The sequence below is a fragment of the Arachis hypogaea genome, chromosome 10 (assembly GCF_003086295.3).
Source record: "Arachis hypogaea cultivar Tifrunner chromosome 10, arahy.Tifrunner.gnm2.J5K5, whole genome shotgun sequence".
NCBI lineage: Eukaryota > Viridiplantae > Streptophyta > Magnoliopsida > Fabales > Fabaceae > Arachis > Arachis hypogaea.
In genome coordinates, this window is record NC_092045.1 from 66388956 (window position 1) to 66461044 (window position 72089).

Below are 72089 nucleotides of genomic sequence, written 5' to 3' on the forward strand. Positions count from 1 at the left end.
CTAATATGAAGAAGGGTCAAGGGATTAATTGGTTTGATCTTCGGATCCTATTTATTTCCTAAGAAAAGATTGGGATTATTGAAGTTCAACTCAATTGGCAAGATAACAATTATCAATTATGCTGTTGAATCGGATAATTCCTGAGTTACTGATTTCTTAACCCAAAACCAAAAGGGGAAAAGTAAATCTTACTGGAATAAAGATGTCTTCAGAGTAAAAGCAATAATAGCATAATTAAAAGAAAGCAATATTAAACTGAAATGCCTTAAATAACATTAATTTAAAAGAGTAATCTGTAACATGGAAGAGTTCATAAATTAAATTGGGAAAATAAATAAAAATAAAGAACCTGTGATTGAGAGTCGCTCCTAAAACTAAGAGAAATCCTAAATCCTAATCCTAAGAGAGAGGAGAGAACCTCTCTCTCTAAAAACTACATCTACTCCTAAAATTGTGAATGTGAAAGCTTCCTTATGAATGGATGCATTCCCCCACTTTATAGCCTCTAATCTGTGTTCTCTGGGCCGAAAACTGGGTCGAAAACAGCCCAGAAATCGCTGGAGAAGATTTCAAATACGCTTATTTCCGTCACTGCGACGCGGCCGCATGGATCACGCGGTCGCATCGCCTAGCGTCAGGGAAACTATAACATATTATATATCAAATCGAAGCCCCGGACGTTAGCTTTCCAACGCAACTGGAACCGCGTTGTTTGGACCTCTGTAGCTAAAGTTATAGCCGTTTGCGTGCGAAGAGGTCAGGCTGGACAGCTTAGCAATTTCTCCAACTTCTTGTATTCCTTCCACTTTCGCATGCTTCCTTTCCATCTTCTGAGCCATTCCTGCCCTCTAATCTCTGAAATCACTTAACACACATATCAAGGCATCTAATGGTAATAAGAGAGGATTAATAATAAGCAAATATAAGATCAAAGAAGCACGTTTTCAATCATAGTACAAAATCAGGAAGGAAATATAAAACTATGCAAATATTATGAATAAGTGGGTAAAGAGTTGATAAAATCCACTCAATTGAGCACAAGATAAACCATAAAATAGTGGTTTATCACTGCTCATAGTTGCTTTTCACAGAGGCTTCATTACTTTGGCTCCATCCATTTGTGGGCTGGGTTGCTGTGTTAACTGCAGCCACTTGGAGTCCATCAATCCTCTTTGTCATCAACTCCATCTGTTGTTGGATTTGTTGGTGCATCAACTTGTTCCATGCCAAGATTGTGTCCACTCCTTCTAGCTCCAACACACCCTTCTTTTGTGCTGGTGGCGTTGCCTTTGATGAGCATAGAAGTATTGATTGTTGGTCACAGTGTCTATGAGATTTTGTTCTTCTTCTGCTATCTTCATGAGTTGCAATGAACCTCCTACAGAGTAATCTAAAGACTCTTGAGCTCTTAAGGTCAATCCCTCATAGAAATTCTGAAGTCTATCCCATTCACTAAACATCTCGGGTGTACATTTCCTGATTAGAGCTTGTATCTTTCCCATGCCTCATATCGTGATTCTCCATCCATTTGAGTGAATGTTTGCACTTCTGTCTTCAATCTTATGATCCTCTGAGGTAGGTAGAATTTAGATAAGAATTTGTTCACCAAATCATTCAAAGTGTTGTCTCTCAAGGAAATGGGAAATAGCAGCAGCTTATAGATGTCCGGATGCACACCATTGGTTTTGACAGTATCACAAATCCTCAGGAAGGTAGATAAGTGCTGGTTCAAATCTTCAACTTGACCTCCTCCATAGGAACAATTGTTCTATACCAGAGTAATAAGTTGAGGCTTTAACTCAAAATTATTTGCATGAACATTGGGAGTGAGTATGCTACTCCCATAGTTTCTTGGATTGGGGAAGGTGTAGGATGCTAGAACCCTCCTTTGAGGTTGACCATTGTTATTGTCCACCTCTTCTGATGGATTGGGGAGGTTACCCTCCATTTCTTGGTTTTCCTCTTCTGATTCTTCATCTCCAAAAAATCCATTCCCTCTTGCTTCTCTTTTCAATCTCAAGAATGTTCTCTCTGACTCAGAATCAAAAGATGTAGATGCACCTCTTCTTCCTCCTGGCATACAACACAAACAAACCAGAAACTAAAACAAAATACTCTACTGTAAGAGTGAGGTTATGGTTAATTTGAACAAAGTCTCAAACAGTTAGTATGCTTAGTAAAAACAAAAGAAAGATGCTTAATCTAGATTATCACCTTACTTAATCATTGTCCATCTAATTAATCCTCAGCAACGGTACCAAAAACTTGATGGGGGAAAATTGGATTTCCACACAATCTAACCGGCAAGTGTACCAGGTCGCATCAAGTAATAATAACTCACAAGAGTGAGGTCGATCCCACAGGGATTGAAGGATTGAACAACTTTAGTTAAATGATGAATTTAGTCAAACTAATATGAATGAAGTGGGTAATTTATGATCGAGAGATAGTAAATTGCAAGAATTCTAAATGGCAGAATGTAAATTGGCAAGAAGTAAATGGCAGAAAATTTAATTCGACTGGAACTTAAGGTGCAAGAAGTTAAAAGTACTGAATCTTAAAGTGCAAGAAAAGTAAATAGCTGAATCTCAAAGTGCAGGAATTAAAAGCGCAGGAATACTAAATAACAAGGAAACTTAAATTTCATGAATAAAAAGGGATTTGGGTATTGGGAATTAAACAAAACTAATAGATGTAACTTTCAGCAAGTGCAGAGGAATCAAAGTGAAGGAAATTCAAAGAGAGTGATTCATCAGGGTTTGGAGATACTATAATCCTTCATGAATCAATTGGGTCTCAACTCCTTTCTCAATTATCTAGTAGATCTATGGCGGATTGAAATTGATTGAATCCCAATTCCTTGACAATCCAATCTCTCAAATCACAATCAATCTTGCCAATTCCTTGATCTAATTGTCATGAGAAGAGGTTTAAGTACAAATATCTCATCCATAAGCCACACTAACTCTCAAGATCTCAATTCCTCCAGAATGGTGTTGATCAAGAGAGTAGTGAAGGATAGAGCTCCAATTCTAATGCAAGTGATTCCCATTCCGAGGCTCACACAAGAATTCATGAATTCAACCTCCTTCCAGAGTGAAGTATTCTAAATCAAAACAGAAGGTACCCGAGAGCTACAAAGATGAATCGAGAATATGAAGAATTTCATTAATTCATGGGAATTACAATAGAGCTCCTCTCTCTAATGAAGGTGGGGTTTAGTTCATCATTGCCCTAGTACCCAAAAATGAAAATAAAGTGCAGAAGAAGAAGAAGAACATAAAAAGAAATTTAACTCAGATCTAAATTCTTAAGGAAAACTAAAAGGAAGCAAAAAAATGAAATATAATCCAAAGACCCCCTTATTGAAAATTGAATTTTCTCCTATTTATATACTTTCTAAATTAGTCATCCCAGCACTTGGAGTGGGCTTTCTAGCCTTTGATGAAATAGATCAAAATGGGTTCTCAGCTGGTATAGTTGGGCCATGCTTCAGCAGAACGTAGCCTGCGTTCATTCACCGACGCGTGCGCGCCATATGTGCGTGTGCGTCCCTTGTGTTTTTTCCCATCGATGCGTGCGCGTACTGCATGCATGCGCGTCGATGCTGCCTTCTGTCTCAACCATGATTGCACGTACTATGCATGCGTCAGCGTCCTTGGTAGTGTTCACGAACTCAACGCTATGTTCGCGTCATGAACGCTCTTCACGCGTGCGCATCCTGTGGGCGTGCGCGTGGATGATGAAATGTCACTTCTGCGTCTAGCGTCATGCACGCATCTACGCCCATCACTAATTTTGTCACATCAACGCGTGCGCGCCATGCACGCGTGCGCGTCGATGCCAATCTTTGAATTCAAACTCTGAAAGTATTGCAGGCGTTCACTCCAAGTGAGCGTAGCGTTCATTTCTTATGAACGTTAATCCTCAAACCACGCGTGCGCGCCATGCGTGCGTATGCGTGGATTTCCAAATTTCTCATCCACGCGGAAATGCCTTGTATGCGTGCGCATCGCGTGTGAACGTAGCGTTCATCAAATGAACGCAGCGTTCGTCTGCAGCTTGCTTCTCTGCCTTTTTCTTTTCATCATTTTGCACCTGAAATCAACCAATCAAACAATCAAAGCCTAGCCAAAATCACAAGGTTTTGCATCATTCATAATAATCAACTAAATTGTGCATAAATCTCGTGATTTTGCATAAAATCAACAACGTTTGATTGGGTCAAGGTAAATATGAGATTACATTCCAATTACTTACTTAACATGAAAGAAAGTGTAATAAACCTAATAAAAGCAAGGAAAAATGCTAGTAAAACTAGCACAAGATGACTTGTCATCAATGTCTACTTTCCAATCAATGTAGAAGCGCATAGTTTAGTGTTCTACAACTCTAGTTATACTCCATGGAAGATAAAGAGGTTAGTTGGCCTTACTACAGGTTGATACTATGTTCATCTTTGTACTTTCGCGGCTAGCTTTCTCCCTCAAATTTAGTATCCACTATGTAATGCCATATATGCTTGGAAAGCTCTAGATTCCTACTTTCCAATGCCATTGCAATCAACTCATTTAGAGATTTGTAGCTCAAGTTATTCTTGTTTGAAGAAGACACAGTCAGGCTGACAGGTGCTAGCGTTAGCGCTAGCGTTAGTGTGCTAACGCTGCCACTAACGCCACCATTCTTGCCTTGATCCAGCGTTACCACTAGCGTTAGTGTGCAAACACTACCAATAACGCCAGCATCCTCCTTGGTGTAGTGTTAACACTGGTGTTAGTGGGCTAATTTTGCCACTAACGCCAGCACCTTCTTCATTGAGCATGTTGACACTGGCGTTAGTGGGCTAACTTTGCCACTAACGCCAGCACCTTCTTGCCTTCATCTGCTTCTTCTTTTTAAGCTCCTTTCTTCTTTCATGCTTATTTTGTTCTTTTTACTTCTTTTTCCACCATTTTCTGCAAAATAGATCAAATCAAATAATTGAAAGTAATCTATGTTTTAAGCACAAAAGTATTCAATAATTAAGCATGATTAGTGAAAATTAAAGGTGAAAAAGTATAGAAAAACATAATATGATGCGCAGTCATCAGTGTCCCATAGTAATCTTTTTATTTAAATTTAATTTTCTTGCTTATCTTTTCTTCTTTGATCTTTATCTTCTCTTTTTCTTTGATTTTAAAATTTTCTTATCTTATATTTCTTTTAAATTCAAATTTTAAAAAGTTTTGTATTTTGTTTGTTTTTCTCTTTTTCAATTTTGAATTTCAAAATCTCTCTTTGACTTTCTGTTTTCAATTTTCAAAATTTATCAAAATCAAATCTCCAGTCTTTAAATTTTCAAATCATATCTTATCTTGTTCCTTCTCTTGACTTTTTCTTTCTAATTTTGAAATTTAAAAGCTTTATTTGACCTTTTTCTTTTTAATTTTCAAAAAAATAATTTCAAAACCAAATCTTCTATCTTTATATTCAAATATTTTTAATTAATTATTTGCTTTATCTTGTTTTAATTTTAAAGTTTAGAGTTTCTTCAGTTTTTCTTTCTCGATTTTTTTTTTGAATTTTGAAAATTTTTAAACCCCTTTCTTTCTATTTTTTTAATTTTTCAAAAATTTTAATTTTTTTCTAATTTTTCTAATTATTTTTTGAATTTAAAAAAATTTCTTGTTTCTTTTTGATATCTCACTAGGAGCTCTCTACACTTTGACATAGAGACTCCCACTTTTCTTTGTCTCTTATTTGTGTATGCAGGAACACCAAAGTCTCTATGAAGCCGAAAGGGAATACACAAATTAGGAGAACTTTGGGCTCTTACACAGTTTCCACTGCTGACTTCTATGAAAGGATTATTAGTGTACCTCCTATTGATCCAGATGACTTTAAGGTCGACATAGACCTGATCATGCTGATGCCGCAACATTGTCAGTTTCATGGACCCCCATAAGAAGACCCCAATAAATTTATCCTGACTTTCTACAGTTATGTGATATTATAGACACCAATGGAATGGAGCCTGAAGTCTCCAGACGAATACTCTTCCCATTTGCTCTGAATGATCAAGCGAAGATATGGTGGCTTTTTGAACCCAAACGAAGTGTGAACACTTGGGATAAGATAGTTAACAAATTCTTGAACAGGTTCTCTCCCTCATAGAAATTGACTAAGCTACTAACAGACAAACAAACTTTCAAGCAGAAGGAGAGCGAGTTCCTCTAAGATGCTTGGGAGAGGTATAAGCTGATGTTCAAGGACTGCCTCCCCATATGTTCTCAGGTTGGGGCAAGATAGTCATCTTCTATGAAGCCATCTCTGAGATGGCTAGGAGGTCAGTAGATCACTCTGCAGGTGCTTTTCTGTAATTGATAGAAACACACGAAGAGGTAGATGAGCTCATTGAGATGGTTGCCAATAACCAATACTTATACTCGTTTGAGAGGACTCCAGTTAGGAAGGAACCTCAAGGGTGGAGGAATCACTCAAGCAAGATGGATGTTGAATGCCCAATGGGGAGTAAAGTAGATGTTGAACACGTAGAGAGTGGCGCAGTGGATATCAATTCAAAAGACATTCCCCCCAGGCACCCTAACACTGCCATACCATCAAAAACGTTAGAGACCTTCTAACACTCTTTCCAGTGACATGGAGTTGAATCTAGAAGAAGAGTGTAAGGCCCTCATCAGGACCAAAGAGGCTGAGCCTAAAGTGGTACACACTATTGAGGAACTAAATGAAGAAGAGGCTCAAGAAGATGCTGGAAGCACACTACTACATACCCCTCTTAAGGGAAGAAAGCCTGAAGTACCACACCCTTAGAAGCCCCAGAAGGAGACCAAGGACGAGCACTACTCACAATCCTTAGAAGGCTCTAAGAAGTTCCAAATCAATATTTCTTTTGCTGAGGTTTCGGAGCAAAGACCTCTCTCTGCTGCATTCGTGAAGAGCTTGCCCATTGAAAAAGAAGTAGAGAAAAGCATAGAGGGTGAGTTCTTTGAACCACCAATTCAAGAAGTTCTTGATGATAGGTACACTCCACCTATCACACAACAATCAAGGCTTGAATTCATGGTGGTGAAGACAATCAAGAAAAGCCTTGGAAATGGGATTTTTACCAAGGAACCAAAGATGATATCCATGAAGAAGAAAAGGTTTGCAAGAAACAATACAACCCCTACCCTAACAAGCAAGGAGAAATAAGCTAATAATAATAACAGAAAGCTTGTTAGAAGGAATTCAAATCTGAGGGCACTAATCTTCTTCTCTTCTCCCATGGAGTCATTTCTTTTAACCAACTGAAAGGAAGAAGAAGAAAATTTAACATTCAGGTGTCAAGCTAGTGACATTAAAGAAGCGCTTGTTGGAAGGCAACCCAACCATAAGTATCATATAATATTTCCTTTTTTTCTATTTTCTTTCTGTTACTTTAGTTTGATTTTATATTATTTTATTTTCTATTGATTTTCATAGTTTTCCACTTTTTATAACGTTTATGATCATATGTAGCACTTAGAACAGAAATAGGAATGCATAGGGGAGAAACAGAACACCCTGCAAGGTGCCCCTTACTGGCGTTCAACGCTAAAAGGGGGAAGAAAACTTGGGCGTTCAACGGCCATAAAGGAATAGAAAGGACCAAGTTTCCTTTGCTTGGGGACACGCAAAGTTTTAAGTTTTGTGTTGCAGAGTGAGCTCTAGGTGTATATTATCGTCAATGGCACCAAAGGGAGGTAAATCATCTTCACAGAAGAGCATAGCCTGCGCAACCATCAGAACTGAGGTGGTTGAGTTTCATCCCCCCTTCTTTCTATTTTTCAGTATTTCATTCTATTTTCTGTTTTCTATTATAGCTTTTGCTTGATCTTTTTCAAAACTTTGCTTTAGTAGTTATTTTCAAAATTTCTATGGTTAAAGATGTCTCATAAATTTCCCACTAAGCTTAAAAATAAAAATTTTGAAAAAGAAGCAGTAAAACACACAAGGTCTTGAGTATATCATATGTTATTCCAATTACTTAAGATGTGGTGGACCTATCTTTATTTTCTGAATGTCTGAATTAACTGTGCATAATTGATGTTGAAGTTAAGTATGTTAGCTCTTGAAGAACAGTGAATTTAGAGAAGTATTATTGGTTATCTAAAAAATAAAAAAATATTAATTCTTGAAGCAAAAAAAAGCAGCAAAAAGAAAAAGAAAAAAAATTCAAAAGAAAGAAAGCTCAAAAGAAAATTTGAATGAGCAAGGATTCAATGCTTTGAGCATCAATGGTTAGGACGGTAAAAAATTGGCCTAAAAAGATCAAATGAGTAACTATCCCTAACTATATGCTTGTGGTGTGAGGGTGTCAAGTAAAAAGCTTGAGATTAAGCAGTTAAAGTCGTGATCCAAAGCTAAATTCGAATCCAAAGGGTTCCCCCAGTTAAGTGCCTGTGGCGTTTATGTATCTAGTGGTAATACGGGAAAACAAAACGCTTAGAGTCACAGCTAGGCTCAAAAGGTGGAAAGCACCAAAAGACGCTATGTTCAAGAATAAAGAAAAGCTAAAAGAAGAGAAGCAATAATATCATCCGGGTTCTAATTCTAAGGTATGTCAATATTTATGAGCTTCAAAGGAAAGTAAGATACCAAAACTATTCAGAAGTAAAGAACTAATAGTCACATTCAATATTTGGAATTGATCTTCATTGACAACTCTGTGCCCTATTGTATTTTTCTCTTCCATTTGTCCTATATTGTTTTTGGTTGCTTGAGGACAAGCAACAGTTTAAGTTTGGTGTTTTGATGACGGGATTTCTTATATAAATTTTCAAAGCATTTTTAGTGTGTTTTTAATTATATTTTATTAAGTTTTATTAAGTTTTAGTATGTTTTAGTGCAAAATTCACCTTTTGGATGCTAATTTGAGTTTTTGTATTTTTCTTATGATTTCAGGTGACTTTTGGGTGAAATTGGCAAGTTTTGGCAAAGTATGATTCAGAGGCAAAGAAAGGATAGCAAATGTTGTAAAATCCTCACCTCTGTGCATTCCAACAAGCATATCTTGAGCTATAGAGGTCCAATTGACGTGCTCTCAACGGTGTTGGAAAGCTAACTTCCAGGGCTTATTAGCAATGTATAATAGTATATACTTTTTTTTGGAAACAACTGCCCATTATGGGCATTGAACGCCCAACGTACCCCCTTTCCGGCATTCAACACTCAAGAAGGACCAAGGTTAGCATTGAATGCCTAAACTGGCGTTCAACGCCACCAAGGGAGCACAAGGCAGCGTGGACACCCCCTAGAAGGCGTTCAACACCCACTCATCCTAGTTGGATGCCAAGCTCAGTCCAAACACTCACCAAATGGGTCCCAAAGTGGATTTTAGCACTTCTTAGCTTATTTTATTTTCTTTTTGTAATTTTTAATTAAAAACAATATCTTTTAGGTTTAGTCTTAGAGTTTTTATTATAAATAAGGGACTTCCTTCCTCTTGAGGATTATGCCTCCCAGGAGGGGAGAAACACAGACACATTACATTACACCTTCTTATCTGTTTTTTGTAAAGTATGAGCAACTAAACCTCCTAGGTTAAGGATAAGAGCTCTACTCATTCCTATGGATTAATATTGATGAGCGGATATTTTATACACTTTTTGGCATCATTTTCATATAGTTTTTAGTATGCTTGTTTAAGTTTTATTAAGATTTCATAAGTTTGAGTGCAAAATTCAGATTTTTGGATTCTACTTTGAGTTTGTGTATTTTTATGCAATTTCAGGAGCTGGAGCAAAAGTCTTATTCAGAGGCAGAGAAAGCACTGCAAATGCTATTCAGATCTGCAAATGTTATTCTAGCCAGCGTTCAACACCCTAGAGGCCTCTTAGCACGTCAATCTCAATCAAGCTCAGCCCAAACACTCACCAAGTGGGCCCTAAAAGTGGATTTTAGCACTAAAAGATTGTTTTACCCTTCCTATGTAATCCTTAGTCATTAGCTTAGTATTTGTTTGAGAACTTTTACAGATTCAAAGGGGACCTATCATGTTTTTGTTTATCATTGTATTTTCTATCAGTATGAGTTTTTAAACCTCCTAGGTTTAGGGAATGAGCTCTGCTGAGTTATATGGATTAATAAAGTACTACTGTTCTATCTCAATGCATGTTTGATTCTCTATTCTAAGATGTATATCCGTTATTCATCATTATGAATGCATTGAACCGGCACAAGATTATCTCATTCTATAGGGGTTCAGAGTGAGTCTTTCATCAGAAAATAATGAACCTCCAGCTTGATCATACATATCTTTGATAGCTAATCCATGACTTTGTTGGAGAGTTCTCGATACACCAGTTTAGCTGAGGTACGGGGAGACTAGAGTCTTCGTGGTAGAGGCTAGAACCAAAGGCATAACATTCTCTGATTCAGAAGATTCGACCTTGTCTGTGGTGTTTTGAGTAGGATCACAAAAGAGAATGAACTGTAGGAGCTTCACCTTCAATCAGACTAGATCGCACTCACCCTGGAGTTCGGATCTGGAGGAGCATTGGCGATCTCTTAAGAAGGGCGTCAATTACATACAGCCTACCATAGAAGAAATCATTCACAGTTGAAGAAGACAATAAGACCAAATTAATCCAGAGAACGAAGCATCTCCGAGCCTTAACCATCTTCATATCATTGCATTCACCATCACCTGAGTAACGTTTTATTTTTTTTTCATGTAAATTAAACAAACAAACAACTCTTCTATCTACCTGACTAAGATCTACAAGATAACCACAGCTTGCTTCAAATCACAATCCTCATGGGATCGACCCTAACTCACTGAGGTATTACTTGGACGACCAAGTGAACTTGCTGGTTCAGTAGTGCGAAGTGTAATTCCACGCTCACTAAGTTTTTGGAACCGTTGCCGGAGATTGTTCGAGTTTGGACAAACTAACGGATTATCTTGTTGCTTAGATTAGGTACTTTTTACTTTTGTTTTGAATCTTTTATTTTTCCTTTCATAATTTTTTTTTTCAAAACCTTTTATGTTTTTGGCTATGTATTTTCTTTTGATTTTCATACTATGAGTCTTACCATTTTCTTGTTTTCTTTTTCAAAAACTTTTCAAAACTTTTTCTTTGCTTTATTAATCTTTATCTTTTGTTTGAATCTTTTGTTATTGTTAAAAAATTTTCAAAAATAGTGTCTTTTGTTTAAGTCTTGTGTCAATCTTTAAGTTTGGTATCTTCTTGTGTCTTTTCTTTTAAAATTTTCAAAAATTGTGTCTTTAGTTTTCAAAATTTTGAAGTTTGGTGTCCTTTGCATGTTCTTGTTTTCTTTGAATTCTTTGAGCTTTTTTCTTGGTATTTTTCTTAATCTTTAAAGTTCCATGGGCTTCCACTGGAAGATCCACATCAGTTCTTAGCTGAATTCTTGCAAAGCTGTGACACTATTAAGACCAATGGAGTGGATCCTTAGGTCTACAGACTTATGCTCTTTCCCTTTGTTGTTAGAGATAGAGCTAAAATATGGTTATATTCTCAACCTAAAGAGAGCCTAGACTCTTGGGAGAAGCTGGTCAATGTTTTCTTGGCCAAATTCTTTACTCCTCAAAAGATGAGCAAAATCAGAGTGAAAGTTCAAACCTTCAGAGAAAAAGAAGGTGAATCCCTTTATGAAGCTTGGGAAAGATACAAGCCACTGATAAGGAGGTGTCCTCTTGACATGCTCTCAGAATGATCTATCCTAGGTGTCTTCTATGATGGTCATTCTAAGATGTCCAATATTTCATTGGATAGCTTTGCAGGTGGATCACTCCACCTGAAGAAAATGCTTGAAGAGGCAAGAGAACTCATTGAGATGGTTGCAAACAGCCAATTCATGTACACCTTTGAGAGAAATCCTGTGAACAATGGGGTCCCTTAGAAGAAAGGAGTTCTTGAAGATGACACTCTGAATGCCATATTGGCTCAGAATAAGATCTTGACCCAGCAGGTCAATCTGATCTCTCAGCATTTGACTGGAATGCAAGCTGCAGCTGGCGGCACTCAAGAAGCTTCATCTGAAGTAGAAGCTTATGATCCTAATCAACCCACCATGGAAGAGGTGACTTACATGGGAAAACCCTATGAAAACACCTACAATCCCCCATGGAGGAATCATCCTAACCTTTCATGATGGATCAACAGAAGCCTCAGCAAGACTTCAATAATAGTCAAGGTGGAAGAACCCAGAATTAGTTCAATAACAGGCCACCATTCCCATCTTCTCAAGGGAATATGGAGACCCCTAACAGAGCCTTTCTGACTTGGTCACTATAGCCTCCAACCTCTCTAAGACCACTCATAGATTCATAACTAAAACAAGATCCTCCATTAGAAATTTGGATGTACAATTTGGTCAACTGAGCAAGAGGATCCTTGAGACTCCTCCTGACACTCTTCCTAGTGACACTGAAGTAAACCTAAGAGAAGATTGCAAGGACATCACCATAGAGGCTGAGGCCGAATCTGGAGAGACTAGGATGGTATTGAATGCTAGTTTAGAGCATCTCACTGGGTGTTCAATGCCCAAGCTGGCATAGAAGCTGGCATTGAATGCTAGTGAAGAGCATATCACCGGGCGTTCAATGCCCAAAATGGAACTAGAGCTGGCATTGAACGCCAGGAAGGAGGTCCCTCCTAGGCCTTCAATGCCCAACTTGGCAAAGAAACTAGTGTTGAACACCACTGAAAGGATGCATGATGGACATTCAATGCCCAAAGAACCACCAGAACTAGTGTTAAACGCCAGTACTAGCAGACCTACTGAATGTTCAGCATCCACTGAAGAAATTCTTATCCAAGAATTAAAGGAAGCCAAGGCTCATATAGAGACCATAGAGGTTCCTTTGCATGCACTCATGTAGTGTATAAGTTCTAATGAGGATGAGAACACTAGGGAAGAGCAAGTTGCTCGGTACCTAGGAGCTCTCATGAAGCTGAATGGCAAGTTGTTTAGCACAAAACGTTTGGAGGAAGAACCTCCAGTGCTTACCAAAGAACTAAATGCTTTGGTTCAGCAGAAGCTACCTCAAAAGTTTCTGGATCTCGGACGCTTCCTAATTCCTTACACCATAGGCACCATGACCTTTGAGAAGCCCCTGAGTGACCTAGGGTCAAGCATAAACCTCATGCCACCCTTTGTAATGGAGAAGCTAGGAATCTTTGAGGTACAAGCTGCTAATATCTCATTAGAGATGGCAGATAAGTCAATGAAGAAAGCATATAGCCTTGTAGAGGATGTCTTGGCCGGTGAAGGTTGAAAACCTTTACATCCCTGCAAACTTCATTATCTTAGATACTGGGGAAGATGGGGATGAATCCGTCATTCTTGGAAGACATTTCCTAACCACTACCAATGCTATCATTGATGTAGCTAAGGGAGAACTAATTTTACAACTAGGGGAGGATCACATCTTGTTCAAGATGCCTCACCCCAACTCTCCCTCTGAAAAAAGAAAGATAACTATGCAACACTTAGTGTTTTTATTAAGCCCCCAAACTTCAATTCTAGGTTTGGTGTTGGGCAGCCATCAATAAGCACTGAGAAGAAAGGTACTAAAAAAAAAGTACCTAAAGGATGGAGGGACATGAAAGTCCCCACTTAAGGCCTCTCACCTGGCATGAGAGTTGTCTTTACCATGAAGCCAGTTATACCACATACAGTGAGTCGTGTCCTTTCTCTAGAGCATGTAGAGCTCATCCAGGAGAAGATAGGAAGAAAGTTCACTGTAAGGGGCGAAATTCTGAGCCTATATCCATCTCCGTAAGGAGCTAACCATCAAGCTAATGACGTTAAAGTAGCGCTTGTTCGGAGGCAACCCAACCCTAATTAATTATTTCTATTTCTTTTAATTCCTTAAATTTGATTTTCTTTAAGTTATTTCTTTAGGTTCATGATCATGTGCAGCAGTCAGAATAGAGACAGAAACGTTCAGCAATGAAAACAAAACACTCTAGATAGAGTGTCTTGCTGGCATTGAGCGCCAGCCAGGGAGCATTGGCTGGGCGTTCAACGCCTAAAATGGCAGACTTACTGGTGTTGAACGCCAGCCAGGGAGCATTGATAAAACCTAATTTTGTTGTTTATCTTGTGCGTAATTTAGGGAATTTTCTCAACTTTTCTCACATTTATTTAATGAAATATCATGGTTTTGTAATTTTCCCTTAATTTGTGCTTAAGTGTGAAAACAAGTTTTTTAGGCCTTAAAATAGCTAAATTTAATTCATTTTAATTCTATTCGATTCCTTGATATATTTGTTAAGTGATTTCAGGATTAGAAGGCAAAGATTGGCTTGAAGGAATGAAGAAAAGCATGCAAAGTGGGAGAACTCATGAAGAAATGAAGGAATCGCAAACCTGTCAAGCCTGACCACTTTGTACTCAATTGATCATAACATCAGCTATAGAAGTCCAAATGAGGCAGTTTTAGTTGCGTTGAAAAGATAACATCCGGGACTTCAAAATAATATAAAATTTGCTATAGTTGCTTGGCGTCTAGAGACGCGTATGCATCCTCCACGCACACGCATGGGTGGATCAGCGTGATTTACTTAAGGCAAATCGTGGCCAGTGATTTTTGAAGCATTTTGGGCCCAATCCAACCCATTTCTGATGCTATTGAACCCAAGGATTGAAGGGGAATGAACTAAGTAGTCATAGTTTAGTTTTCATGATGGTTTAGGTTAGAATTCTAGAGAGAGAAACTCTCAATTCTCTCTAGAATTTAGGGTAGTTTAGGTCAACTTCTCTCTCATACCTTCACATACCAACTTCTACTCATGGCATCATCAAGCTCCAAGAGGCGAAAGGGGAAGGAACCGGTGGAGAGCATTCCTTTTGATGAAAGGAGATTCAAGACCGCCTTCCATGAGCTCTAATTTGAACGGCTAAAACACAAGAAAATACTGCCAGAGTTGACATTCCAGTTCAATGAGGATGAGTGCCCATAGATTAGAGAGAAAATTGAACAGAGGTGTTGGCAAAAGTTCACGAACTCAGAAACAAAGATAAATGCAAACCTCATCAAGGAGTTCTATGCCAATGTGGCCAGAGAAGACAATACCAGGGCTCCACCTTCAAAAGCTATGTGAGAGGAACAGAGGTGGACTTCAGCCCCAATGCAATAACAAGGACTCTTCAGCTGAGATCGCCACATTTTGATGAGCCCAATTATCAAGTAAGAATAAGTAATGGCCCTGACAATGATGAACTTGAAGAAATCGTGAACGATATGTGTGTTATAGGATCTGATTGGGAAAGGTACTCGGATAGAAGACCACGGTTCATTAGGATAGAAGACCTCATCCCGGAAGCCAATGGATGGTTTGAGCTCGTGAGGAGATCAACCTCCCAGCCGCAAACAATTATAAGGTCAACATTGCTTGAGCTACTATGGGACATTGCTTAATAAAGGGTGGAAGCATCAATGTGCACGAAATTATAGCTGAGGGAATCCAAGATTCAGCCGAGAAGAATGATCCAGGTGCTAGACTTTGGTACCCCAGCTCCATTCTTAGACTATGTATGAAAGCCAAGGTGGTATTCAAAGACAACAATCCAAAATGGGTAAATCCTGGGAGGTTAGTTATGCTCCAGCATATAACCTATGTGGCACCCGCTCAACAACAAAGAGGGCCTTAATTAAGGAAGAGAACATCACAAGAAGAACCTCAACAAGAAGAACCTTACCAAGAAGAACCTTATCAAGAAGAATACCAGCGAGAAGAGTACTACGATCCAACTAACATAAACTTAAATCACATTCAAGGAGCCATTGAGGATCTAGCAAGGAGTTATATGGAGGGACAAGAACAACAACTACACGTTCAATCCCAAAGGATGGATCGTCAAGAAGAACTACTCTCTAATTGGATGAATCATTAAAGGGAGTGGCAGAAACAACAAATGGAGCAGAAATAGGAGCATTACTCCCAGCTCACCCACACCATCAATCAAGTAACTGAAAGGCAAGAGTGCCAGGACAAGCACCTTCAAGAACTCAACCAACGTCAGTTGTCTCAGATGAAAGCATTTAACGAGTTCAGTGTGCTCAATGAAGGACGGTAGCTATATCGGGAAGAGTTTAGCATAAACACTCAGGCCAAGTTGACTTATATAGATGGGCATTTGCATACTTTGCACCCTGCCATCCCAAGATATGATGCAGTTCGCAAGGACCTAATAGAACAAGAGGAGGGGAAGGTGAAACAACATAAGGAAGCACTGAAGAAGAAGATGGAAGATGCTGGTTTCAGGAAAAAGCTGATCGGAAAGCGCAGGGGAAATGGGGATTCGAGCAATCAAGAAGGATCCCAAGACAAAGGAAACAAAGGGACATAAGCATTCCAATAAGTAAAAGGTGGTGGAGTTCCCTCTTCGTTTATCTTTTTCAAGTTTCAAATAAGGAAAATCATGTATGAAATAGAACATGCTTTCATAGTAGCTTAGAAACTTTCAATTCTGCCTTTAAAATTTCATTGCTCAGGTCTAAGTGTGTTGGTCTAGGTCCCTGGCTTTCCATTGTCATCTTGCTTATATGTAGGCTTGTCCTTTTAAGTCAATTAAAAAGAAAATGTTATGAAAAACAAGAGTGGGTTTATCTTGTGAAGTGAGTTCTTAAGTTTGTGGTATGGTAATTAATTAGCTAAGTTGGTTCACCAACAAGGTAATTAGGCAATTATATACTCTAAAGCACATGCTTGGAACACATCCTATTGAGACTAACCAAATAACATGATCCTAATAAGAAAAGAGAAAGAACAACAAGAATTTGAAAAGGAAAGGAAAACAATAAGAAATAAGGCTAGGCACCAAGGGTTTGAATATTGAGGCATATGTCTGTGGTGTTCCTGTGCAAGGGATATGCTTGGATGAATAAGCTCTCAGGGGTGCCTTATCACTTGGTAACTTGGGTTAACTGACCCGGGATTATCAGCTGAAAGTCCACTATCAAGAGCAACCTTTGCTACAGAGCACTTAGTAACCCAAAGAGTTACTGGACACCAAGGTCTCAAGAAATAAAAAAATAACAAACCATGTGCCTGTGGTGTGCATGTATAGGGGAAAGAGACTTGAAGGAGTAAGTCCTTAGGGGTGTCTCAACACCTAGCACCTTGAACCAACTGGTTCGAGAGTGTTGGCTGAAAGCTTATCTTAAAGAGTTGCCCTCTCACAGAACACTTAGCCTAAAAAGAAAGCAATAAATCCTGGAAAAGAGGGAAGAATCAATAAATAAGAAGTCTCAAAGGATGCAATCAAGCAAGTATTCAAGGGCATTATAAGGACCTGAAGACCAGTGAAGGAATGAACCCAAGTTGCTATGCATGAAATCCCATAAACCAAGAACTTGACTTCCATAACAATGGATTGTTCATCTTGTTATTTCATTAATTTTTTTTCTTTGTTTCAGTACTTGCTTAGGGACAAGCAAGCTTTAAGTTTGGTGTTGTGATGCCAGGGCATCTTGGCCAGTTTCACTGACCTTTTCTTTACTATTTTAGGGTAGTTTCATGCATTTTCTCAGTAAATAAACAAGTTTTGGATGAGAATACACTTACACCTTGATTCAAGCAAACATTGTGAACTTTACATGATTTCATGAGAATTAGGCAGGAATTGAATGATATAATTGATGATGCATAATCTCATGACTTGGAATAGAGCTTCGATGCACTTTAATTGCTTGATTTCAGGAAAAGGAAGCAAGAAGGAGCCATGTTAGTTGTCACGTTAAGCTAATTAACGTAACCACTAACGTGGAATGGGGACAAGCTCGTAGCGTTAATGGAAAACGTGATCGCCAATAATGCCTTCGACGCCATCATAGCCCACGTTAGTTGTCACGTTTAGTACATTAACGTGGTAGCTAACGTGGAGGAAAAGAGAAGCTCCAACGTTAGTGGTAAAAGTGAATGTCACTAACATTCCACAAAGGCACATTTAGCCACGTTAAGAGCCACGTTAATCTAATTAACGTGAACTCTAAGGTGGGGGGAGGAAGCAATCGCCAACGTTAGTGACACTCACCTTTGTCACTATCATTGGACTAAGCCAATGGTGCCGACGTTAGTGGTCACGTTAAGACCACTAACGTGAAGAGTAACGTGGAGCTAAGCATGATAGGCCAACGTTAGTGACACTCACCTTTGTCACTAACGTTGGAGATGGAAATCACCACCACATTAGGGGTCACGTTAATCCAATTAACATGAACTCTAACGTGGGAAGGAGGAGCGTTTGGAGCATTAGTGACAAAGGTAAGTGTCACTAACGCTCTCGAAGCTTAGGCATGCCCACGTTAAGGGTCATGTTAGTTACACTAACGTGAACTTTAACATGGGGAGAAGACCCAATAGCCAACATTATTGAAAAAGGTGAACGCCAATAACATTTGCGAAGGACCAAGATGGCAACGTTTGTGGTCACGTTAGTGCCACTAACATTGAAGTTAATGTGGATCACTAGTGGGTTGGAACGTTAGTGGAAAGGTGATCATCACTAACGTTCTCGAACCCACATTCTCACTTAACGTTAACACCACTAACGTCCTAACTAACGTCCATGCCTAACTCACACTTTTCTGCAAGCAAAGTTGAGCCCACTGAAGATTGTAATTGCTTCAACTCAAGATTAAAGGCCTATATCCAAGACTTGAAGAACTAACTAGAAGATTAAGAAGAGTAGTATATATAGGAGTACTTTTGAACTAGAAAGGAGCTTGGCAATTTGGAGAACTACACCTTGTATATTTACTTTTCTGCATTTTTCTAGTTATTGGGGAATGTACTCTTTTCTACCATTTTCCATTTCCAGAGCTATGAACAACTAAACCCTCTTTCATTGGGTTAGGGAGCTCTGTTGTAATTTGATGGATCAATTATAGTTTACATTCTTCTTCCTCTTTCTTTTCTCTTAATTTACTAGAAAGCTTTCGATCTTAATTCAATTGGTTAGTTGTCTTGGAAGAGAAACTATCTACAATTGGATCTCCTCTGAGACTTGGAAAAGGGATGAAGAGATCATGCTAGAAATGCTTTCTCATGTTGGACCAAATTGGGGTTTGGACGGATATAGTGACATGTAATCCTCCCAATACTTTGATTTGGAAATACACGTGATATAATCAGTGACCATACTTCATCTCTTCCCATGAGCAATTAAATCAATGAATTGGGCAATTGTTCAAGCTTAGAGAGATTGGGTTGCCAAGGAATTGGGATCCAATCACCTAAGATTACCAAGGAGATCAATGAATGCATTGATTGAGGAAGAGATGAGAATGAATTTGATCCCGAGAATGCAATATCTCCTAAGCCCAATGAATCCCCTATTTCTGATCTTACCCATTCTCTTTAATTTCTATCATTTATCTTTATGCTCATTTCCCCAAATCCCCGATTAAGATTCTGCACTTTACTTTCTGCACTTTACTTTCCCGCTATTTAAATTTTCTGCAATCCTCAACTCAATTTCTGTTAGCTCAACTAGCACATCTTTCCAACTAAAGTTGCTTGACCAATAAATCCCTGTGGGATTCGACCTCACTCTATTGTGAGTTTTTACTTGATGACAATTCGGTATACTTGCCGAAAGGAAATTTGTTGAGAGACAAGTTTTCGCGCATCACATGCACCAAGGAGCCAAAATTGGCACGAGGGAAGCACATGCTTGGCAAATTAAATGTAGCATTCACTTAAGCCAACTAAACACTCCCCTGGAAGGTTCCAGCACACCTTGACTCAATTGAACCAAGCCACCCCTGATCCATTCATTCAAGGCCAAATTGGAAAACCGTAGTCCAAGCTTTGAAGACCAAAATAGAAAGTGTATAAATAGGAGTTAATTTGATTTGTAAAGGGCCTTTAGCTCATTTTAGTTTTTCACTTTTAAGTTTCATTTGTTTTGAATTTGGGAATTGGGATTAGATCTAGTTTGCTTTCTATTTTCATTTTCTTTCTTCTGAAACGTCTACTCTCTTTTTTTGGGTTTGTTAATTCAGATTTAAGAACTCCATTGAATTTATTGATCTGAGAATCATCTTTGCTTTTCGTTTATATAGTTATGGGAATTGAGGAATTGGATATGAATTTCCTTTGCTGTTTACATTTTCATTTCGTCTGCAATTTCTTTCTGATTGCTCAAGGGAGTAATTGAGATCTTTTAATATTCAGATACACAGTTTAGAGATGTTTTTACAAGTGTTCCGATACACCTAGTTTTAACAGTTATACACCAGAGATATTTTAATATTATTTTAATCCACCTCCAAGCCAACTAATTACAACTCACCTTACACCCCCAAAACTTCCAAGGCTGTCTCATTTCTTCATTTTGGCCGAAGATAACAAGAGAGAAAAAAGAGAAACTTTCATGAACACTTAATCTTCAAAGCTTGATTTCTTCTGAACTAAAACTCAAATCAAAATTCCAATTTCACCAAAATGATCCTCTCTTCTTCCTCTACATAACCATATAACATATCAAGGCTAGAAATAAGGTGAGATGGCTGTCTCCCTCCCTATTCAATTCGGTTTTTAGGGAAAACCATTCAAAACATGTGTTTTCTTGATGTTCTTCCTTAGGAATAATGCTTAACTTGACTTGAGGGCCAAGAAACATTAATTTCCAGTAACTCTAAGGTGAGAAATCCCTTCCAAACATGCTGAGTGAGATTTGGTCAGTTGAGAGTTTTTGGATTTAAAGTTGTTCTTGATGTGATTTAGGAGGAAAAAGTGCTTAAGGACCACCTAAGGACATAACCGAATTAGGAGCAGCAAAACTAGGTAGGGTTTGGTAAAATTAATCTAGATTGATTGTGTTTGAGTTGTATGATTATGATATGGTTTGGTTATACTTGAAATTGATTGTTTATATGAGTGATTCTTGTTGAAATTTTGGTAAAAATTTGATGAAATTTGATGATATTCAACTTTGAATTTGTGTTCTTCATGGCTGCTGAAAAATGAAACCTTAGGCCTTAAATTGGGATTTAATTTGTGTTAAAATCATGTGGAAAAGATGGGGTTTTAGTGGCTGAGAATTTATTATGAATTATGGTAAAAATCGGTTGCTGAAAAGACTGAAAAACGAGTAAAAACAAAGAAAGAATCTGAAGAATATACGAAGAACATGAAGAACACTTTGAGTATGGTAAAAACACTAAAGAACACCTTTTAGATCTTAAAAAGGGCAAGGTTGTAATTATTTTGGTGTTTAAGGGGTTATTTGGTAATTTCTGAAAGTTAGGGTGGTTAAAGTAGAAATATTAAAAGTTATAGGTGGTAAAAAGTAAATTTTAAAGGTTTAAAGTTAAAGTGGGGTAATTTTAAAAAATTTAATAATAAAATAATAAATAACAAGAAAATATTAAATAATAATATTTAATTAAAAATAATATTTTGATAAAAATAATATAATAATATGGAAAATGCAGTTTTCTGTAAAAGTTTTAGAAAGACAACTTTAAGCGTAGAATCTCATAAATACCTTCATAGAACATCTAGGGAGTGGTAATATCATGATAGTGAGGCAAAGATAAAGGAAAGATAAGAAGTTAAAGAAAAGATAAAAACCAAAGAAAAGTCTGTAAAGTTTTAACAACAGAAAAAAAACAGACAGAGATTAGTAAACGAACTAGGGCAACATAGTTAGTCCTTGAGTTGCGACTAGGGTTACGTATTATATGAAAAGTTAAACTGTTTCAGTATAGACTTAATGAACCTATACTTGGGACAGGCTAACTATTCATACCGAAATTTACATAAGCATTAAATACATACGTTAAATAGAGAAATCAGAGAAAAGTAAAGAGATACAGAAAAGAGAATAATCAGAGCAGAGTAGAGAAATATAGAGAACAAAGTAACCAGAACAGAGTAAAGAGAAGCAAAGAGAAGAGAGTAATCAGAGTAGAGTAAAGAGATAAAGAAAAAAGAGTAGTGTGATAAAAAGTAGAGGACTTGTTGAAAGGTCATTTGTTGCCTGAGGCAACCTAAGAGTTGTTTGTTTATTCATTTGTTGTATTAAGGGAACTCAAGAGTTATTTGTTTGTTCATTTGCTGCATTGAGGCAGTCAGATAGATGGTGGTGCGACCACTGAGAATGCTTTCATGCGGTACAGATCCATATTTCATTTCTGTAAGGCAGAGGGGTTATTTCCTGCTACAGAAGTACCGCGACCACCTGTTCCATTTCTGTAGTGGTAGAGGGGTTATTTTCTGTATACAGAAGGTGTGTCGGCATGCATCCCTGCAATGGCAAATGTGTTATTTTCTGCGTGCAGTGGACCCTATAGTGGCAGAGGGGTTATTTCCTGTACATAGGGGTATAGCCAACTGGAAAGCCAAACCCGTTTCTGCTGCTTTGGGTTACGTCGGGAGCGGGTAGAAACTGACAGATGAGCTCATTACCTGCACTAGGGCTAGACATGCATCATACTTGGTTGTGCATTTCCTCTGTTATGATTTTTGTATGAATGTATGCTTTCCTTGTTTGTATTCTATTCTCTGTGTTTGTGTTATTTTCTTGTATCCTTATGTTTGTGTTTTGCTATTTACTTTCTCTATCTTCTCTATTTATCTGCTAAACAACATAGAATTAATGAACGAAACTAATAATCCCGGGCCCTACTAAGAACTCCCCAGGTCTTACCCCTTCTCTCTCCCTTCCCCCTCAGATGCAAGCAAGAGTACCCTTCTGTAGTTCATTGATGATCATTCTGCAAAGAGGATTCTGCTCTAGGTAGTCTTCTGAGTCTAGAGTGAACTCCGTTACCTGTTTATATGTATATACTGTGAGACCAGCCAACGTCTGCACCCTGTTTGTACGTGAACTTTGACCTAAATCCTGTGTATGAGACTCCTGTTGTGTGGCTACTTGATGAGGTACCAGAGAGACGTCATATGGCAATGTCTGATCGTGCAGAGGAGTAACAGATGATGTTCTTCCTTTTGATGATGTTCCACCTGACTTGAGTTTTGAAGACCTAGAACATATTTTTCCTAGCTTTAGTAGCTTAGAGGGACTAGGTGAGTATAGAGTCTAAGCTAGCCTAGGTGCCTGCTTAGGGACTTCTTGGACAGGTCAGCACCTGGGATGTTGTATGTATATATATGTATATAGTTATTATCTAGTTATATCTAGGGGTGTTTTAGCTAAAAGTCTATACCTAAATAAAGGCTAGATCATTGAATGTGATTAACTACTTGTGATGTATTTATGTGTGGTTGTTTATGACTGTTTTATCTGTTATCAGTTGTAGAATGATTATGAATGATTTCGTCTGTTAATCCAGACGTTTAAACAAAAATACCTTGCAAATTAACTACGTTTTTAACAACGAATCAGGCTCATATGATAAATAATAGATAATAATTAGGAAGACAAATTGGTAGCACTCTATTTCTGATATGATCTAGACATATTGAAAATTATGTCGTTATAATTTGGTATCAGAGCAATTCGTTCCCAGTAGAGCCTGGGGAGTGGACTGACTATGCTTCACTGCATACTCTATTGTGTGTCTCATGCTGTTAGGGTATCTTTAGGATACATTTGGCATGAATGTCTATGAGCGCTCATTTTGGGAATGTTCGTGTTTAACTTGAGATATTAAGACTAATCACCTTAATATTCATTGTTTGGTACGAATAAGATTTCAATGACTGTGAATAGGCATGGTTTAATCGAGCTCCGAACGATGAATCGATGTGAGCCACAGCTATTTTCATAGCTGTTATGATCTTCATGGCTATGGCTGTGTGAGATTGGGATGCTGTCCGGAACGGATCGATCTCTTCGTTAGCATGGCTTGAAGGAAATAGACCGCTTGAAGAAGGATTCTTGCACGCGGCTGAAATTTTGAAGGCAAAATTTTGTTTAAGGAGGGTAAAATGTAACAACCTCGATTTTTGAGTACGGGAGATCTTTTCTGAAAGTATGAATTTCTCTGGAAGATCAGTAAGGGGAGAACCTCTGCTATATCATCAAGCATTTCAATCCTCATTGTCATTATGTCATCTTTAAACTAGAACTCTTTTGAGGCAAGCTCAATAACGCAACTACGTAGAACCTAGTTTTTAAACCGTATCGGTTAGGAGTTTTGATTTGATTTTTCATAAATAGTCTCAGTTTGACGAACCGGACCCAATTCATAAGAGAAGAGAGATAATAGGATAATATTATCATTATATTAGTATTAGAAGCTTCATAAATGATATTATAAGGTTACCTGGTCTATTTTAGTTAAAAACAGAAAACCGGTTTAACCGGGTTCACAGTTTACTGGTGCAGCTTAGCACCAGCACTATCTGATGACTCTAGCAATGCTAAGGCCTCATTATACATGTTTTATTCTCATAATAAATATGTTACTAGTGTCATTTATGCTAGTAGCTCATAAAATAATTTTTAGAGATGTTTTTACAAGTGTTCCGATACACCTAGTTTTAACAGTTATGAACCAAAGATATTTTAAAATTATTTTAATCCACCTCCAACCCAACCAATCACAACTCACCTTACACCCCCCAAAACCTCCAAGGCTGTCTTATTTCTTCATTTTGGCCGAAAATAACAAGAGAGAAAGGAGAGAAACTTTCATGAACACTTAATCTTCAAAGCTTGATTTCTTCTGAACTAAAACTCAAATCATAATTCCGATTTCACCAAAATGATCCTCTCTTCATCCTATACAAAACCATATAATATATCAATGCTGGAGATAAGGTGATATGGCTGTCTCCCTCCCTCTTCAATTCGGTTTTCAAGAGAAACCATGCAAAACATGTGTTTTCTTGATGTTCTTCCTTAGGAATAATGCTTAACTTGACTTGAGGGCCAAGAAATGTTAATTTCCAGCAAATATAAGGTGAGAAATCCCTTCCTAACATGTTGAGTGAGATTTGATCAGTTGAGAGTTTTTGGATTTAAAGTTGTTCTTCATGTGATTTAGGAGGAAAAAGTGCTTAAGGACCACCTAAGGACATAACCAAATTAGGAGTAGCAAAACCAGGTAGGGTTTGGTAAAATTAATCTTGATTAATTGTGTTTGAGTTGTGTGATTATGATATGGCTTGATTATTGATGATTGGCTGTTTGATGATTTAGAATTTTACAAATGAATTCTCGTTGCAAGTATAGTTCCTAAACCAAAAAATAATCCTTTCATACAAAAGGTTGTTTGTCACTAAAACAAACCCCTCAATTTATAAACCGAAGTATTGAACCTCGGGTCATCCTCCCTAGGAATTGTAATGAAGTGTCTTGTTATTGGTTGTGAGTTATATTTGGGGTTTTTAAGATTTTAGACAAGAAAGATAAATGGCAAAGGAAATAAACTAACAACTAACAAAGCTCTTAGCAAGATATGAGAACTAGAAGTCCTATCCTAGTTATCCTCCTCAATTGTGACAACAAATTGTCCATTGCTCCCACTTAGGTAACCTCTAACCATGAAAGAAAGTCAAGTGGATGAATCAATTTGATTCCTCAAGTCCTAATCAACTCCTAAAGGAAAGACTAGCTTTAGAGGCATTCAAATCAGTTAGCAACTTCTAATATCAATCAACAAAGGAATTAGATAACTCAAGAGTCACTAATTACTCAACCAAGGCCAAGAGGAACAAAACCTACACTAAAATCCAACCAAGCATTTCATCAAACACTTGGAAGGTACAAAAAGAAAGTAAAACAAATTGACAACAAGAATAGAATCTAACAACAATTATTGAAAGGAATTAACAACAACAATCAAAAGAAACACAATTATTATGAATTACCTTGAATTGAATGGAAAGAGAATAGAAGCAACAAAAGTAGATCTACAACAACGTATATGAACAACATAAAGGAAATTACAACAAAAGAATGGGAGAAGAATGAATATAACTACAAGGAATTGAAGAGTAGAAGTAGAAGAATGCATGAATTAAAACCTAGATCTAAGAACTAAACCTAATCCTAATCCTAATTCTAGAGAGAAGAGAGAGCTTCTCTCTCTAGAAACTACTTCTAACTAATCCTAATGTGTAAAAAAATGAATGGAATCCCCTTTGCTCTTCAATCCTTGGCTTTAAATAGAATTTAGGGTGCCAAATTTGGTTGAGATTGGGCCCCACAACCCTTGAGAGTTTGTTGGGTGCGTTTTCATTAAAAAATCATAAACCGGCACCGACAAGTACGTGCACAGCCCGCGTACGCATCCATGGGGTGATTCGCAAGGTGCGCGCACGTCCATGGGCGAGTTCAACTTCTTTGACTTTTCATGATTTCTCCACTTTGCATGCTTTCCTCTTCACTCCTTTGATCCATTCCTAGCCTTTTCAATCTGAAATCACTAACAAACATATCAAGGCATCTAGTGGAATCTATGGTGAATAAAAACCATCAAATTAAAGGTCTAAAAGCATGTTTTCACATCTAAGCATAAATTAGGAGACAATCACAAAATCATGCTAATTCATTGAATAAATGTGGGTAAAAGGTGTTAAAATCTCCTAAAATCAATACAAGATAAACCGTACAAATGGGGTTTATCAATTATGCTTGAAATTGATTGTTTATATGAGTGATTCTTGTTGAAATTTTGGTGAAAATTTGATGAAATTTGATGATATTCAACTTTGAAATTGTGTTCTTCATGGCTGCTGAAAAATGAAACCCTAGGCCTTAAATTGGGGTTCAATTTGTGTTAAAATCATGTGGAAAAGATGGGGTTTTAGTGGCTGGGAATTTATTATGAATTATGGTAAAAATCGGTTACTGAAAAATAGGTAAAAACAAAGAAAGAATCTGAAGAATTTACGAAGAACACGAAGAACACTTTGAGTATGGTGAAAAACACTAAAGAACACCTTTTATATCTTAAAAAGCGCAAAGTTGTAATTATTTTGGTGTTTAAGGGGTTATTTGGTAATTTTTGAAAGTTAGGGTGGTTAAAGTAGAAATATTAAAAGTTATGGGTGGTAAAAAGTAAATTTTAAAGGTTAAAAGTTAAAGTGGGATAATTTTCGAAAATTTAATAATAATATAATAAATAATAATATTTAATTAAAAATAATATTTTAATAAAAATAATAAAATAATACGGAAAAGGCAGTTTTCGATAAAAACTTTAGAAAGACAACTTTAAGCGTAGTATCTCATAATTACCTTCATAGAACATCTAGGGAGTGGTAATAACATGATAGTGAGGCAAAGATATAGGAAAGATAAGAAGTTAAAGAAAAGATAAAAACCAAAGAAAAGTTTGTAAAGTTTTAACAAAAGAAAAAAACAGACAGAGATTAGTGAACGAACTAGGGCAACATAGTTAGTCCTTGAGTTCCGACTAGGGTTAGGTATTATATGAAAGTTAAACTGTTTCAGTATAGACTTAATGAACCTATACTTGGGACAGGCTAGCTATTTATACCGAAATTTACATAAGCTTTAAATACATACGTTAAACAGAAAAATCAGAGAAAAGTAAAGAGATACAGAGAACAAAGTAATTAGAGCAGAGTAGAGAAACATAGAGAATAGAGTAACCAGAACAGAGTAAAGAGAAGCAAAGAGAAGAGAGTAATTAGAGTAGAGTAAAGAGATAAAGAAAAAAGAGTAGTGTGATAAAAAGTAGAGGACCTGTTGAAAGGTCATTTGTTGCATTAAGGCAACTCCAGAGTTATTTGTTTGTTCATCCGCTGTATTGAGGTAATCAGATAGATGGTGGTGTGACCATTGAGAATGCTTTCCTGTGGTACAGATCCATATTTCATTTCTGTAAGGCTGAGGGGTTATTTCCTACTACAGAAGTACCTCGACCACCTGTTCCATTTCTGTAGTGGCAGAGGGGTTATTTCCTGTATACAAAAGGTGTGTCGGCATACATCCCTGCAATGGCAGAGTTGTTATTTCCTGCGTGCAGTGGACCCTGTGGTGGCAGGGGGGTTATTTCTTGTACACAGGGGTATAGCCAACTGGAAAGCCATGCCCGTTTCAACTTCTTTGGGTTACGTCGGGAGCGGGTATAAACCGACAGATGAGCTCATTACATGTACTAGGGCTAGACATGCATCATACTTGGTTGTGCATTTCCTCTGTTATGATTGTTGTATGAATGTATGCTTTCCTTGTTTGTATTCTATTCTCTGTGTTTGTGTTATTTTCTTGTATCCTTATGTTTGTGTTATGCTATTTACTTTCTCTTTCTTCTCTATTTATCTACTAAACAACATAGAATTAATGATCGTAACTAATAACCTCGGCCTTACAAAGAACTCCCTAGTTCTTACCCCTTCTCTCTCCCTTTCCCCTCAGATGGAAGTAAAAGTACCCTTCTGTATTTTGTTGATGATCATTCTGCAAAGAGAATTCCGCTCTAAGTAGTCTTTTGAGTCTAGAGTGAACTCTGTTACCTGTTTGTATGTATATAATGTGAGACCAGCCAATGTCTGCACCCCGTTTGTACCTGAACTTTAACCTAAATCCTGTGTACAAGACTCCTATTGTGTGGCTACTTGATGAGGTACCAGAGAGACGTCATATGGCAATGTCTGATCGTGCAAAGGAGTAACAGATGATGTTCTACCTTTTGATGGGGTTCCACCTGACTTGTGTTTTGAAGACCTAGAACGTATTTTCCCTCGCTTTAGTAGTTTAGAAGGACTAGGTGAGTATAAAGTCTAGGCTAGCCTGGGTGCCAGCTTAGGGACTTCTTGGACAGGTCAGGACCTGGGATGTTGTATGTATATATATGTATATAGTTATTATCTAGTTATATCTAGGGGTGTTCTAACTTAAAGTCTATAGCTATATAAAGGCTGGATCATTGAATGTTATTAACATTTTGTGATGTATTTAAGTGTGGTTGTTTATGACTGTTTTATCTGTTATCAGTTGTGGAATAATTATGAATGATTCTGTCTATTAATCCAGACAATTTCAAAATAAAATACCTCGCCAATTAACTACGTTTTTAACAACGAATCAGGCTCATATGATAAATAATAGATAATAATTAGGAAGACAAATTGGTAGTGCTCAGTTTCCGATATGATATAGACATATTCAAAATTGGGTCGTTACATGATCCATTCATTCGAGGCCAAATTGGAAAAGCCCACTCCAAGCTTTGAAGACCAAAATAAAAAGTGTATATATAGGAGTTAATTTGATTTGTAAAGGACCTTTAACTCATTTTAGTTTTTCACTTTTAATTTTCATTTGTTTTGAATTTGGGAATCGGGATTAGATCTCGTTTGCTTTCTGTTTTCATTTTCTTTCTTCTGAAACTTCTACTTTCTTTTTTTGGGTTTTTGAATTCAGATTTAAGAACTCCATTGAATTTCTTGATCTGAGAATCATCTTTGCTTTTCATTTATATAGTTCTGAGAATTGAGGAATTGGATCTGAATTTCCTTTGCTATTTATATTTTCACTTCGTCTGCAATTTCTTTCTGATTGGTCAAGGTATTAATTGAGATCTAGATCTGTGGTATGCGAAATCGTGAATGACACCTTTCACAACTCCGCATAGCTGACCAGCAAGTGCACTGGGTCGTCGAAGTAATACCTTACGTGAGTAAGGGTCGATCCCACGGAGATTGACGGCTTGAAGCAAGCTATGGTCATCTTGTAAATCTCAGTCAGGCGGATTCAAATGGTTCTGAGGTGTTGATAATTAAAAGATAAAAGAAACATAAAATAAGATAGAGATACTTATATAATTCATTGGTGGGAATTTCAAATATGCATTTGGAGATGCTTTGTTACTCCTGAACCTCTGCTTTCCTATTGCCTTCATCCAATTATGCGTGCTCCCTTTTATGGCAAGCTGTATGATCATCTCAGTGAAAATGGTCCGGCTACAGTCTCTGTACAGCTAATCAACTGCCAGATTTTTCGTCTCGGATGAAAAATACCAAGCACAGCTACTGCAGGGCTAATCATCTGTCGGTTCTCACTAGCGTCGGAATAAGATCTATTGATCCTTTTGCACACTGTCACTGTGCCCAACATTCGTGAGTTTGAAGCTCTTCACAGTCATCCCTTCCTAGATCCTACTTGGAATACCACAGACGAGGTTTAGACTTTCTGGATCTTAGGAATGCTGTCTATTATTCTAGCCTATACCACGAAGATCCTAATCTCAGATTTAGATGCTCTATTGTCAGGAGAGATGATGTGAATCGTTGATTAGAGACCCAAGAGAATATACTCCGGCTGTCGTCCAATGACTACGTTGAACATCATGTAGACCGCTTTATGGTTGTCAGGCACGCGGATCTTGGCTAAGCGAGTACTGAAGATAGAGGGTGATTGTCACGGGTCACCCCTTTAGTCTGACTTAACTGAATTAAGTACAAGAGTATATCTTGGAGAAGAAGTAAGCGGGAATTGAATGAAAAACCATAGTTCTTGCATTAATTCATGAGGAACAGCAGAGCTCCTCACCTTAATCTATGAGGTGTAGAAACTCCACCATTGAAAATACATAAGTACAAAGGGTCTAGGCATGACTGAATGGCCAGCCTCCAAAAAGGGTTCGAAGAACTCCCAAAAGGTCCAAGACTTCGAATACAATAGTAAAGAGTGCTATTTATACTAAACTAGTAAACTAGGTTTACAGAAAATGAGTAGATAGTGCAGAAATCCACTTCCGAGGCCCCTTGGTATGTGTTTGGGATGAGCCTTGAAGCTTTCACGTGCATAGGCCATCCTTGGAGTTAAACGCCAGCTTTGGTGCCAGTTCTAGCGTTTTACTCCAGAAAAGGGTCTCTCGTAGGCATTTGGATGCCAGTTTGGGCCATCAAATCTCGAGCAAAGTATGGACTATTATACATTTCTGGAAATCCCAAGATGTCTACTTTCCAACGCAATTGATAGCCCCCCAATTGGGCTTTTGTAGCTCCAGAAAAGCTGCTTCAAGTGCAGGGAGCTCAGAATCCAACAGCATCTGCAGTCCTTTCTCAGCCCGTGAATCAAATTTTTGCTCAAGTCCCTCAATTTCAGCCAAAAAATATCTGAAATCATAGAAAAACACACAAACTCATAGTAAAGTCCAGAAATGTGATTTTTGCATAAAAACTAAAAAAAATATACTAAAAAGTAACTAAAACATACTAAAAACTACCTAAAAACAATGCGAAAAAGCATATAAATTATCCGCTCATCAATCTATTTTCTGATCTCCTTGCTCTCCTTCGATCTTCAATTTCTCTTTTAGAATTTCATAATTGAGCTAAGTTTCTTTTTCTGTTCGTTTCTTCAAGTAATTTTCCATTTCTATTTGGTTAAAAGCGTATAAATTATCCGCTCATCAATCTACTTTCTGATCTCCTTGCTCTCCTTTGATCTTCAATTTCTCTTTTAGAATTTCATAATTGAGCTAAGTTTCTTTTTCTGTTCGTTTCTTCAAGTAATTTTCCATTTCTATTTGGTTACCGAGCTGAATCTCTTCATCTCATAGCTCTCTGATTTACTTTAACTTGCATTTTCTTGTTCAATTCTGAATCCCAGCACCCAAATCATTTTATTCTTCAAGCAATTTACATTTCTCAGCAATTTAGATTCAGCAATTTACATTTCTTGCACTTTAAGTTTCTCCAATTTACTTTTCTTACGATTTAAGTTTTAGCTCTTTTACTTTCATTCGCTCTAAGTTTCTGCAATTTACCTCTTCTGTACTCTACTTTTCTGCACAATTTACCTTTTGCACCTTTACTCACTCGCAATTTAGCGTCAGTTAATCAAAATCACTCAAATCACCAAATATTTGCTTCACTAAATTTATCACCTAACTAAAATTGCTCAATCCATCAATCCCTGTGGGATTGACCTCACTCTTATGAGTTATTACTACTTGATGCGACCCGGTACACTTGCCGAGGAGTTTGTGTGTAATCGTTTTTCCCTCATCATTTAGCTACTCATAGCTCAGAGAAAAGTACTCAAGATGGAGAAGATAATGAAGTGAAAAAGTAAATCTAAAAGCTCTATTCTACAACTTAGATTCGTAACTACTTAACCCCCTTTCTTAGTACTTTTTTGGGGTTATTTATACTAATCAAAGTTCTAAAAATAAAGGAAACACAAAGGTGAAAAGAAAAAATACAACTTGGAGGGAAAAGAAACTCAACAAATGTGATCTCCCAGCTGGCGTGTGGTTGGTGCTTCAGTGGCGTGCCACGCCTAACTCTGATTCTGGCTTGGCGTGCCATGCCCAGCTCTTCAAGTGGCATGCCCTCCTTCATTAGTATCCTTGGCGTGCCACGCCTTCGAACCCAAGTGACATGCCCAGGGTCTTTTAATCACTCGTGTAGCCTGGCGTGCCATGCCTTCGAGCCCAACTGGCACGCCCAGGGTCGTCTCCCTCTTCTTCTTGCTTCTGGAAAGTTGAACTAGCGTGGCACGCCTAGGATCTGGCGTGCCACGCCAATTTGTGTGCTTGGTCCATCTCTCTGGAAAGTTGAACTAGCGTGGCACGTCCAAGGTCTGGTGTGCCACGCCCATTTGTGTGCTTGGCTCCTTCGTTGGTGTGCCACACCCAGCATTTAAGTGGCATGCCCAGTTCCTTTTTTGGTTTATTGGTGATTATGGCGTGCCACGCCTGAGACTCAAGTGGCACACCTGGGTGGAGAATGGTAGCTGATGTGCCACGCCTTCGACACCAAGTGGCACGCCCAGCCTTTTGCTTTCGCCTTCTTGTACGTTGTCATGCCACGCCAGGATGCTCAAGTGGCACACCCATTCATTTGTGGGTTTTCTAAGCTTGGTGTGCCACGCCTGGCTCCTCAGGTGGCACGCCCAAATGACTTTTGAAGCAGGCGTGCCACGCCTTCGATACCAATTGACACACCTTAGTAATGATCCCTTCTGGAGTGATGAACTGGCGTGCCACGCCCATGGCTCAAGTGGCACGCCCATAGTAAGTGATGGGCTAGGCATGCCACTGATGAACGTTATTTTATGTTGGTATAGAAATGATAATAAGTCCAATCGTGAGTATAGTCTAACCAACACGTAAATTCTGCATCAAACAATTCTACAATCTATAATCGAGAGTATTAATCTCGAGTCGTCCTCCCTATGAATTGCCTTAGAATGCACATTATTCATTAGGAAGTTGATGAGCGGATAATTTGTACGCTTTTTGGCATTGTTTTTAGTATGTTTTTAGTATGATCTAGTTAGTTTTTAGTATATTTTTATTAGTTTTTAGTTAAAATTCACTTTTCTGGACTTTACTATGAGTTTGTGTATTTTTCTGTGATTTCAGGTATTTTCTGGCTGAAATTGAGGGACCTGAGCAAAAATCTGATTCAGAGACTGAAAAGGACTGCGGATGCTGTTGGATTCTGACCTCCCTGCACTCGAAGCGGATTTTCTGGAGCTACAGAAGCCCAATTGGCGCGCTCTCAACGGCGTTGGAAAGTAGACATCCTGGGCTTTCCAGCAATATATGATAGTCCATACTTTGCTCAAGATTTGATGGCCCAAACCGGCGTTCAAAGTCACCCTCAGAAATCCCAGCGTTAAACGCCGGAACTGGCACCAAAATGGGAGTTAAACGCCCAAACTGGCATAAAAGCTGGTGTTTAACTCCAAGAAGAGTCTCTACACGAAAATGCTTCAATGCTCAGCCCAAGCACACACCAAGTGGGCCCGGAAGTGGATTTTTATGTCATTTACTCATCTCTGTACACCCTAGGTTACTAGTTTTCTATAAGTAGGACATTATACTATTGTATTTTCATCTTGGTTCTTCTGGCTCCCTCTCTGGGGGCGAAGCCAATGATCACTCTTGTTCTTATGTATTTTCAACGGTGGAGTTTCTACACACCATAGATTAAGGTGTGGAGCTCTGCTGTACCTCGAGTATTAATGCAATTACTATTGTTCTTCTATTCAATTCCACTTGTTCTTGTTCTAAGATATCACTTGTTCTTCAACTTGATGAATGTCATGATCCGTGACACTCATCATCATTCTCACCTATGAACGTGTTACTGACAACCACCTCCGTTCTACCTTTGATTGGGTGAATATCTCTTGGATTCCTGATACACGATGCATGGTTGATCGCCTGACAACCGAGTGCTCGCCTGACAACCGAGCCAGCCATTCCGTGAGATCAGAGTCTTCGTGGTATAGGCTAGAACTGATGGCGGCATTCAAGAGAATCCGGAAGGTCTAACCTTGTTTGTGGTATTCTGAGTAGGATTCAATGATTGAATGACTGTGACGTGCTTCAAACTCCTGAGGGCGAGGCGTTAGTGACAGACGCAAAAGAATCAATGGATTCTATTCAGGCCTGATCGAGAACCGACAGATGGATAGCCGTGCCGTGACAGGGTGCGTTGAACATTTCCACTGAGAGGATGGGAGGTAGCCACTGACAACGGTGAAACCCTTGCATAAGCTTGCCATGGAAAGGAGTAGGAAGGATTGGATGAAGACAGTAGGAAAGCAGAGAGACGGAAGGGACAAGCATCTTCATACGCTTATCTGAAGTTCCTACCAATGAATTACATAAGTATCTCTATCTTTATCTTTATGTTTTATTCATATATCACCCATATCCATTTGAGTTTGCCTGACTAAGATTTACAAGGTGACCATAGCTTGCTTCATACCAACAATCTCTGTGGGATCGACCCTTACTCGCGTAAGGTTTATTACTTGGACGACCCAGTACACTTGCTGGTTAGTTGTGCGAAGTTGTGTTTATGCCATGGTATTGAACACCAAGTTTTTGGATTCATTACTGGGGATTATTTGATTTGTGAAAAGTATTGATCACAATTTCGTGCACCAAGTTTTTGGCGCCGTTGCCGGGGATTGTTGAGTTTGGACAACTGACGGTTCATCTTGTTGCTTAGATTAGGTATTTTTTTTCGGAATTCTTGAAGATGAATTCTAGAGTTTCATGATGATTTGTTGAAGTCTGGCTGGCTGTGAAGCCAGTTCTAATTTCATTGGACCGAGGTTTCAACTTATCATCACAAGAGCTTGTTGATTTCTATCAATCTTGCTTTTGGAGCAGTGATCTGCTAAGGCTTGGCTGGCCATTGGCCATGTCTAGTGTTTTGGACCGAAGCTTTCTCTGAAAGCTTGGCTGGCTGTGAAGCCATGTCTAATTCCTGGACCGGAGTCTTAGACTAAACATTGCATGATTCCTGGAATTCTCATTAAGAATTTTGATACCTTTATTTTCTTTTTCCACTTAATTTTCGAAAAAGCACAAAAAAAATTTAGAAAATCATAAAATCCAAAAATTTCTTGTTTGAGTCTAGTGTTCCATTTTAAGTTTGGTGTCAATTGCATGCATTCATTCATGTGTCTTAAGAATCTTCAAGTAATTCTTGATAATTTCTTACTCTGATATTTGAATTCTCTTGACTTGAGTGTTTATGTGTCTCATATGCATTAGTGTCAGTAGTATACAAACTGCTAAGTTTGGTGTCTTGCATGCATTGTTATTTGATTTTAGTTGCATTTTGATTATTCCTCATTATTAAAAATCCAAAAATATTTTTAATTTGAGTCTTTTCAAGTCAATAGTACAGGGAACTGAAGATTCAGAACATGCAGCAGAGGAATTATACAGAAAAAGCTGGGCGTTCAAAACGCCCAGTGAAGAAGGACAGACTGGCGTTTAAACGCCAGCCAGGGTGCCTGGTTGGGCGTTTAACGTCCAAAAGGGTAGAGTTTTGGGCGTTAAACGCCAGAATGTGCACCATTCTGGGCGTTTAACGCCAGGATGGCACAAGAGGGAAGATTTTGTTTTCAATGCAAATTTTTTTTCAAGTTTTCAAAATTTTTCAAAATCAAATCTTTTTCAAATCATATCTTTTCAATCAAATCTTTTTCAAAATCAATTTCTTTCTATTTTAAAAAAAAACTTGCTATCAATTAATGATTTGATTCAACATTTCAAGTATGTTGCCTTTTCTGTTGAGAAAGGTTTAATGTTTGGATCATATCTTTTCTTGATAGCCAAGTCATTGACTTTCAAAATCAAATCTTTTTTTAAAATATTTTTCAAATCATATCCTCTCAATTACATCTTTTTAAAATTAATCATATCTTCTTAACCACATCTCTTTCAAAATAACTTTCAATCAATTCCTTTTGATTTCTAATTTCAAAATCTTTTTCAAATGTCACTTGATTTCTTTTCCACTTTTTGTTTTCGAAAATTATCAATCAAAGTTTTTTAAAATGTTTTCAAAATCTTTTACTTAATTTTCGAAAATTACTTCTCCTCTTCTCACATCCTTCTATTTCTGGACTAACACTATTCCTTAATGCAAAATTCGAACTCCATCTTCTTTGATAAGTTCGAATTTTCTACTTCTGTCTTCTATTTTTCTTTTCCTCTGACACCTAAATGAATCTCTATACTGTGACATAGAGGATTCCACATTTTCTTGTTCTCTTCTCTTTCATATGAGCAGGAGCAGAGACAAAAGCATTCTTGTTGAGGCTGATCCTGAACCTGAAAGGACCTTGAAGCGAAAGCTAAGAGAAGCTAAGGCACAATTCTCTGTAGAGGACCTAACAGAAATCTTCAAAGAAGAAGAACTCATGGCAGCCGAAAACAACAACAATGCCAACAATGCAAGGAAGGTGTTGGGTGACTTTACTGCACCTACTCCCAACTTCTATGGGAGAAGCATCTCTATCCCTGCCATTGGAGCAAACAACTTTGAGCTTAAGCCTCAATTAGTTTCTCTAATGCAACAGAATTGCAAGTTCCATGGACTTCCATTGGAAGATCCTCATCAGTTTTTAGTTGAATTCTTGCAAATCTGTGACACTGTCAAGACTAATGGGGTTGACCCTGAGGTCTACAGACTCATGCTATTCCCTTTTGCTGTAAGAGACAGAGCTAGGACATGGTTGGACTCTCAACCTAAAGAAAGCCTGGACTCTTGGGAAAAGCTAGTCAATGCCTTCTTGGCAAAGTTCTTTCCACCTCAAAAATTGAGTAAGCTTAGAGTGGAAGTCCAAACCTTCAGACAAAAGGAAGGAGAATCCCTCTATGAAGCTTGGGAAAGATACAAACAGTTAATCAGAAAGTGTCTATCTGACATGCTTTCTGAATGGAGCATCATAGGTATTTTCTCTGATGGTCTCTCTGAACTATCCAAGATGTCTTTGGATAGCTCTGCTGGAGGATCTCTTCATCTGAAGAAGACGCCTACAGAAGCTCAAGAGCTGATTGAAATGGTTGCAAATAACCAATTCATGTACACTTCTGAAAGAATTCCTGTGAACAATGGGACTAGTCAGAAGAAAGGAGTTCTTGAGATTGACACCCTGAATGCCATATTGGCTCAGAACAAAATATTGACTCAACAAGTCAATATGATTTCTCAAAGTCTGTCTGGAATGCAAAATGTACCAAGCAGTACTAAGGAGGCTTCATCTGAGAAAGAAGCTTATGATCCTGAGAACCCTTCAATGGAAGAGGTGAATTACATGGGAGAACCCTATGGAACACCTACAATCCTTCATGGAGAAATCATCCAAATTTCTCATGGAAGGATCAACAGAGACCTCAACAAGGTTTCAACAACAGTAATAGTGGGAGAAATAGGTTTAGCAATAGCAAGCCTTTTCCATCATCTTCTCAGCAACAGACAGAGAGTTCTAAGAAGAATAACTCTGACTTAGCAACCATGGTCTCTGATCTAATCAAAACCACTCAAAGTTTCATGACTGAAACAAGGTCCTCCATTAGAAATTTGGAAGGACAAGTGGGTCAGCTGAGCAAGAGAATTACTGAACTCCCTCCTAGTACTCTCCCAAGCAATACAGAAGAAAATCCAAAAGGAGAGTGCAAGGCCATCAACATGGCCGAATTTTGGGAGGAAGGAGAAACAGTGAACGCCACTGAGGAAGACCTCAATGGACGTCCACTGGCTTCCAATGAGTTCCCCAATGAGGAACCATGGGAATTTGAGGCTCAAAATGAGACCATAGAGATTCCATTGGACTTACTTCTGCCATTCATGAGCTCTGATGAGTATTCTTCCTCTGAAGAGGATGAGTATGTCACTGAAGAGCAAGTTGCTAAATACCTTGGAGCAATCATGAAGCTAAATGACAAGTTATTTGGAAATGAGACTTGGGAGGATGAACCCCCTTTGCTCACCAAAGAACTGGATGACTTGTCTAGGCAGAAATTACCTCAAAAGAGACAAGACCCTGGGAAGTTTTCAATACCTTGTACCATAGGCACCATGACCTTCAAGAAGGCCTTGTGTGACTTAGGGTCAAGTGTAAACCTCATGCCTCTCTCTGTAATGGAGAAGCTAGGGATCTTTGAGGTACAAGCTGCAAAAATCTCACTAGAGATGGCAGACAACTCAAGAAAACAAGCTTATGGACTTGTAGAGGATATTCTGGTAAAGGTTGAAGACCATTACATCCCTACTGATTTCATAATTCTTGAGACTGGGAAGTGCAGGGATGAATCCATCATCCTTGGCAGACCCTTCCTAGCCACAGCAAAGGCTGTGATTGATGTTGATAGAGGAGAGTTAATCATTTGAGTGAATGAAGAATCCTTGGTGTTTAAGGCCCAAGGATATCCCTCTGTCACCATGGAGAGGAAGCATGAAGAGCTTCTCTCAAAACAGAGTCAAACAGAGCCCCCACAGTCAAACTCTAAGTTTGGTGTTGGGAGGCCACAACCAACTTCTAAGTTTGGTGTTGAACCCCCACATTCAAACTCTAAGTTTGGTGTTGGGAGGTTCCAACATTGCTCTGAGTATTTCTGAGGCTCCATGAGAGCCCTCTGTCAAGCTACTGATATCAAAGAAGCGCTTGTTGGGAGGCAACCCAATGTTATATTTTATCTATTTTCCTTTGTTATTTTATGTTCTTTTGTAGGTTGATGATCATGAGAAGTCACAAAATCAATTGAAAAAGTAAAAACAGAATGAAAAACAGAAAGAAAAACAGCACACCCTGAAGGAGAGCGTGCTGGCGTTTAAACGCCAGTGAGGCTAGCTGTTGGGCGTTTAACGCCCAGTCTGGCACCATTCTGGGCGTTTAACGCCAGAAAGGGGCACCAGACTGGCGTTAAACGCCAGAAAAGGGCAAGAAGCTGGCGTTAAACGCCAGAAATGGGCACCAGCCCGGCGTTTAACACCAGAATTGGCTCAAAACGCAATTTTTCTTGCCATTTGGTGCAGGGATGACTTTTCCTTGACACCTCAGGATCTGTGGACCCCACAGGATCCCCACCTACCCTACAACTCTCTCTCTCTTCTTCACCCATTCACCAATCACCTCAACACCTCTTCCCCAAAAACCCTTCACCTATCAAATCCCATCTTTCTCTTCACCACTCACATCCATCCTTCATAAAACCCCACCTACCTCACCATTCAAATTCAAACCACTTTCCCACCCAAACCCACCCTCACTTGACAGAACCCTACCCCTCCCCCACTCCTATATAAACCCTTCTTCACTCTTTCATTTTCACACAACCTATACACCACTTCTTCCCCTTTTGGCCGAACACAAAGCCATTCCCTTCTTCCTCATTTCTTCTTCTTCTACTCTCTTCTTTCTTCTTTTGCTCGAGGACGAGCAAATCTTTTAAGTTTGGTGTGGTAAAAGCATTGCTTTTTGTTTTTCCATAACCATTTATGGCATCCAAGGCCGGAGAAACCTCTAGAAAGAGGAAAGGAAAGGCAAAAGCTTCCACCTCCGAGTCATGGGAAATGGAGAGATTCATCTCAAGGGTGCATCAAGACCACTTCTATGAAGTTGTGGCCTTGAAGAAGGTGATCCCCGAGGTCCCTTTTTCACTCAAAAAGAGTGAATATCCGGAGATCCGACATGAGATCCGAAGAAGAGGTTGGGAGGTTCTTACCAACCCCATTCAAAAGCAGAATGTACGACGGCACCACCGATATGGATCTCTACGACGGCACCACCGATCCAAGTCACCACCTCAGCAACTTCAGAAGCAGAATGTACCTAGTCGACGCCTCCGACGCGATTCGGTGCAAAGCCTTCCCCACCACTCTCACCAAGTCGGCCATGAAGTGGTTCGACAACCTGCCACCAAGATCAATCACCAGCTTCGAAGACCTAACCAAAAAATTCCTAACAAGGTTCTCTATTCAAAAGGACAAGACAAAACATGCCCCCAGTCTACTCGGGATCAAACAAGGTAACCAAGAAACTCTCCGAGAATACATGGAGCGATTCAACAAAGCCTGCCTGGACATACAACACGTGCCCACTGAAGCAGCCATCATGGGACTAGCAAACGGCCTAAAAGAGGGACCGTTTAGCCAATCCCTATCCAAACAATACCCGACCTCCCTATACGAGGTGCAGGAGCGGGCAGAAAAATATATCAACATGGAGGAAACCTCCCAGCTAAGAGACTCTTCTAGGAAGGAATCAACCTACCCACTCCGAGATCGAGATCGGGAACAGAAGAAGAAAGAAGAACCCAACTCGGACAAGCCACGGAAGTACCACAACTACACCCCCCTCCGAGTCTCCCTGGTAGACATCTACAGAGAAGTATGCCATACCGAAAAGATCCCACCGCCCCGACCGCTAAAACACAAGAGGGCGGGGAGAGATCGGTCCGAATACTGTGAATATCACAAGCTCTACGGTCATTCTACTAACGACTGCTACGACCTAAAAAATGTTATAGAAAAGCTAGCCAGAGAAGGAAAACTCGACAGATACATAGCAGAGAAAGGAGAAGAGACCAGGAAGAGAAGGCGGGGAGATAAAGAAGATCGGGCCGAACAAACCCCGCGAACCCCTGAAAGACACGTTCACATGATAAATGGAGGTTTTGCAGGCGGAGGAACATCCAGATCCTCGCGAAAAAGACACCTCAAAGAAGTCTATCACGTCCGAGAAGACAGTCCCCTACCCGAATTACCTACCATCTCATTTACCCGAGAAGATGCTCAAGGGATAATACCCGGGCACGACGATCCAATGGTAATCACCATTATCCTAGCAAACGCCAACTTACATCGAACCCTGATTGACCAGGGAAGCTCAGCAGATATCCTGTTCAAAACGGCCTTCGACAAGCTCGGACTTGAGGAAAAAGAACTAAAGGCCTATCCCACCGACCTATTTGGGCTAGGGGATACCCCGATCCATCCCTTAGGATACATCTCGCTACACACTACCTTTGGAAGAGGTGAGCAATCTAAAACATTAAGCATCGACTACATTATAGTCGACGTCACTTCAGCATACAATGCCCTCATTGGGCGACCAACCCTAAACAGACTGACAGCTATAGTCTCGACCCCACACCTCTGTATGAAGTTCCCTACCGCAAAAGGAATCGCTACCCTAAAAGGCGACCAAAAACTAGCGCGGCGATGTTACAACGAAAGCCTGAGCCTAAAAGGGAAAGAGGTCGACACAATAGAACTCGAACGAGTTCAATCCCGAGAAGATCTTCGGCCACAACCAGAGGGAGAAACCGAAAGAGTCCAGATCGGGAACACACCTGAAAAAATAACAAACATAGGAGCAAACCTCGAAGCAGGCCTAAAAGAGAAACTCATAACCCTCTTAAAAGAGAATTTCGACCTCTTCGCCTGGAAAGCCTCCGACATGCCAGGCATAAACCCCGACCTGATGTGCCATGAGCTATCAGTTTACCCGGGATCCCGACCTGTCCAACAAAGACGCCGAAAGCTCGGACCCGAGCGCATGCAAGCAATAGAAGAACAAGTACAAGCACTACTAGATGCAGGGTTCATTAGGGAAGTAAAATACCCCCTATGGCTCGCAAACGTGGTCCTGGTGAAAAAGCCCAATGGAAAATGGAGGATGTGCGTCGATTACACGGATCTCAACAAAGCCTGCCCCAAAGACCCATATCCACTACCAAACATCGACGCCTTAGTAGACGCAGCCTCAGGCTATAGATATCTCTCCTTCATGGACGCATACTCGGGATACAATCAAATCCCGATGTACGGACCCGACCAAGAAAAGACCTCGTTCATAACCCCAAGGGCAAACTACTGCTACGTAGTAATGCCCTTCGGGCTGAAAAACGCAGGGGCAACCTACCAGAGGCTAATGAACAAAGTGTTCTCAGGGCACATCGGACTACAGTTGGAGGTGTACGTCGACGACATGCTGGTAAAGACACAAGAAGACAGAAACTTGTTGACCGACCTCACCAGTGTCTTCGGCACCCTCAGAAAACACAACATGAGACTTAACCCGACAAAGTGCACCTTCGCCGCAGAAGCCGGAAAGTTCTTAGGCTTCATGCTGACCCAAAGGGGCATCGAAGCGAACCCGGACAAATGCCAAGCGATACTCAATATGAAGAGCCCGACGAGTGTCAAAGAAGTACAACAACTGAATGGAAGGCTAGCCGCCCTATCAAGATTCTTGGCAGGATCAGCAATAAAATCACTACCTCTCTACTCACTCCTAAAGAAAGGGAAACCCTTCTCATGGACCCCGGAGTGCGAAAAAGCCTTTCAAGAATTCAAGGAATTCCTCGGGCAGCCACCAATCCTAACCCGACCTTTAAAGGGAGAAGAACTCGTACTATACCTCTCGGTTGGATATCGAGCAGTCGCTTCAGCATTAATACGAGAAAATGACCAAGGACAACACCCCATATACTTTGTAAGCAAGGCACTACAAGGGGCCGAATTAAATTATCAGAAGATAGAAAAATTCACCTACGCCCTAGTGTTCACAGCTCGGAGGCTCCGTCCCTACTTTCAAGCCCACACCATCAAAGTCCGGACAAACCAACCCATGAGACACATCCTCCAAAAAACAGACCTGGCAGGACGAATACTGCAATGGGCGGTGGAACTGTCCGAGTTCGACCTCCACTATGAAACCCGGACTGCCATAAAATCTCAGTATCTAGCCGACTTCATCGCAGAATACACTGAGACCCCTGGAACCCCACTCTCATGGAACCTGTATGTCGACGGGTCCTCAAACAAAACTGGAAGCGGAGCCGGGGTTATACTCGAAAGCGACCAAGGAACGCGGATAGAACTATCCCTAAAATTCGAGTTCCAGGCTTCGAACAACCAAGCCGAATACGAGGCCCTACTAGCAGGTCTAAAGCTAGCCGAAGAGGTCGGAGCCCAGAAAATCACAATCTTCAGCGACTCCCAGGTCGTCACATCACAAGTAAATGGAAGCTACCAGGCCAAAGACCCCACCATGAAAAAATACCTGGACCAAACACAGGCACAACTACGCCACTTTTTAGAGATACAGATTCAGCACATACCTCGGGAACAAAACGCCCGGGCGGACGCCCTCTCAAAGCTCGCCAGCACCAAGCCCGGAGGCAGCAACGGAAGTCTCCTCCAGGAAACCTTACAATCCCCCTCCGTGCTAAGAGAGGAAGAAACGCTAAATATATCCAACCAACAACAAGGATGGATGACCCCCATACTCAACTACCTGAAGTCGGGAACTCTCCCCGCCGAAAGAAAGGGAGCTAAAAGACTCACGAAAGACGCCCAGAATTATACACTAATTCACGACGTATTATACAGAAGAGGTTTCTCAAACCCCCTCCTTAGGTGCGTCCCGACCTCAGAAACGAAGAACGTCCTCGAAGAAATCCACGGAGGCATGTGTGGGAACCATCTCGGAGCTCGGGCATTATCCAAAAAAGTAGTCCGAGCCGGGTTCTACTGGCCAACCTTGCAGAAAGACGCAACGGAATTTGTGAAAATATGCCCCCCTGCCAAAAACACGCCAATTTCCACAAGGCACCACCCGAAGACCTTATCAGCATCACCGCACCATGGCCCTTCGCAAAATGGGGACTTGACCTACTCGGCCCGTTCCCCCAAGGACCGGGGCAAGTCAAATACCTCATAGTAGGGGTCGACTACTTCACAAAGTGGATCGAAGCTGAACCCTTAGCCACCATCACGGCTCAGAAAAGCCGCAAATTCCTATACAGAAACATTGTCACAAGATTCGGAGTCCCCTACTCCATCACAACAGACAATGGAACACAGTTCACGGACACAAGTTTTCAGAACTTGGTGGCCTAACTAAAAATCAAACAGCAATTCACCTCAGTCGAGCACCCACAAGCCAATGGACAAGCAGAGGCCGCAAATAAAGTCATCTTGGCCGGGCTAAAACGAAGACTCCAAGAGGCCAAAGGGGCATGGGCCGAGGAGCTCCCCCAGGTACTATGGGCATATCGGACAACTCCACACTCTACGACGGGAGAATCGCCATTCCGACTAGCTTACGGGATGGAGGCAATGATTCCTATCGAAATAGATGAAGGGTCACCCAGAGTCATCTTCTACAACGAAGAAGGTAACCCGCAGGCACAAAAGGAAGAACTCGACCTCCTCCCCGAGGTCCGAGAAAGAGCCCGGATCCGAGAAGAAGCCTTAAAACGTCGAACGGCCCTCAGATACAATCAGCAAGTAATAAAGCGAAGCTTCTCCATTCACGACCTAATTCTAATCCGAAATGACATCGGAACACAAAAGTCGGGAGAAGGAAAGCTAGCTGCAAATTGGAAAGGACCCTACAAAGTAACAGAAGTCTTAGGAACAGGCTATTACAGAGTATCCGACCTAGAAGGCAATGAGCTGCCCAGGGCCTGGCACGCCTGTAATCTAAGACGATACTACAGCTAGAAAAATATAACCCGAGGTGTACTCTTTTTCCTGCAAAGGTTTTTTAATGAGACACCCGGTCGAGAAAGGCACCCGACCTAGCCAAGGGTAAACATTCTGTAAATATTCTTTCTTTTTTAATACTAATAGAATTTTTCTCTTTTCTTTCTCCTTCCTCTTCCTCATGATGAAACAAATCCTGGAAAGTACCCCGCCAAGGCGCATTAATTTATGCTCGGCAAAACGCAAAAAATCATTGCCAAGAGACCACACAAGGTCGGCAAGATAAAGCGACGAGGTTCAAATTAATGTGAGAAGTTATAAAAGCAACTCTGAAAAGGCTCAAAAAGCCAAATAAAAAGAGATTACAAAAATAACTTAAAGGGCCGACCAACGACAAGGTCGGGCCCAACAAAGGGAAGTACTCGACCGCCCCACCCGAGGTCCGAGAAAAAGCCCGGATCCGAGAAAAAAGCCTTAAAACGGCGAAAACAAAGATTTCAAAAACGCTTACTAAAAAGTTGCTATACAACTAAAAAGTACGAGCGAAAAAACGAAATCAAAGGAAAGGAAAAAACAAAAGTTTCAGAGCGCTAGCTAAAAGGTTGTTATCCAAAAACAACTAAAAAGCATAAAAGCGGAACAAAAAGTCAAAACGCGAACAAAACACCGCATAATAAGCTAAAAAGTTACTACAAGTAGCTAATAGCAAAAAGGTGTCCAAAGCATTCACAGAAACCATCCAAAAACAAAGGAGCCCACAGGCCGGGCAAAAAACCAAAGATAAAAGGATTACGAAGAATCAAGATCCTTTCCGGACTCCACATCAACAGAAGGCTGCGGAGGAAACATAGAGATCGGGACAGCATCGACGGCACCGTCATCTCGGTTTAAAACCTCCACACCCGATCCATCCCCGGCCAAAGGTGAAGTCGGGTTCGCAACCGGAACTTTGGGGTCGGACACCGGAACCTCATCCTCATTGGGAGCAGGAACAATCTTTCCCTCCACAACAACGTTATCCGTATTGAATAAGCTCAGATCCAGGTCAGGAGCAAGAACCCGGACCTGGGCCTTCAAATTTTCAAACATAGCATCCATACCCTTAGCCACATGACCTTCTAGCTCGTAAAAATCATCCTGAGCGGATTGCAATCTCTCCTTTGTCTCCACAAGCTCAGCATATGTCCGAGTATAATTCTCTGTAGCCGCCTTCGCCATCTCCTCAGATGCATTCACTGCCGCCACAGCCGCAGTAGCCTTAGCTTTCTCTTTCTCCAAAGATGCCTCCAGCTCAGTAATCCTAGCAGCCTTCAGTTCACTAATCCTCTCGAATTCAGACTGAGCCTTCTCAAGTCGGGAGCTGGTCGCACCAATGGGGGATTTCTTGAACTCCCGGGCAATAGCGGCATGAAGACTAGCCATCCGGACACAACTCCGCGCCATATACTGAAAATGGTGCTCCATAGACACATCATCAGTAGAAATAAAGGTCTGAGGGAGAATATGCTATTCAATCCAACCAAGAGCATCAAAATCCTTGTCATTAAAACCCGCAAGCTCTTGAGAGGTCTTCTGTTTCTTGGGAGGAGGACCCGAGGACGAAGGCGGGGAAGAGTGACCGGGTCCAGAGGTCGGAGGATCTTGATTTATAGCTCGGAACTGGGGAGTCGGAATAGTCTTCGACCGAGTAGTGACACCCACAGTAGTCTTCTTCGGAGAAGATCGGGCAGAAGCCTCCCCAGCCTCGATATTTCGAGCAGCCACAGACTTCTTCGTCCGACGAAGGTACTTCATGGAATCCGCCTGAGAAGACATCTCTGCAGAAATAAAAGAAAAGGATTACCACAACAGAAATTCCACCAAAACAAGCAAAGCCAAAATACTAAAAAAGATGAATCTCGGAGAGGTCGGGAACTACCTAACTCGGAACGGAGAAGGCTTGGATCCCCCAACATTTTCTTCGTGTCCAAGTGAGGCGCCCGACCCCTACATTCTCCTGCCAACAAAGAGGAAAAGAAGGCTCCCCACTCTCATCTAGAAAGAAAGGTCGGACGTCTCCAGTAGCCCGGACCTTGAAATAAAAGTTCTTAAAATCATGAAAGGACTCATCATACAGGGTACAAAACTTCCTTCCCTGGTTAGCCCTAAAAGAAACCCAAGATACCTTCCCTCCACCCGACCCCGGCTTCGTCAACACAAACAAATAGGAAAAAAGAGAAATAGAGGGAGCGACGCCCAAAAACTGACACAAAAGTTGAAACAGCTTTAAAAACGCCCAAGAATTTGGATGGAGCTGCGTAGGGGAAAGATTACAAGACCATAACACCTCAGACTCCAGATCGGTAAAGGGAAGTCGGACACTCAGCTTAGAGAAAAAACAATCATAAGCATAAAAGAAGAGCTTCTCGGAACTATCTAAAGGCGGAAAGCACACTCTCTCCTCGGAATCCGGGGCTACTAGTTCATAATCCCTCTCAGACTCTCTATTTTCACATATGCTACAGTGCCTACGGAACCTAGCTAAATACTCAGAATCTACCACAGAAGGGACTCTTAGAGGAAGAGGGTCTACCCAACCAAGACCACATGGAATCTTAGTCGACATCGCTTGAAGAACCTTTCGAGACATAAAATTCTTACCTACAAAGAAGAATACAACAGCAAGCAAAAATCACATAAAGAAGACAGCGAAAAACCCATTCAGCAAAACAAGAAACAAAAACCCCACGAAGAAAATGCGGCAACCCGGAACAAAAAATACCAGAGAACAAAAAGAGCCCCCCCCATATACAAACAAACAAAGCAATGGCGGCGCCTCTTTTCGGGGCAACCCGGGCATAAAGAAAAAGAAACAAACAAGAGCCACACAAAGAACAGAAGCATACGTGCACAAGAAAAGAGAAACATGGGAACAAACCTGGAAGAAAGAAACGAAGACGACGAGCTCCGAAGCAAGGAGAACGAAGCGACGGCACAGAGGAAACCCCAGAAAAACACACGGAGAGATTCGGGGAAGCAGAGCAAAAAGAAAGAAGAAGCAGTGCTCGAAAAGGATAAAGAAAAACAAAAACGCAGAAAAAGAGGAAAAGGGGAAAATAAATAAAACCTTCACAGAGCCCGAACGGAAATCGAGGAAAAACGGTAAAATGCAATAAATGCAGGAACGGCCATTTTTTGAATTTTGAAAAACTACTATGCCCGAGCTCGACCTCCCAAAAAGGACGAACTCGGGCAGGGGCACTGTTCATACCCTGACCGGGCTCCTCCAACTCGGCAAATTCATAAGAGGTCCGACCTCTTCCTAAGGCTCACGCCTAAAGGTCGGACCTCGGACAATAAAGCAAGGAAGGCCCATCAAAGGGAACGCAGCCCAAAACCTAAAGGCCGAAAAGGCTTAGAAAAGGCGGTTCCACAAAGATAGAGATAAAACTCCCAAAGATAAGATAAGATAAGAATATCTTATCCAGGGAAGATCACGACCAACTACTATAAATACACTGGAGCACCCAGGTATGACATTCATTCCACGTTCTACACATATCTGCTTGGACCCATGCTAACTTAAGCATCGGAGTGTCATTGCAGGTACAACCACCAACCACTCTGCATATCAAGCTCGGGTCCCTGAACCCCCACCTCGGGCCTCTCCAGACGACCGAGCTACACGTTTCAGGTAACCCTCGGAACACTATGGTTCTGGGGAAATACTTGGATTTTAGTCCGGAAAGTGTAAGGTTGGCATTCAATTTGCCCATGATGCAAGGAGATGAACATCCTTACACTAGAAGGGTCAACTTTGATCAAAGGTTGGACCAAGTCCTCACAGTTATTTGTGAAGAGGGCGCCCAATGGAAGAGAGATTCAAGAGGGAAGTCGGTTCAATTGAGAAGGCATGACCTCAAGCCCGTGGCTAGAGGATGGTTGGAGTTTATTCAACGCTCAATCATTTCCACTAGCAACCGGTCCGAAGTTACTATAGACCGGGCTATCATGATTCATAGCATCATGATTGGAGAAGAAATAGAAGTTCATGAAGTTATAGCTCAAGAACTTTATAAGGTGGCGGACAAGTCCTCTACCTTGGCAAGGTTAGCCTTTCCTCATCTCATTTGTCACCTCTGTTATTCAGTTGGAGTTGACATAGAGGGAGACATCCCCATTGATGAGGACAAGCCCATCACTAAGAAGAGGATGGAGCACACAAGAGATCCCACTCATCATGAGATCCCTGAGATTCGTCAAGGGATGCACTTTCCTCCATAAAACTATTGGGAGCAACTAAACACCTCCCTAGGAGAATTGAGTTCCAACATGGGACAACTAAGGGTGGAGCACCAAGAACACTCCATCATCCTCCATGAAATTAGAGAAGATCAAAGAATCATGAGAGAGGAGCAACAAAGACAAGGAAGAGACATTGAGGAGCTCAAGCACTCCATAGGATCTTCAAGAGGAAGAACAAGCCGCCATCACTAAGGTGGACCCGTTCTTTAATTTCCTTGTTCTTTATTTTTCTGTTTTTTGAATTTTAGTGCTTATGTTTATCTATGTTTGTGTCTTGTGATTATTAGTGTCTTAGTGTCTATGCCTTAAAGTTATGAATGTCCTATGAATCCATCACCTCTCTTAAATAAAAAATGTGCTTAGTTGAAAAAGAAAAGAATTGCATGAATTTTGAATTTTATAACAGTTTGATTATTTTGATGTGGTGGCATTATTTTTGTTTTCTGAATGTATGCTTGAACAGTGCATATGTCTTTTGAATTTGTGGTTCATGAATATTGGCTCTTGAAAGAATGATGAAAAAGGAGACATGTTACTGAGGATCTGAAAAATCATAAAAATGATTCTTGAAGCAAGAAAAAAACAGTGAATACAAAAAAAAAAAAGAAAATTTCGAAAAAAAAAAGAGAAAAAGAAAGAGAAAAACGAAAAAAAGAAAAGAGAAAAAGAGAAATAAAGTTGTGATCCAAGGCAATAAGAGTGTGCTTAAGAACCCTGGACACCTCTAGTTTGGGACTCTAGCAAAGCTGAGTCACAATCTGAAAAGGTTCACCCAATTATGTGTCTGTGGCATGTATGTATCCGGTGGTAATACTGGAAGACAGAGTGCTTTGGGCCATGGCCAAGACTCAATAAGTAGCTATGTTCAAGAATCATCATACTTAACTAGGAGAATCAACAACACTATCTGGATTCTGAGTTCCTAAAGAAGCCAATCATTCTGAATTTCAAAGGATAGAGTGAGATGCCAAAACTGTTCAGAGGCAAAAAGCTAAAAGCCCCGCTCATCTAATTGATACTGATCTTTATAGATATTTTTGGAATTCATTGCATATTCTCTTCTTTTTATCTTATTTGATTTTCAGTTGCTTGAGGACAAGCAACAATTTAAGTTTGGTGTTGTGATGAGCGGATAATTTGTACGCTTTTTGGCATTGTTTTTAGTATGTTTTTAGTATGATCTAGTTAGTTTTTAGTATATTTTTATTAGTTTTTAGTTAAAATTCACTTTTTTGGACTTTACTATGAGTTTGTGTGTTTTTCTGTGATTTCAGGTATTTTCTGGCTGAAATTGAGGGACCTGAGCAAAAATCTGATTCAGAGACTGAAAAGGACTGCGGATGCTGTTGGATTCTGACCTCCCTGCACTCGAAGCGGATTTTCTGGAGCTACCGAAGCCCAATTGGCGCGCTCTCAACGGCGTTGGAAAGTAGACATCCTGGGCTTTCCAGCAATATATGATAGTTCATACTTTGCCCAAGATTTGATGGCCCAAACCGGCGTTCAAAGTCACCCTCAGAAATCCCAGCGTTAAACGCCAGAACTGGCACCAAAATGGGAGTTAAACGCCCAAATTGGCATAAAAGCTGGCGTTTAACTCCAAGAAGAGTCTCTACACGAAAATGCTTCAATGCTCAGCCCAAGCACACACCAAGTGGGCCTGGAAGTGGATTTTTATGTCATTTACTCATCTCTGTACACCCTAGGTTACTAGTTTTCTATAAGTAGGACATTATACTATTGTATTTTCATCTTGGTTCTTCTGGCTCCCTCTCTGGGGGCGAAGCCAATGATCACTCTTGTTCTTATGTATTTTCAACGGTGGAGTTTCTACACACGATAGATTAAGGTGTGGAGCTCTGCTGTACCTCGAGTATTAATGCAATTACTATTGTTCTTCTATTCAATTCCACTTGTTCTTGTTCTAAGATATCACTTGTTCTTCAACTTGATGAATGTGATGATCCGTGACACTCATCATCATTCTCACCTATGAATGTGTGACTGACAACCACCTCCGTTCTACCTTTGATTGGGTGAATATCTCTTGGATTCCTGATACACGATGCATGGTTGATCGCCTGACAACCGAGTGCTCGCCTGACAACCGAGCCAGCCATTCCGTGAGATCAGAGTCTTCGTGGTATAGGCTAGAACGGATGGCGGCATTCAAGAGAATCCAGAAGGTCTAACCTTGTCTGTGGTATTCTGAGTAGGATTCAATGATTGAATGACTGTGACGTGCTTCAAACTCCTGAGGGCGGAGCGTTAGTGACAGACGCAAAAGAATCAATGGATTCTATTCCGGCCTGATCGAGAACTGACAGATGGATAGCCGTGCCGTGACAGGGTGCGTTGAACATTTCCACTGAGAGGATGGGAGGTAGCCACTGACAACGGTGAAACCCTTGCATAAGCTTGCCATGGAAAGGAGTAGGAAGGATTGGATGAAGACAGTAGGAAAGCAGAGAGACGGAAGGGACAAGCATCTTCATACGCTCATCTGAAGTTCCTACCAATGAATTACATAAGTCTCTCTATCTTTATCTTTATGTTTTATTCGTATATCACCCATATCCATTTGAGTTTGCCTGACTAAGATTTACAAGGTGACCATAGCTTGCTTCATACCAACAATCTCTGTGGGATCGACCCTTACTCGCGTAAGGTTTATTACTTGGACGACCCAGTACACTTGCTGGTTAGTTGTGCGAAGTTGTGTTTATGCCATGGTATTGAACACCAAGTTTTTGGATTCATTACCGGGGATTATTTGATTTGTGAAAAGTATTGCTCACAATTTCGTGCACCAGAAGTCTTTTGTGATGTTGAGAGTTGGTATGAGAATGCAAGCTAGCAAAAAGGTAAATAACAATCAATCAATATAAAGGCCTTGGCCAAGGGTGAGCATTGGAAGTTCCATCATTGTACCTTCCTTAAATTATGATAGCAATTGAGTGTTGCTTCACTTAGTTAACCCCTAAGGATAGAGGAAAGACAAGTGAAAGTAACTAACTTGAGTCACAAGTCCTAGCTTAACCCTTGGGAAGTCTAGCGTTAGTGCACTCCAAGACAATTAACAATTCTTAATTCTCAATCAATAAGTGATGTCCACAACTCAAATATCTCAAATAACTCAACCCTTAAGACAGGTAAGAAAGTTCTACTCCATAGCTAGGGTTATCATTTCATCAAACATTTGGTGAGCATTCATGGAAGACATTATGAAATTGATAGAAAGGAGTTGAATTCAAACAACAATCATCAAACAATCAAACAATTACAATAGATTAATATGAAAATACCTCAGTTCATTGATTCAAATCAAAATAACAAAGTATTCATAGATCTAGAGTGAAGGAATCAAAAGAACACAAATTGAGAGTAGGAGAAGAGTAAGATCTACAACTTGTATCAAAGCAAAAGTAAATTGGCAATTGATCTCACCAAGAAATCAAAGGAGAATTGTAATGGAGAATGAAATCCTAGAGAGAGATTGGAGCTTCTCTCTCTACCAAAAATGTAACTACCTAATGGAAAAATCTAGAAAATGTGTCTAATGAGTGAACGGATCCCAAGCCCTTCAATCCTTGGTCTACTTAAGCTTCTCCCGCCAAAATTCTACCCCAAAATAGGGTTGCTAACTACCTAAAATCGCTGGTCACGTTTTCTCCTTAAAAATCACGTGCGTCCATCGGCGCATGCGCGTACACGTCCCTGGGGTTTTAGCAATCCACGCGCAGGCGTGAAGTGCACGGGCGCGTTCATGAGGTTCTGGCTAAGCCGCTGGACATGGCTAATTTGCACTGATCTGGTGGCACGCATCCATGCGTACGCGCCATGTGCGCGTGCGCCTCGCTGCTCGAGTTTCCAAAGCTCAAATTTCCATGCTCCTTCCCTGAACGCATGCTTCCATCCTCTCCTCCGAGCCATCCTTGCCCTGTAAGCTTTGAAATCACTAGTGCACGAAATTGCAATCACACTTTTGCAACCCCGCACAACTAACCAGCAAGTGCACTGGGTCGTCCAAGTAATACCTTACGTGAGTAAGGGTCGATCCCACGGAGATTGTCGGCTTGAAGCAAGCTATGGTTATCTTGTAAATCTTAGTCAGGATATCAGAAATTATCAGGATTGATTGTGAAAAGTAAAAGAACATGAAATAAGTACTTGTTTTGCAGTAATGGGGAACAGGTTGAGGTTTTGGAGATGCTACATCTTCTGAATCTCTGCTTTCCTACTGTCTTCTTCTTCAAACACGCAAGGCTCCTTCCATGGCAAGCTATATGTAGGGTTTCACCGTTGTCAATGGCTACCTCTCATCCTCTCAGTGGAAATGTTCAACGCACCCTGTCACGGCACGGCTATCCATCTGTCGGTTCTCAATCAGGCCGGAATAGAATCCAGTGATTCTTTTGTGTCTGTCACTAACACCCAGCCTTCAGGAGTTTGAAGCTCGTCACAGTCATTCAATCATTGAATCCTACTCAGAATACCACAGACAAGGTTTAGACCTTCCGGATTCTCTTGAATGCCGCCATCAGTTCTAGCTTATACCACGAAGATTCCGGTTAAAGAATCCAAGAGATATCTACTTAATCTAAGATAGAACGGAGGTGGTTGTCAAGCACACGTTCATAGTTGAGAATGATGATGATTGTCACGGATCATCACATTCATCCGAATTAAGAACAAGTGATATCTTAGAATGGAAGCAAGCATGATTGAATGAAAAACAGTAGTAATTGCATTAATCCATCAAGACACAGCAGAGCTCCTCACCCCCAACCATGGGGTTTAGAGACTCATGCGGTAGAAGATACAATGAGAAACGTGTAAAGTGTCATGAGGTACAGATCCAATGTCAAAAGATCCTATTAATAGTAAACTAGTAACCTAGGGTATACAGAAATGAGTAAATGACGTAAAAATCCACTTCTGGGTCCACTTGGTGTGTGCTTGGGCTGAGCATTGAAGCTTTTATGTGTAGAGACGTTTTCTGGAGTTAAACGCCAGTTCTCATGCCAGTTTGGGCATTTAACTCCAAATTTTATGCCAGTTCCAGCGTTAAACGCTGGAAATTCTGAGGCTGATTTGCCATGCCGGTTTGGGCCATCAAATCTTGGGCAAAGTATGGACTATCATATATTTCTGGAAAGCCCAGGATGTCTACTTTCCAACGCCGTTAAGAGCGCGCCAATTGGGCTTCTGTAGCTCCAGAAAATCCACTTCGAGTGCAGGGAGGTCAGAATCCGACAGCATCTGCAGTCCTTTTCAGTCTCTGAATCAGATTTTTGCTCAGGACCCTCAATTTCAGCCAGAAAATACCTAAAATCACAGAAAAACACACAAACTCATAGTAAAGTCCAGAAAAGTGAATTTTAGCTAAAAACTAATAAAAATATACTAAAAACTAACTAAATCATACTAAAAACATACTAAAAATAATGCCAAAAAGCGTATAAATTATCCGCTCATCACAACACCAAACTTAAATTGTTGCTTGTCCCCAAGCAACTGAAAATCAAAATAGGATAAAAAGAAGAGAATATACTATAGACTCCAAAATATCAAGGAAACATAGCTCCAATTAGATGAGCGGGACTAGTAGCTTTTTGCCTCCGAACAGTTTTGGCATCTCACTCTATCCTTTGAAGTTCAGAATGATTAGCATCTATAGGAACTCAGAACTCAGATAGTGTTATTGATTCTCCTAGTTAAGTATAATGATTCTTGAACATAGCTAGTGTATGAGTCTTGGCTGTGCCCAAAGCACTCTGTCTTCCAGTATTACCACCGGATACATACATGCCACAGACACATAATTGGGTGAACCTTTTCAGATTGTGACCCAGCTTTGCTAGAGTCCCCAATTAGAGGTGTCCAGGGTTCTTAAGCACACTCTTTTTGCCTTGGATCACAACTTTATTTCTTTCTTTTGCTTTCTTTTTCTTTTTTTTTTCTTTCTCTCTTTTTTTTTGTATTCACTGCTTTTTCTTGCTTCAAGAATCAATCTAATGATTTTTTAGATCCTCAATAACAGTTCTCTTTTTCCTCATTCTTTCAAGAGCCAACAATTTTAACATTCTCAAAACAACAAATTCAAGAGACATATGCACTGTTCAAGCATTCATTCGGAAAACAAAAATTATTGTCACCACATCAAACTAATTCAACTAGTTTCAAGGATAAATTTCGAAATCCTGTACTTCTTGTTCTTTTGTGATTAAAGCACTTTTCATTTAAGAGAGGTGATGGATTCATAGGACATTCATAGTTTTAAGGAATAAATTTTAAATTTTATTAATTATGAATTAAAAACAAGACTCAAAAATAGATATAAGATCTGACTAGAAAATAAAAATAGAAAACAAAAATTTAAACTAGGCTCCTAATGATAGAGGTTTTCACAGAGTTAGGACTCAACAACCTTGATTTTGAGAAATGGATGCTCCCTCAAGTTGAGAGGAGAGCTTTTGGCGTTTCAACTCTTGGAGTTCACGCCCCTGCTTCTCTTGTTCCTTCAGCAATTTGCAGAGCATGCAGTTCTGATTCTGCTGTTCTTCCTTAAGTTGCTCCATAGTTTCTTGCAACTTGGTGATAGATGCTTCTAGGCTGACCCAGTAGCCAATTTCAGGGAATTCAGGGAGGAACTCATGCGCCCTCCTTTTGATAGAGTTGTCTTGCATTTGTCCTTCCATTGACTTCTTGGTGATTGGATGTTCAATGGGTATGAATTCATCTACTCCCATCTTTACCCCAGCCTCTTTACAAAGCAAGGAGATTAGGCTTGGGTAAGCCAATTTGGCTTCAGTGGAATTTTTATTTGCAATTGTGTAGATCTCACAAGCAATTACATAATGAACCTCCACTTCTTTTCCAAGCATAATGCAATGAATCATCACTGCTCTCTTGATGGTGACCTCAGAACGGTTGCTAGTGGGCAATATGGAACGCCCAATAAAGTCTAGCCAACCTCTTGCAATTGGTTTGAGGTCTCCCCTCTTGAGTTGGTTTGGGACACCCTTTGAATTGGTTATCCACTTCGTTCCAGGGAGGCATATGTCCTCTAGAACTTGATCCAACCCTTTATCTGCTCTCACCATTCTCCTATTAAAGGATTCAGGATCATCTTACAGTTGAGGTAATTTAAAGATTTCTCTTATTTTGTCCAGATGAAAGTACATAACTTTCCCTCTGACCATGGTTCTGTAGGTATGGTAAGCAGTTCCAGTCATTCTCTGCTTATCTGTTAGCCACAGATTTGAGTAGAATTCCTGAACCATGTTCCTTCCAACCTTTATTTCAGGATTGGTCAGAACTTCCCATCTCTGTTTCGAATTTGCTCTTGGATCCCCGGATACTCTTCTTCTTTCAGATCAAATTTTACTTCCGGGATCACTGACCTCAGACCCATTATTTTGTGATAATGGTCTTCATGTTCTTTGGTTAAGAACTTCTCTTGATTCCAAAGATTCTTTGGATTATTCTCTTTCTTTCCTCTTAAATTGGTTTGTTTTCCCTTAGGAGCCATGATCTTGATGAATCTTGGCTTAGTGATCACGGAAAAGCACACCAAACTTAGAGGTTTGCTTGTCCTCAAGCAAAAGAAAGGAAAGAAGAGAGAGAGAGGAAGAGTAAATTCGAATGGTGTGGTGGAATGAGGGGTGCCAAACGTGTATTTATAAGGTGGGGAGGGGAGATTTCGAAAAAAAAGAAGAATTTGAAAGGAGATTTGAGAAGATATGGTAAGAAATTGAGAGAGAGGTGAGTTTTTGAACAAAATTTGGGAATGATTTGAGAGATTTGAAGAATGATTTTAGATTTTTGAAAATTTGAAAGTGAATGATGAGAGATTGAAATGTGTTTTTGTAGAAAAGTATGGGTAAGAAAAGGAAAGTTTGAAAAAATTTGAATTGAAAACAAAATTGTGGTCCCCCCACCTTTCTGGCGTTAAACGCCCAGAATGGTACCCATTCTGGCGTTTAACGCCCAATTGTTGCCCCTTTTGGGCATTTTTCTAAACGCCCAGGATGCTGCACACCTGGCGTTAAACGCCCAGAATGGTGCCCATTCTGGCGTTTAACGCCCAAGATGGCACCATTCCTGGCGTTAAACGCCCAGAATGGTACCCATTCTGGCGTTTAACGCCCAAAATGCCCCTTACTGGCATTTTTTCGCCAGTAAGCTCTTTTTCTCTGCTTTTTGAGCTGAATCCTTCTGTAACTCTATGAATTCCTTCATTTTTGATACTTGCCTCTGTAAGAACAAATCATATAACCTCCTAATGACTGGGTTGCCTCCCAGCAAGCGCTTCTTTACTGTCTTTAGCTGGACCTTCACTGAGAATCATTCAAGTCTCAGTTTTGAGCATTCCTGCTCAAAATTACCTTCAAGATAATGCTTGATTCTCTGTCCATTAACAATGAACTTTTTGTCAGAATCAATATCTTGAAGCTCAACATATCCATATGGTGACACTCCTGTAATCACATACGGACCCCTCCACCGGGATTTATGTTTTCCTGGAAACAATTTGAGCCTAGAGTTGAAGAGCATAACTTTTTGTCCTGGCTCAAAGACTCTGGTTGACAACTTCTTGTCATGCCATTTCTTTGCCTTTTCCTTATAATTTTTTGCATTTTCAAAGGCATTGAGTCTGAACTCCTCTAGCTCATTTAGCTGGAGTAATCTTTTTTCACCAGCTAACAGGGCATCCATGTTTAGGAATCTGGTTGCCCAGTAGGCTTTATGTTCCAGTTCCACGGGAAGATGACAGGCCTTCCCATACACCAGTTGGTATGGAGAGGTTCCTATAGGAGTCTTGAATGCTGTTCTGTATGCCCACAGAGCATCATCCAAGCTCTTTGCCCAATCCTTTCTTCGGGCCATCACAGTCCGTTCCAGGATTCTTTTTAGCTCTCTGTTAGAGACCTCAGCTTGCCCATTTGTCTGTGGATGATACGGAGTTGCCACTTTGTGGCTAATTCCATATCTAACCATAGCAGAGTATAGCTGTCTATTGCAGAAATGAGTGCCCCCGTCGCTGATTAGTACTCTGGGAACACCAAACCTGCTGAAGATGTGTTTCTGGAGGAATTTCAGCACGGTCTTGGTATCATTAGTGGGTGTAGCAATTGCTTCTACCCACTTAGATACATAGTCCACTGCCACCAGAATGTAAGTGTTTGAGTATGATGGTGGGAATGGCCCCATGAAGTCAATTTCCCATACATCAAACAATTCTATCTCTAATATCCCTTGTTGAGGCATGGCATATCCGTGAGGCAGTTTACCGGCTCTTTGGCAACTGTCACAGTTACGCACAAACTCTCGGGAATCTTTATAGAGAGTAGGCCAATAGAAGCCACATTGGAGGACTTTAGTGGCTGTTCGCTCACTTCCAAAATGTCCTCCATACTGTGATCCATGGCAGTGCCATAGGATCCTTTGTGCCTCTTCTCTGGGTACACATCTGCGGATCATTCCGTCTACACATCTCTTAAAGAGATATGGTTCATCCCAGAGGTAGTACTTGGCATCTGAAATTAATTTCTTTCTTTGCACTCTGCTGTATTCCTAGGGTATGAACCTCACAGCTTTATAGTTTGCAATATCTGCAAACCATGGAGCTTCTTGAATGGCAAAGAGTTGCTCATCTGGGAAGGTCTCAGAGATCTTAGTAGAAGGGAGGGACGCCCCAGCTACTGGTTCTATTCGGGACAGATGATCAGCTACTTGGTTCTCTGTCCCTTTTCTGTCTCTTATTTCTATATCAAACTCTTGCAGAAGCAACACCCATCTTATAAGTCTGGGTTTTGAATCCTGCTTTGTGAGTAAGTATTTAAGAGCAGCATGGTCAGTGTACACAACCACTTTGGATCCCACTAGATAAGATCTAAACTTGTCAATGGCATAGACCACTGCAGGTAACTCTTTTTCTGTGGTTGTGTAATTCTTCTGTGCGTCATTTAGAACACGGCTGGCATAATAAATGACGTGCAGAAGCTTGTTATGCCTCTGTCCCAACACTGCACCAATGGCATGGTCACTGGCATCACACATTAGTTTAAATGGCAATGTCCAATCTGGTGCAGAGATGACTGATGCTGTGACCAGCTTAGCTTTCAGGGTCTCAAATGCCTGCAGACACTGTGTGTCAAACACAAATGGTGTGTCAGCAGCTAGCAGGTTACTCAAAGGTTTTGCAATTTTTGAAAAATCCTTTATGAACCTTCTGTAGAATCCTGCATACCCCAGAAAGCTTCTGATTGCCTTAACATTGGCAGGTGGTGGTAATTTTTCAATTACCTCTACCTTTGCCTTATCCACCTCTATTCCCCTGCTTGAAATTTTGTGCCCAAGGACAATTCTTTCAGTCACCATAAAGTGACATTTCTCCCAGTTTAAAACCAGGTTAGTCTCTTGGCATCTTTTCAGGACAAGTGCTAGGTGATTAAGACAGGAGCTAAATGAGTCTCCATATACTGAGAAGTCATCCATGAAGACTTCCAGAAATTTCTCTACCATATCTGAGAAGATAGAGAGCATGCACCTCTGAAAGGTTGCAGGTGCATTGCACAGACCAAAAGGCATCCTTCTGTAGGCAAACACGCCAGAAGGGCAAGTAAATGCTGTTTTCTCTTGGTCCTGAGGGTCTACTGCAATTTGGTTGTAGCCTGAATAGCCATCCAAAAAGCAATAATAATCATGACCAGCTAATCTTTCTAGCATTTGGTCTATGAATGGTAAAGGAAAATGATCCTTTCTGGTGGCTGTATTAAGCCTTCTGTAGTCAATACACATACGCCATCCTGTGACTGTTCTTGTAGGAACCAGTTCATTTTTTTCATTATGAACCACTGTCATGCCTCCCTTTTTGGGGACAACTTGGACAGGGCTCACCCAGGGGCTATCAGAAATAGGATAAATAATCCCAGCCTCTAGTAATTTAGTGACCTCTTTCTGCACCACCTCCTTCATGGCTGGATTTAGCCTCCTCTATGGTTGAACCACTGGTTTGGCATTATCCTCCAACAGGATCTTGTGCATGCATCTAGCTGGGCTAATGCCCTTAAGATCACTTATGGACCACCCAAGAGCTGTCTTGTGTGTCCTTAGCACTTGAATTAGTGCTCCCTCTTCCTGTGGATTTAAAGCAGAGCTTATAATCACTGAAAAAGTGTCACCCTCTCCCAGAAATGCATACTTCAGGGGATGGTGGTAGTGGTTTGAGTTCAGGTTTGGGAGGCTTATCCTCCTCCTGAGGAATTTTCGAAAATTCCTTTGTTTCCACTGATTCTTCTTGATCAGGTTGAGCATCTTTGAAGATGTCCTCAAGCTCTGATTCTAGGCTTTCAGTCATATTGATCTCTTCTACCAGAGAGTCAATAATGTCAGCGCCCATGCAGTCATTTGGTGTGTCTGGATGCTGCATAGCTTTTACAGCATTTAACTTGAACTCATCCTCATTGACTCTCAGGGTTACTTCCCCTCTTTGTACATCAATGAGAGTTCGTCCAGTTGCTAGGAAAGGTCTTCCTAGAATGAGAGTTGCACTTTTGTGCTCCTCCATTTCCAGCACCACAAAGTCAGTTGGAAAGGCGAATGGCCCAACCTTGACAATCATGTCCTCTATTATGCCTGATGGATATTTAATGGAGCCATCAGCAAGTTGGAGGCATATCCGGGTTGGTTTGACTTCTCCAGTCAACCCAAGCTTTCTGATAGTGGATGCAGGTATTAGATTGATGCTTGCTCCAAGATCACATAGGGCTGTCTTGGTGCAAGCACCTTCTAATGTGCATGGTATCATAAAGCTTCCTGGATCTTGAAGCTTTTCTGGTAAGCTTTTTAGAATGACTGCACTGCATTCTTCAGTGAGAAACACGTTTTTAGTTTCTCTCCAATCCTTCTTATGACTTAAGATTTCTTTCATGAACTTAGCATAAGAAGGTATTTGCTCAAGTGCCTCTGCAAATGGAATCTTTATTTCAAGAGTCCTTAGATAGTCTGCAAAGCGGGCAAATTGCTTATCCTGTTCCGCTTGGCGGAGTTTTTGAGGATAAGGCATCTTGGCTTTATAGTCTTCAACCTTAGATGCTGCAGGTTTATTCCTTACAGAAGTGGTTGAAGAAGCCTTGTTAGAGGGATTACTGTCAGCACTCTCAGGTGTCTGGTCCTCCCTTGGCATCTGAACGCCAGGAATGGGTGGAAAATGGGCGTTTAACGCCAACTTTCCCCCCTTTTCTGGCATTTGAACGCCAGAACTGGGCAGGGAATGGGCGTTTAACGCCAGCTTTCCCCCCTTTTCTGGCGTTTGAACGCCAAAAGTGTTCCTCTCTGGGCTCTTACTATCCTTAGAGGGATTTTGAACAGTGGTTTGGTTATCCTCTGTCAATTGTTCCTTATTTGGCTTTTTGCTCTTTTGAGCAGTGTTATTCAGTGTCTTCCTACTCCTCAATTGAACTGCTTGGCATTCCTCTGTTATTTGTTTAGATATTTGCTGTTTAGCTTGATTCAACTGCAGTTCTATGTTCTTGTTAGCAACTTTAGTTTCATGGAGCATCTCTTTAAATTCTGCTAATTGTTCTGTCATCAGGAGCAATTGTTGATTAAGCTCAATCATCTGTTCTTGAGGATTAGGATCAGTGGCTAGTGCCATGACTTCCTCTTTTGGAGAGAACTCATTGCTAGAGTACAAATATTGGTTTCTAGCAACAGTGTCTATAAGCTCTTGAGCTTCTTCAATTGTCTTCCTCATGTGTATAGATCCACCAGCTGAGTGGTCTAAAGACATCTGAGCTTTTTCTGTAAGCCCATAGTAGAAGATGTCTAACTGTACCCACTCTGAAAACATTTCAGAGGGGCATTTTCTTAGAATACCTCTATACCTCTCCCAGGCATTATAAAGGGATTCATTATCCTCTTGTTTAAAGCCTTGGATGTCCAGCCTTAGCTGTGTCATCCTCTTTGGAGGGTAAAAGTGATTCAGGAATTTGTCTGATAACTGTTTCCATGTCTTTATGCTTGCTGTAGGTTGGTTATTTAACCACCTTTTATCTTGATCTTTTACAGAAAATGGAAACAGTAATAGTCTGTAGACATCCTGATCCACCTCTTTATCATGTACTGTGTCAGCAATTTGTAAGAATTGTGCCAGAAACTCAGTAGGCTCTTCCTGTGGAAGACCGGAATACTGGCAATTTTGCTGCACTATGATAATGAGTTGAGGATTTAGCTCAAAGCTTCTTGCTTTGATGGGAGGTGTACAGATGCTACTCCCATATGCAGCTGTAATGGGGTTAGCATATGACCCCAGAATCCTTCTGGACTGATCAATCCCACTTAGGTCCATAATGGATAAAGGGAAATGATATGGATTGCAAATAGATAAAATATTTTGTTTGTTTTGTTTTTTTTTTTTTTGAATTAAACGAAAAAAATAAAATAAAATAAAAGGAAATTAAGATAAAAATTCGAAAATCAAAAAGAAAATAAGATCAAAGCAAATTGAGAACTGAATCAATTAGTCAATTAAAAAGATTTTGGAAATAGCAGTTAAAAAGATATGATTGAAAAATTTTTATGAAAAAGATTTGATTTTTGAAAAGAGGAAAGAGAAAAACAACAAAATGACACCAAACTTAAAACTTTTAGAAAATCAAACACTAATTTTCAAAAATTTTTAAGGGAAAAACACAAAGATAACACCAAACTTAGAATTTTTTAAAGATCAAAAAGGGACTAAGGACATGCAAATTCGAAAAACTAAAAGAAAACAAAAGCATGCAATTGACACCAAACTTAAAATATGAAACTAGACTCAACTAAAAGACTCTAAACCACAAAAATAAAACAATCCTAATCTAAGCAACAAGATAAGCCGTCAGTTGTCCAAACTCGAACAATCCCCGGCAACGGCGCCAAAAACTTGGTGCATGATGAGCGGATAATTTATACGCTTTTTGGCATTGTTTTTAGATAGTTTTTAGTAAGTTTGAGCTACTTTTAGGGATGCTTTCATTAGTTTTTATGTTAAATTCACATTTCTGGACTTTACTATGAGTTTGTGTGTTTTTCTGTGATTTCAGGTAAATTCTGGCTGAAATTGAGGGACTTGAGCAAAACTCTGAAAAAGGCTGACAAAAGGACTGCTGATGCTGTTGGAATCTGACCTCCCTGCACTCGAAGTAGATTTTCTGGAGCTACAGAACTCCAATTGGCGCGTTCTCAACGGCGTTGGAAAGTAGACATCCAGGGCTTTCCAGCAATATATAATAGTCCATACTTTATTCGAAGAATGACGACGTAACTTGGCGTTGAACGCCAAGTACATGCTGCTGTCTGGAGTTAAACGCCAGAAAAACGTCATGATCCGGAGTTGAATGCCCAAAACACGTCATAACTCGGAGTTCAACTCCAAGAGAAGCCTCAGCTCGTGGATTGATCAAGCTCAGCCCAAGAATACACCAAGTGGGCCCCGGAAGTGGATTTATGCATCAATTACTTACTCATGTAAACCCTAGGAGCTAGTTTATTATAAATAGAACATTTAACTATTGTATTAGACATCTTTTGACAGTATAATCTCTTGAATATTCGGTCACTTGATCATGGAGAGGGCTGGCCATTCGGCCATGCCTGAACCTCTTTCACCTATGTATCTTCAACGGTGGAGTTTCTGCACACCATAGATTAAGGGTGTGGAGCTCTGCTGTACCTCAAGTATTAATGCAATTCTGTTTTCTTTTATTCAAATCTCTCTTATTCTTATTCCAAGATATTCATTCGTACCCAAGAACATGATGAGTGTAATGATGAAAGTGACGATCATTATCATTCTCACTTATGAACGCACGTGATTGACAACCACTTCCGTTCTACATGCAACCGAGCTGGAATGTGTATCTCTTAGATTCCCCAACAGAATCTTCGTGGTATAAGCTAGATAGATGGCAGCATTTATGAGGATCCGGAAAGTCTCACCTTGTCTGTGGTATTCCGAGTAGGATCCTGGGAATCCGGAAAGTCTAACCTTGTCTGTGGTATTCCGAGTAGGATTCCGGTAATGAATGACTGTGACGTGCTTCAAACTTGCAAGTGCTGGGCGTTAGTGACAGACGCAAAAGAATCAAGGGATTCTATTCCAGTAGGCGCAGGAACCAACCAGTGATTAGCCATGCTGTGACAGAGTGCGTGAGCGTAGTTTTCACTGCGAGGATGGGATGTAGCCATCAACCATGGGTGATGCCTCCAGACGATTAGCCGTGCGAGTGACAGCCGCATAGGATCATTTTCCCGAGAGGATTGAAAGTAGCCACCGCTGATGGTGAACCCCTATACACAACTTGCCATGGAAAGGAGTAAGAAGGATTGAGTAGAAGCAGTAGGAGAGCAGGCGTCCTTGAGCCATACAGCATCTCCACTCGCTTATCTGAAATTTCCACCAATGAATCTGCATAAGTGTTCTATCCCTTTTATAATTTATTTTCTTATTTCTATTTTCAAAACCCATAAACCAATTTAATCTTCCTAACTGAGATTTACAAGGTGACCATAGCTTGCTTCATACCAACAATCTCTGTGGGATCGACCCTTACTCACGTAAGGTTTATTACTTGGACGACCCAGTACACTTGCTGGTTAGTTGAACGGAGTTGTGAATTCAACTGGTGCCACAATAATAATTCCATACAACTTAAAGAACAGTGATCACAATTTCGTCCACCAGTGCACGAAATTGCAATCACACTTTTGCAACCCCGCACAACTAACCAGCAAGTGCACTGGGTCGTCCAAGTAATACCTTACGTGAGTAAGGGTCGATCCCACGGAGATTGTCGGCTTGAAGCAAGCTATGGTTATCTTGTAAATCTTAGTCAGGATATCAGAAATTATCAGGATTGATTGTGAAAAGTAAAAGAACATGAAATAAGTACTTGTTTTGCAGTAATGGGGAACAGGTTGAGGTTTTGGAGATGCTACATCTTCTGAATCTCTGCTTTCCTACTGTCTTCTTCTTCAAACACGCAAGGCTCCTTTCATGGCAAGCTATATGTAGGGTTTCACCGTTGTCAATGGCTACCTCCCATCCTCTCAGTGGAAATGTTCAACGCACCCTATTACGGCATGGCTATCCATCTGTCGGTTCTCAATCAGGCCGGAATAGAATCCAGTGATTCTTTTGCGTCTGTCACTAACGCCCCGCCTTCAGGAGTTTGAAGCTCGTCACAGTCATTCAATCATTGAATCCTACTCAGAATACCACAGACAAGGTTTAAACCTTCCGGATTCTCTTGAATGCCGCCATCAGTTCTAGCTTATACCACGAAGATTCCGGTTAAAGAATCCAAGAGATATCTACTTAATCTAAGATAGAACGGAGGTGGTTGTCAGGCACACGTTCATAGTTGAGAATGATGATGATTGTCACGGATCATCACATTCATCCGAATTAAGAACAAGTGATATCTTAGAATGGAAGCAAGCATGATTGAATGAAAAACAGTAGTAATTGCATTAATCCATCAAGACACAGCAGAGCTCCTCACCCCCAACCATGGGGTTTAGAGACTCATGCTGTAGAAGATACAATGAGAAACGTGTAAAGTGTCATGAGGTACAGATCCAATGTCAAAAGATCCTATTAATAGTAAACTAGTAACCTAGGGTATACAGAAATGAGTAAATGACGTAAAAATCCACTTCTGGGTCCACTTGGTGTGTGCTTGGGCTGAGCATTGAAGCTTTTATGTGTAGAGACGTTTTCTGGAGTTAAACGCCAGTTCTCATGCCAGTTTGGGCGTTTAACTCCAAATTTTATGCCAGTTCCAGCGTTAAACGCTGGAAATTCTGAGGCTGATTTGCCACGCCGGTTTGGGCCATCAAATCTTGGGCAAAGTATGGAATATCATATATTGCTGGAAAGCCCAGGATGTCGACTTTCCAACGCCGTTGAGAGCGCGCCAATTGGGCTTCTGTAGCTCCAGAAAATCCACTTCGAGTGCAGGGAGGTCAGAATCCAACAGCATCTGCAGTCCTTTTCAGTCTCTGAATCAGATTTTTGCTCAGGACCCTCAATTTCAGCCAGAAAATACCTAAAATCACAGAAAAACACACAAACTCATAGTAAAGTCCAGAAAAGTGAATTTTAGCTAAAAACTAATAAAAATATACTAAAAACTAACTAAATCATACTAAAAACATACTAAAAACAATGTCAAAAAGCGTATAAATTATCCGCTCATCAATCACTCAACACGCGGATCACAGCATTGAATGGTAATAGAGGAGGATTAAAATATATTGAATTCAATACAAAAGAAGCACATTTTCATCTATGAGGCAAAATTTGGAAAGGAACAACAAACCATACATTTTATATGAATAAGTGTGAAAGATTATTGATAATACCCCCAAAATCTATACAAGATAAACCTTAAAAATGGGGTTTATCAGCCACGCCTAGCCTGGCGTACCACGTCCCTTTAGTGGCCATCATTGTTGTTCTTTGGAAAATTGTACCAACGTGCCACGCCTAGCTTCTGGCGTCCCACGCCCATGTAAATGCTTTGAGAATCCTCTCTGGACTTCAGCACTGATGTGCCACGCCCAGCTCCTAGCGTGACACACTACTGCATTTTTGTAGTGTTTGCTCTAAGTGGCACGCCCATTCACACGCCCAGCTTGTTTTGTTGTTTTCTTCACCTTTTTGATGTCTTTTTCACTTGAAATTCAGCATAAACTCATTTCAAAGCAATATACTATAATATTCATCAAATATTGCATGAATTGCAATGATCAAATGAGATTATGCTCTTTTATGGTCCTTTTTATGCAAGAAAAAATGGTAGATGATGTAAGTCATCAGAAACTGTGGCCAACAATGAGTTTTTCTATGCCTCTGATAGGAGCAACAACCGAGGAGTAATGGAGCTAAACCATATGGATGCCTTGCTGGCTCAAAACAAGATGATCACCAAGCAATTGGCTGACCTTACCAAGAAGATGGAAAGGAATCAAGTTGCAGCAGTAACCACCCTACCACCAGCTCAAGAAGGAGGGAATATAGAGGAAGGGGATGATTGGAAACAAGCCAACTATGTTGGAGATTCATCCAGGCAGTCGTATGATCCATACTCCAAGACTGACAATTCGGGTTGGAAGAACCACCCAAATTTTGAAGTACGAGCTAATATAAAGAATCAGGGAGACACCATCAAGAGGCTTGAATCTCAAGTAGGATATCTTTCTCAGCAGATTCCTAAGCCTACTGACGGCTTCCTAAGTGATATTGAGAAGAATCCTAGAGGATAGACGAAGAAGGTAAGATGGGAAGAATGCAAGGTGATCACTATAAGAGAAGAGGAGAGTTTGGAAGAAGTAAACAATCCATCAGGGCACTCTCAAGGCATTCCAAAAGAGAATCAAGAAGAGAAGGACCAAGAAACTGATGCTACATAAAGAAAAGATCCAAGGGAGAAGGAGACCTTGCAACCAAATATGCCCAGGGCACTATTCCCCCAGAGACTCAGGGGTGGTGCAAAGGAGAAATCATATTCAAGGTTCCTATACATTTTTGCATCTCTCTATGTAAACATACCATTTATTGAGGCTCTCTAACAGATGCATTCATATATAAAGTGCATGAAGGAGTTGCTGACCAAGAAGAATTCACTAAAAGGGGGACAACCAATAGTGATGAACAAAGAGTGCAGTGCCCTCATTCAAGATGATTTGCCTGCAAAGAGGAAGGACACAAAGAGTTTTCACATCCATTGTGCCATAGGAGAAACAACGATTGAAATGGTGCTTTGTGACCTGGGAGCTAGCATTAACTTAATGCCTTTATCCCTCATGAAGAAGCTACAGATTAATTAGCTAAAACCCACATATGTGATCCTGCAACTGGTTGACAAAACTCAAAAACAAGCAATAGGAGTGGTCAAAAACGTGTTGGTAGAAGTTGGAAATTATTTCCTTCCCACAGACTTTGTTGTCCTTGAAATGGAAGAAAGCTATCTCTACCCAATTTGGGGAGACCATTCTTAGCCACAGCCAGAGCGCTCATAGATGTTGAGCAAAGAGAGTTAATACTAAGGATACACGATGAACAACTCACCTTTCACGTCTTCATACCCTCACAAGAAATAGAGAAAGAAAACAAGGAACTAAGGGATGATCACAATAAGACACTCCTAGAAGAAGCAAGCAGGGAATCACAAACAGGACACCTGGGAACCCCTTTGGTTGAAAAATAGAATAGTCAAATGGTACAACAGCCAAGAAAAATCCAAGGGGAGCTGAACCTACAGGAGCTATATGAGACCATTAACCAGGTGTCCCTTAGAAGAGAAGCTACCGGGAGCAAGGCATCACCAAAGGAAGGGAGAAAAAAGATGCCAAAAGGGTGGAGGAACAAAAAGATACCTACAAAGAACTTCTCTCCAGGAGATAAAGTGATATATGTTCATCACCCACTGATCCCACCTCACATCCCTACCATTCCATCTCAGCTACCTCAGGTATATACCATCAGTAGAATCCTCTCTTTGGAACATGTGGAGATTCTCAAGGAAGCCACTAGAGACAGATTTACTGTGAGAGGGGAAGACGTGAGGCATTATTAACCACCCTGACAAAGGCCAACCGTCAAGCTAATGATGTTAAAGAAGCAATTCATGGGAGGTAACCCATGTTTTATATCGTTTCCTTTATTTTGTTTGTGTCTTTAACAGTAGTTAATAAAGCAAGATTCATGAATTTCAACTCAATTTTGACAAACACTTAAGTGAATCCTTGTATGTAACATATAGTTAACAACAAGTTTGGTGTTCAAGGCACACTAAGAGGATATATACAAAAAAAAATTTGTACCATGCCTATCTTAGGAGCCTTGATTAACCCTCCTTGCACTATATGGTCACAAACTAAGTTTGGTGTCAATAATGTTGCATACATAAATCCTAGGAAGTCCATTGATTTAAATTCATAAATAACATTTCGTTTGTCTAAAATAAAAATTCAAAAAAGTAGTTAGTCCAATTTGCATTTTTGCCACCACAATTTGACCTAACTTTTGCTCTTATTTTATTATCTTGCATAGGAAATGAAGAAGGGATTGAATGGAATTGATGGGACAAACCAAGAAAAGAGGTTCGGCCACTTCACAAAGGGGACTAGCCACATGTCCCCAAATGGAGTACCTTGGAAAGTGTTGCCATGCAACATTGAAGGGAGGATGCCCTTGGAGATCAAACCAACCACATCATAAAAGTGGTGATCCTTATGCCCATCCCATTTCAAACCCCAACCGTCAATTCATAGCCTATAAGATCAATCCACGCCCTTCATTCACCCACCACTCTTCAATATAAACGACTCTTACTCCATAACCCTCCACATTCCAAATCTTTTTCCTCTACACTTCTTAATCTCAAAATACAGTCATCCCCTCTTCCTCCATTAAAAGCACTCTTGACCCCACTTCTAGCCGCACTTCTCAACCTTACAGCCGTCCAAGCTTACACCCTACCTAAATCAAGAATCATTCATGGCATCATCAAGCTCTAAGAGGCGAAAAGGCAAAGAACCGGTGGAGAGCATTCTTTTCGATGAAGGGAGGTTCAAAACCACGTTCCATGAGTTCTAATTCGGATGGGTGAAACCCAAGGAAATATTTCAGGAGCTTGCATTTCAATTCAGTAATGATGAGTGCCCAAAGATTAGAGAGAAGATTGAATGGAGAAGATGGTAAGAGCTCACGAACCCAATCACAAAAATAAATGCAAATCTCATTAAAGAATTCTATGCCAATGTAGCTAGAGAGGACACTACCGAAAATCCTACCTTCAAAAGCTATGTAAGAGGAACCAAAGTTGATTTCAGCCCCAATGCTATAATGAAAACTCTTCAATTAAGATAATGGCCTTTTGACGAACCCAGCTATCAATCAAGAATGAGCAATGGCCCCGACTGTGAAGAAATTGAAGAAATTGTGAATGACATATGTGTGGTAGGATCCGAATGGGTAAGGTACTCGAACAGGAGGACACAGTTTATTAGGAGGGGAGACCTTATCCCAGAAGCCAAGGGATGGTTTGGGCTCGTGAGAAGGTCCATCCTCCCAGCTTCCAACAATTTCGAGGTCAACATTGCTCGAGCTACTATGGTACACTGCATAATGAAGGGTGGAGACATCAATGTGCATGAGATCATCGACGAAGGAATCCAAGAGGCCGTTGAGAAAAATGATCCAGACACTTGGCTTGGCTACCGCTGTACCATCCTAAGACTACGCATGAGAGCCAAGGTGGTCATTGAAGATAGCAATCCAATATGGCTAAAACCTGGGAGGTTAATCACACTCCAGCACATAACCTATGTGGCACCCACTCAATAACAAAGAAGGCCTCAAAGAAGGAGGAAAATATCACAAGAAGAGCCTCAACACGAAGTGCCTCAACAAGCAGAGCACTAGCGAGAAAAGCAACATGATCCAGTTGACATGAATATGAGTCACATCCAAGGAGCCATTGCGGATCTAACAAAGAGATACATGGAGGGGCAAGAGTAACAAAAGAACTTCCAGTTACAATTGTTGAATCACCAGAAGGAGTTGCACAAACAACAAATGGAGCAACAACAGGAGCATTACTCCCAGCTTGCTCAATCCATCAACCAAGTATCCGAAAGGCAAGAGCGTCAAGAGAAGAGCCTTCAAGAACTCAACCAACACCAAATCACTCAAATGAAAGCATTCAATGAGTTCACTGTGCTTAATGAAGGAAGGCAATTAAACAGGAAAGAATATGATGTAAACACCCAAGCCAAGCTGACTTATGTGGCTGGACATTTGCATAATTTACACTCAACCACCCTAAGATATGATGCAGTCTACAAGGATCTAAAGGAGCAAGAGGAGGGGAAGGTAAGACATCAAAAGGAAACATTGAAGAAGAAGGTAGAGAAGGCTGGCTTTTGGAAAAAGTTTACCGAAAAACACAAGGAAGGTGGGGATTCAAGCAATCAGGAAGAAAACCAAGAAGAAAAAGGGAACAAGAGGACGTGAGCATCCTAATGAGTAAAAGGTGGTGGAGTTTCTTTTCTTCTTTTTCAAGTATAAAATAAGAAAATCATGTATGAAATAGAACATGATTCCATGATAGCTTAGGAATTTTAATTCTATCTTCAAGTTTCATTTCTTAAGTTTATGTTTTACTAGCTAGTTCCCTGTTTTCACTCCATCTTGGTTAAATGTATGCTTGTCCCTTGATGTTAAATAAAAGAAAGTTATGAAAAACAAGAGAGTAGTCCATATTATAGAATAAAGTCCCAATGTTTGTAGTGGTAACTAATTAGCTAACTTGGTTCTCCAATAAGGTACAAGGACAATTATGTGTCCTGAACTATATGCTTGAAAGTGCAGCCTATGAAACTAGCTGAATAACAAGACCCCAACAAGAAACAAATGATAAGGTATGAAAAAGAAAAGAAAGAAAGAACAGAAAAGAAAGAAAAGAACATGAAATAAGGCTAGGCACCAAGAGTTTGAATCTTGAGACATGTGTTTGTGGTGTTTTTGTGCAAAGGATCTGCTTGGATGAATAAGTTCTTAGGAGTGCTTCATTACTTGGTAACTTGGGTTAGCTAACCTGGGATAATCAACTGAAAGTCCACTGTCAAGAGCAACCTTGCTACAAAGCATTTAGTAAACCAAAGAGGTGCTGGACACCAAGGTCTCAAGGAAGAAAATAACAAACCATATACCTGTGGTGTGTATGTGTGGAGAAGAGACTTGAGGGAGTAGGTCCTTAGGGGTGTTTTAACACCTAGTACCTTGAACCAACTGGTTGAGGGGTGCTGGCTGAAAGCTTATCATAAAGAGTTGCCTCAACACAGAGCACTTGGCCTAAGAAAGCAATGCAAAAAAAAGGGGGGATCAATAAATAAGAGTCTCATAGAATGCAACCAAGTGAGTGTTCAAGGGCATGTTAAGGGCCTAGAAACTAGCAAAGGCATGAACCTAAGTTGCTATGCATGAAACCCCATCAACCAAGGACTTGACTTCTATAAATAAGGACTTGTTGATCTTGTACATTCATTCTTTCCTCTTATGTTTTCGTACTTGCTTGGGGATAAGCAAGATTTAAG